The 72,089-nt window shown below is 38.6% G+C and overlaps 1 protein-coding gene and 1 long non-coding RNA gene across 11 annotated transcripts; one reads left to right on the top strand and one right to left on the bottom strand.

Annotated features, from left to right (window-relative positions):
- Nucleotides 1-15,050: 15,050 nt before the first annotated feature.
- Nucleotides 15,051-36,786, top strand: LOC148803607 (uncharacterized). 9 transcript variants are annotated; one of them, XR_016077527.1, is made up of 6 exons: nucleotides 15,051-16,203; nucleotides 16,315-16,429; nucleotides 16,607-16,705; nucleotides 16,839-16,897; nucleotides 20,822-21,029; nucleotides 21,152-36,490. XR_016077527.1 is itself a non-coding variant. In XM_088890089.1 (5 exons), the coding sequence occupies exons 1-4, from the start codon at nucleotides 16,491-16,493 to the stop codon at nucleotides 21,227-21,229; spliced, it is 378 nt and encodes a 125-aa protein (XP_088746215.1). In that variant the 5' UTR covers nucleotides 16,212-16,490; the 3' UTR covers nucleotides 21,230-21,270; nucleotides 36,498-36,786. The 9 variants fall into 9 exon arrangements, 2 of the variants coding, with proteins under 2 accessions (XP_088746215.1, XP_088746221.1); XR_016077519.1 differs by having other exon boundaries at nucleotides 15,053-16,203; nucleotides 16,315-16,705; XR_016077524.1 differs by lacking the exon at nucleotides 16,315-16,429 and having other exon boundaries at nucleotides 15,055-16,203.
- Nucleotides 36,787-39,140: 2,354 nt separating this feature from the next.
- Nucleotides 39,141-50,797, bottom strand: LOC148803606 (uncharacterized). Of its 2 annotated transcripts, XR_016077504.1 has the most exons (4): nucleotides 50,612-50,797; nucleotides 50,371-50,489; nucleotides 41,678-41,792; nucleotides 39,141-40,030 (listed from the first exon to the last, which is right to left on the bottom strand). It is a non-coding gene; the product is annotated as an uncharacterized LOC148803606 (long non-coding RNA). The 2 variants fall into 2 exon arrangements; XR_016077503.1 differs by lacking the exons at nucleotides 39,141-40,030; nucleotides 41,678-41,792 and having other exon boundaries at nucleotides 50,163-50,489.
- Between the last annotated feature and the right edge of the window lie 21,292 nt (nucleotides 50,798-72,089).

Below are 72,089 nucleotides of genomic sequence, written 5' to 3'. Positions count from 1 at the left end.
AGCCCATCAGGCATTATCATCAATGGTCTTACACTTAACCTCTCAGCCCATAATGATCATACACTGCCCGACAAGAGAGGACCTCTCCCTCGGCTGCAAGGAACAGTGTTGCACTCTCCACTTATATGGATCCCGGGAATTAAAACCTTTTGCAAACATTTTAGAAACCATAATATATATGTTTTTATATCTTATATAAAATATATTTTCCAAAACAAATCTCAATGGTTGAAATCGGCTGCCGGCAGTCTTGGTTTCCATCAGTGAGAGTGCATCCCCGATCATTACCTTTGTCCGACAAAGGGGCTGATCCTGTCACTATGATCACCCACTCAGATGAATTCTCGGACTGTCCCAACATACCCAGGTTTTGACCCCCGCTAAGGATCTCACTGATAGGTACATCAAAGACAGCCCAATCTGACACCTAGTGTAGTATCATAATCGAGTCTAGGGGTCGGGTGTAACTTTCCAGTTTTGCCCATCAATCTCCAAGGTCCAGGGCAATACTGGAAATCTGGTCCAGTTCAAAGATTCAATTAATCCTACACTGTATGTGCCTAGGGTCTCACCCTAGCAGCTGAGACAGGCCACCCCAACCGACTTGGTGGCACCACAGTGTCAGCCTTGTCAGGATAGGTCTCCCCAGACCGACCCACTGTGAACATTCTAAACTAACACGAGTCTCATTAAGTGTCCAGTTTAAGGGTATTACACAGAAACATAGCAAGGGAACATGAATCAAATATGTATCTTTATTCATTTACAATAAACTCATAAAGTACATCATTCTGATTGAAGCTAAGGGCATACAAAACTGTCTAACAGCTCCCACTTGCACTTAGGTCCAATCAGGTACTAGCCGGAGTCCCATGCTTTCCACGTGTTTCTCAAACACTTTCTGTGATAGTGGCTTAGTCAATAGGTCTACCACATTCTCCGCTGATGCTACCTCTTTACACTATCCTCCCGTAGGTCCAGCGTTGTCATACAACAGTGGAATGGGTGATGTGCTGAATTCCAAATTCAGGAATGAACACCTTCATTCATAAGGCAGCCTCACTTACGGCAATGCTTTCGGCTTGGGTTGTGGACTATTAATTTGCTACTTAGGACCCCTGTTTGCTGACATTCAGGAAACAACACATGATCCTATCGTGAAACCATATCCAGATGTAGACTTTCTATCATCTGGGTCTGACTGGAAATCGGCATCTGTATACCCTTCGATCTGCAGTGAGCTACCGTCGAACACCAGACAAAACTCTTTTGTCCTTCGAAGGTACTTAAGTATGTTTTTCACAGCAGTCCAATGCTCCTGCCCTGGGTTGGCCTGAAATCTGCTTACTACACTCACTGCCTGAGCAATGTCAGGACGAGTGCACAGCATGGCATACATGATGCTCCCTACGGCAGAGGCATAGGGAACGTCTTTCATGCCATCAATCTCCTCAGAAGTCTTGGGAGACATCTTCTTGGAGAGAGTGACTCCGTGCCTGAAAGGAACATTTCCTTTCTTGGAGTTTTCCATGCTGTATCTTTTGACTATTTTGTCAATATAAGCAGATTGGGATAATCCAATTATCCGCTTCGATCTATCTCTATAGAGTCGAAGACCCAGTATATAGGAGGCTTCTCCAAGATCTTTCATGGAGAATTGCTTGCGAAATCCATACTTTCACCGTAGTTAACATTCCTACATCATTCCCAATGAGTAGAATGTCATCTACATACAGAACCAAGAAGGTAACCTTATCCCCACTGTACTTCCTGTAGACACAGGGTTCATCCGGATTCTGCTTGAAGTCAAACGATTTGACAGCAGAGTTAAAATGGATGTTCCAACTTCTAGAAGCTTGCTTAAGCCCATAAATGGATCTGTTAAGTTTACATACCATGGTTTCCTGACCTACAACAACGAAGCCTTGCGGCTGCTGCATATAGATATCTTCAGCAAGATCTCCATTCAGGAATGCAGTTTTGACATCCATCTGCCAAATCTCATAATCATGGTATGTTGCTACAGCTAGCAGGATCCTAATGGATTTAAGCAAGGCCACAGGCGAAAAGGTTTCCTCATAATCGATGCCCTCTTTCTGAGTGTACCCTTTCGCCACCAGACGAGCCTTGAAGGTCTCAACTTTTCCATCGGGGCCCTTCTTCCTCTTGTAAATCCATTTGCAACCGATTGCCTTTACCCCGGAGGGCGGATCTACTAGAGTCCGGACTCCATTGGTCTCCATTGAGTCCATCTCTGCCCTCATGGCCTCCACCCACTTCTAGGAATCTATGTCCAACATAGCTTCCGCGTAAGTCACGGGATCCTCCTCACTAGTCAAGGTTTCCACCAGGTAACTATCCTGGTCATAACCATAACGGACTGGTGGCCTGGATGCCCGAGTGGATCTTCTAAGTTGATCACTACCTGGAACTTGTGGGACATCTCCCACTGCTCCTGAGCTCTCCTCATCAAGAACAACTTCCTGACGATGGGTGTCCAGGATATAGTCGGTTTCCAAGAATTGCGCATTTCGACTGCAGAACACTTTCTGCTCACTTGGGTTATAGAAAAGGAAACCTACAGAGCCTTTTGGGTAGCCTACAAATAGGCAACGGCTGGTCTTAGATTCCAACTTGTCTGCACTCATTCTTTTAACGTGTGCTGGACAACCCCAAATCTTCAAGTGTCTGACACTTGGTTTCTTTCCGGTCCAAAGTTCATATGGAGTATTCGGAACCGATTTGGTTGGAACCCGATTCAGCACGTAAATCGCAGTCTCTAATGCGTAACCCCGAAAGGATGTGGGTAACTCTGAGTGTATGAGAAGCGACCGGACCATATCTAATAAGGTCCTATTCCTCCTCTCTGAAACACCGTTAAGTTGTGGTGTAGCAGGAGGAGCTAATTGTGATACTATCCCATTGTCCTTTAAGTAGTCCCTGAATTAGTCAGAGAGATATTCGCCACCTCGATCAGATCGAAGGGCTTTAATTTCTCTCCCTAACTATTTCTCGACCTCTTGTCTAAACTCTTTGAACTTTTCAAAGGATTCAGACTTGTGTCTCATTAGGTACACGTAACCATATCGTGAAAAATCATCTGTGAGGGTGATGAAATACACGTGTTGATTTCGTGTCCTAACACTCAGGGGACGACATACATCAGTATGTATTAGGTCAAGTGTGCCTGTACATCTTTCAGGCTTACCGTCAAATGGCCGTTTCGTCATCTTGTCTTGTAGGCAAGGCTCACAGGTGGGAAGATCTTCTACAGCTAGAAAATCCAAAGGACCATCCTTTACCAACCTTGTGATTCGGTCAACACCGATGTGGCCAAGTTGGTAATGCCACAGACACGTGGGATTAACTGTATCACGGGCTCTCTTCTTGGGGTTTTCAACCGACGTAGTTTCGGTTATGTTAGTTTCTAGAGAAGGATGTAGAACATAGAGACCGTTCTCTAGTTCCCCGTATGCGATGAATCTGTTGTTTCTTTTAATAGTAATCGTATTACTAAAGAAGACAGAATAACCATCTGCACACAGTTTTGAAACAGAAATCAAATTTCTTCTTAAATTTTGTACATAAAGACAATCTTTTAGTACAATTTTTCCTTCTCTAAAATATAATTCCACGGTTCCTATGGCCATGGCTGCAACAGTTGCAGTAGTCCCCAAGTAGAGTGTGACTTCTCCTTCACTCAGCCTTCTGCTTACCTTGAACCCCTGTAGTGAGTTACACGCATGAGTTGAAGCCCCGGAGTCAATACACCAGGACACAGAAGCTACCAATAAATTGGTTTCTATAACACAAGTTTCGAAGTTACCTTTCTTGGATTCCAGGTAGGCAGGACAATTCCTTTTCCAGTGGCCGGTCTTCTTACAAAAGTGACAGGCATCTGATGCCTTGTCCTTCCTCTGTTTCTTGGGTTTGGCAGCCTTTTTCTGGGGCTTTCTCTTCGCCTTCCTTTTCTTGCCCGATTTGCCAGTTTCAACAAGCATGGCGATGGGCTCATCCTTTTTAATCAATTCTTCGGCCCTCTGCAACATATTGCTGAGTTCCTGCAAGCTGATGTTCAGCTTGTTCATGTTGTAGTTCATGATGAATGGATTAAAGGATGGAGGCAGAGAGTTGAGAATAGCATCGATCTGAGTTACCAGATCCAGCCCGGATCCAAGAGCCTCTAGTTCGTTGATATAGCCCATCATCCGGAGACAATGGTCGTGAACTTGTTGGCCCTTGGTCATCTGCGCGGTCATGAACTGTTTCAAGACCTTCTGCCGAGTAGAACGATTCTGCTCTTCGTACATTGTCCTAAGATTGTCCAATACGTCCTTAGCAAGTTTGATCTGATCGAACTGCCTCTGAATTGGATTGTCTAAGGAGGCAATGATATAGCAGCGGGCAAGGGAGTTTTTCTCCTCCCATTCTTGGTATTCTCTTCTTCGGGCCTCAGAAGCCCTATCCCCCGAACGATCCGGGGCAGGATTCTTGGCTACCTTGTCCAATTTCTCAGAGGTTATGACCAACATAAGGTTCCTGTACCAGTCAGCATAGTTTGGGCCTTTCAACTTGTTGTCATCAAGTAGCTTTGCAAATGATCCGTTTGCCATTTTCTGATAAAAGAGCAAACATCAGTCCACGACCTAATTTTGATTCATGTTCATTTCATAGATATGGATTTTAATCTACGATCCATTTCCATTTATTCGTCTCTGAGATTTCCCTCCTTTCTTAGTGACGGAGACTACGGGTTGTCTCTGGAAATGTGGGAAATCACATAGGGTGCATGAAGCCAACTGTTTCAGCTGCATAACCCCACCACCTTTCTGTGAAGGATCATATCCACTCATCATATGAGTTTTCCCTTTGGCCTCTGTCAGACAAGGTTCAGAGCCGTTTTCAGGTAAACCTTTCTGTCCAGTGAGTGCTTACCCATCATATTCGTGAACGCCAAGGTACCGTGAGAGAGTTCCCATTTTCTGGTGAAGCCCCCTCCCACATCGGTCTATGACGCCCCTATCATCTTATGAAACACTTAGACAAGCCCAACCGTAAATGGATAGCCCATTTTCTGGTGCGTTTCCTCATTACTGAAGGACCCATCTTCGTGCTAATGATGGAAGGCCTTTAGAGAGTTCATCATATGAATCTCCCTATCACATGCACTCATATTATCTGGAGGGAACAGATAATTACGCCCTAGTTGTATCTTTAGGTCAAACCAAAGTGGCTCCCACTGACTTTCATAAAGCCAGATTTTGGTGGGCCTGAATCGGCTAGGGTTCCGCACGAGACCTCATGATGAGGTGTGGGGCCCACCACGGAGGGAGGTCATCCAATGACCAAAAGGGACACCATGGCAATGATGTGCATTCAGCCATGGTGTGCGAAAGAGCCACTGTCGATTGAGTGTGGGCCAAGTACTTATGGCCCATGTACGTAGCACATCACACATCCATACATCACATGCAGGGATAAATTGATCCAATCAATTAATTATCTGTAAAGCCCATTTGAAGCCCATTTTAAATCCATAATATTAACCATTAACATTATCTAGGTATATGGGCCGAACGGTTCAACCCATATAGCTTTAAGGGTTAAGTGGGCTTTTAGCAGTTTTAACTATTTAAAACTGGGCCTTTACAGGTTGGGCCGAATTAACCATTTAATTAAACATCAATCCTCAGGCCCATTAGTGGGAAAATTAGGGCTGACTTTCAGCCTTGATTAAACCCTAGATTTGGTCCAAACAGTTTGAACCAATCGTGGTTCGAATGGGTCTAGGGTTTGATTTTTAATTAAATCTTTAATTCAAGAAAATAATCTGAAATTAATTACTGATAAAAGAAAAACAACAATCAGTCAATCAGGGCTGTTCGTACAATCCATCCTGCAAAACAGAGGTTAGATCACAGAATGCAGTTTCATAAACTGCAAATCGCAGATAGCGATTCTCCCATCTGCGAAATCTTCTTCTCTGCGATTTCTCCCTTTCTACGCCGCCATATTCGATCCAAAATAAAATAAAATAGAAATCCTATTTCTATTAATTATTACATCAGATCGAATGCCTATACATTGAGTCTAAAAATAAAAAAAAATTATTTACAGACCAAATGTAATAAATAAATCAAGAAACTGCAAATCTTGCAGGTTCCCTACGCAAACCAAGATTTCGATCTCCTCTTGTACGAACAGCCCATAAATCAAGAAAATCATAAAGAACAATTCTAAATAATAATCAGATTTATAAAATTAATTTCAGATTATTCGCCCATTAATTTTGGGAACAAAATTTCCCAAAACCCATATCTGCGCAAATCGGGTAGAACACCTTCTGCCGATTTGCGCAGGTTCAGATCTGAAACAAATTGGTTCAAGATTTGAACCATGGCTCTGATACCACTGAAGGGATGAGAGATCCATCCTATGGATGCCCAAAGATTGTGGAATAAGGGGCGAATTTCAAAAATTTTATCTCTCCCTTCAACTGGGAATCGTATTCCCCATTTAGAAAATCATATTTTCAAGGATCAATCTTGAACCATAAACTGAACCAGATCTGAACCAAAAGAGTGGGAGAGGATTATACCTGATACGGAGAAATACTATCTCCCAATGGAGGTGTTCACGCCCAAGGAAGGATCCAAAATCTGCTCCCACTGAAGATGGCGCAGTGCAGGGTGGAGCAGAATCAGCAACGTTCTTCAAAAGAACTTGATCCTTCGTAAGGATCAACTGGACGACTTGAGTATAGCTCCAACCAATCTTTCACAAAAGATTGAAATCAAGATCCAATCTTGATTGCTCCCAAGAACTGGAGATCGAACTGAAGGAATGGCAAAAGCAGGAAGGTGGCGGCAGGAGAGAATTCGCAGTATGCAGGAAATCTCTCAATCTCTCTTTCTTCAAAGAGAAGAATGCTATGGATATTGTTGTGTAGTAGGCTGCCGCCCCCTTCCCCTTTTATAATCTCAAAAGGGATCAGCTCCTAATCAGATTAGGAGCTGCTAATCCAAATCATATTTGGGTTAGAAGTCCCTTAGTGATAAGGGATAACCCTTATCTTATCTGCAGATAAGATCAGCTGTCTCCTAATCTAATTAGGAGGTTTCCAGATCTAAATCCCATTTAGATCTTGGACTCTCTGAGTGTATAGGGTCTAAGCCCAATCCTTTTAGTTGACCCACTTCAGAATTCGCCCCCTTTAAATGACTGATCAAATCAGCCCAGTTCGAAATGGGCTTAAGGCCCATTAAGGTTATGTACTCAAAAACCTTCCAAATTGCTGCCCAGTTGGACTTCCTTGTATGGCGTGGGACCCAAGCATTGATCTACACATCAGCCACATGGGTTCAGCCCAGCCTTTGTTACAAGGCCTAGCCGAATGCACTGCTAAAGACAGTGTACCCCCTGAAACCCATCAAATGAGCTCTATGGGCCCAACACTTACACTAAGTGGTCCCTGGGCCAAGCCACCTTGTAACACCCAGGGACTGTGGGCAGATGCAAGATTAGCCCATCAGGCATTATCCTCAATGGTCTTACACTTAACCTCTCAGCCCATAATGATCATACACTGCCCGACAAGAGAGGACCTCTCCCTCGGCTGCAAGGAACAGTGTTGCACTCTCCACTTATATGGATCCCGGGAATTAAAACCTTCTTGCAAACAATTTAGAAACCATGCATATATACTTTTATATCTTATATAAAATATATTTTGCAAAACAAATCTCAACGGTTGAAATCGGCTGCCGGCAGTCTTGGTTTCCATCAGTGAGAGTGCATCCCCGATCATTACCTTTGTCCGACAAAGGGGCTGATCCTGTCACTATGATCACCCACTCAGATGAATTCTCGGACTGTCCCAACATACCCAGGTTTTGACCCCCGCTAAGGATCTCACTGATAGGTACATCAAAGACAGCCCAATCCGACACCTAGTGTAGTATCATAATCGAGTCTAGGGGTCGGGTGTAACTTTCCAGTTTTGCCCATCAATCTCCAAGGTCCAGGGCAATACTGGAAATCTGGTCCAGTTCAAAGATTCAATTAATCCTACACTGTATGTGCCTAGGGTCTCACCCTGGCAGCTGAGACAGGCCACCCCAACCGACTTGGTGGCACCACAGTGTCAGCCTCGTCAGGATAGGTCTCCCCAGACCGACCCACTGGCTGTGAACATTCTAAACTAACACGAGTCTCATTAAGTGTCCAGTTTAAGGGTATTACACAGAAACATACCAAGGGAACATGAATCAAATATGTATCTTTATTCATTTACAATAAACTCATAAAGTACATCATTCTGATTGAAGCTAAGGGCATACAAAACTGTCTAACAGATAGTGCAAGTGAGAATGAGAACTGTGAAAGAGACAAGAGAGAGAAAAAGAGGACTGGTGGCGTGCGCGCGTGCTGACTGCTGTCCGTAAGAGTACGGGGTTGTGCAAGTAATATAGTAAGGAGTACATAATCGTTCCCATGAGGAATGAATTATTTAGCCACCTATTAATTTCTTCTAAACTTGTTTAAAGCAATAATCAATTGGGTTGCGAATTAAGGAATTTAGACTAGCACTACTGATTAAGGAAATTAAATGACAAAAACAAGAACTTGAACAAAATCAATAACAAAGTTGGTAGGGATTAATCCTATCACGATCATCAAGATTCAATACTAATAAAATCTCGCGAGAGTTGTTATATTCCAAAGTGTTTCCTAAAAGCACTAGTCAATCTTTCTCAAGAGTCGATTAGCTAAACCTATGTTTAATTAAATGGAATTACAATCAAGGAATTCTCATTCTCTCAATTGAAATCCTCTTTGCATAAACATAAGTTGTTAATACATCTATAAGGAAACCATACCAACAAATGATATCTTTACCTAATTATTGGTCGAACAAGTGTTATTAGTTCCACCTCGATTATCATCTCTCGATGCATAATCTTGACTAAAGAACGAATCATTGGTGATCAATCAATGATAAGTAATCAGCACAAATAACACAGTATAGCAAAACCTCATCGGTTTTACTAAGGACTGAAAATCAATGCATGATCAAGTATTAATCCCTAACAATAAAAACCTAGCCCCTCATGATTTAATTAAGAACAAGCAAAATACCCTAATTACTTTCGGATCAAACCACTCTTGATGATAAGAAGAGTCACTGCATACAAGAATTGAGATAACCGATTCCGCAATCAAATCTTTAAGCTATCCGACTGAGGTGAAGTCAGTCTTGGAATGGCGAAACCCTAATTTATGAGCAACCTCTCTCGAGCACAGCCCACCCTATCTCTGAATGAAAAATCCTATATTTCTATCAGAATTTTACTCACCAAAGATGCATTAAGAACAAGAATTCGCAGGTCATCAATTCAGGTATGAATGATTCCCAACCGAACCATGCAACTTATCTCTAAGGTGCATTCAGTCCATTTCTTGATTAGATGATCTAATTACCTAATTCTTTCTCAAGCAGTTCAAATAATCACAGATGCAAGAACAATTTGGCCAAGATTGTTCTATAAATGGAAACCCTAATCAAGAATCCCAAGAACAAAACATACTCAATCGGATCTGCCTAAGTTTAATTACAAATCAAGATTAATGCTCATCATGGTTCGCATAAAAAGGAAGAAAGAAAAAGATTCAATAGACAAACCTCAAAACCCTAATCGAATATATGCAGAACCAAAGAGGAAGACACTTAAGATCTTTGCATCAGTCTTCGATCTCCTTGTTGTGATTCTCCTACAGTCTGCATTCAGCAGCCTCCTCCTCTCCCTAGCAGCCTTCTTCTTCAATTTTCTTTTAGGGGTTTGAACCCTTATCTCCTCTTTTTATATCCTTCTCTTAAAATAAAACCCTGTTCTCGTGTAAGTGGGAGAGTGGTGAATTCCCGGATGAAAACTTGCAGGCTAAGGAATTGCTCCAGCATGTCAGCAGTCCGGCTGCAGATAATTAGGTCCCGATTTTGACCTCGATTCAGTCTGTATCTATTACAACTCAAAACATGAAAGTTATATAACTTTTCCTCATCTTTCTAACACATCTTGAACCATATCAATCAGAGTCCGGATGGGAGAATTATTCCCAAATTACCATGCGGCGCCGAAATTGTCTAGAATTACCCGATTAGCCTTGTTTTCCTTATCTTTAATGTCCTATATTCCTATTAGACAATTGGGTTGGAGGGTTTTCATTTGATAAGGATAGAAGGAACGTTTTTAGAAACCACAAAATAAAGGAGAAAAGGAATGACAAAGAAATTGTGGCTAATATTGAACAAAACATTTATAACCCTCATCCCAAAAAATGTAAATAATTATAGGCCCATAAGTTTATGCAATGTCATCTATGAAATTATTTCAAAAATCCTTATTAACAGAATTAAGCCTTTTTTGGATAATATTATATCTCCCTATTAAAGTGCGTTTGTGCCAAATAGGAAGATTAATGACAACATTCTTATCGCTCATGAAATGTTGCAATAAATGAAGAAGAAGAAAAGGAAAACTGGTATGCTTGCATGCAAATTTGACATAGAAAAAGTATATGATAGACTAGAATGGGAATTCATTGAGAAAGTCTTGAGAAATTTTGGATTTCATGAGAAATGGATTAGCTGGGTTATGGAATGTATAAAGAAGGTGTATCATATCAAATTTTAATAAATGGAACCCCCTCAAAGGAATTTGCCCCTTCTAGAGGGATCAGACAGGGAGATCCTCTTTCTCCCTATATTTTTGTTCTTTGCACTAAAGCGTTAGCAAAGAAGCTTGAAAAAAATTCTATAGGTAAGAAAATTTCAATTGGTTGTAAGGTTGCCAAAGGAAGTCCAAAAATACCAATTTTATAGTTTGCAGATGATTGCTGCTTGATATTCATTGAGACCTCAATTACAATATGTTTGAAAATAAAAGACATTCTCACTAAATTTGTTGCGGCTTCTAACTAGTGCCCAAACTTTTCAAAATCTACACTCCAATTTTCGAAAAATACACCAATTAGATTCTAAAAAATCTTAGTAAAATTTTGAGGATCCAAATCCAAGCAAAGTCTGATATTTATTTGGGAGCCCCCATAAAAAATAGTAGAGTTTCAAAGGACACATTCTTGAATCTCAAGGAAAGGGTAAATAACAAACTGGCAAGTTGGAAAAAAAATAACACTTTATCCTTGGCAGGTAGAATGACCCTTCTGAATGCTACAACGAATACGATGCTGCAATTCCTCATGAGTTATTTCAAGCTTCCCCAAAATATCATAGATGAAAATTGATAAAAGCCAAAGGAACTTCTTATAGACAAATTCTAGTGAAAAAACCTGATTCATTTGATTGGTTGGAACAAGGTGTGTACCTCAAAATGTTAGGGTGGTTTGGGTCTAAAAAACCTTCAATGGGTTAATGAAGCTAACTTAGCAAAGTTGGGTTGGAAAATATTATTAAACATTGATAACCTTTGGGTTAAAATTATTAAAGCAAATTATCTTCAGAAAGAGGATTTTTGGAATGCTAAGGAAAATAAAGGTATATCATGGGCTTGGAAAGGTATCATAAAGGGGAGAGATCTCCTTAAAAATGGGTTATGTTGGGAAATAAACAATTGCAAATCTATCAAATTTTGGAAAGATATATGGGTAGGCGATGCCTCATTGGACCAAATTATTCCACCCGATAAGATTGAAAATGATAATCTCCTTCTTAGTGAGGTTATTTATCAGAAAAAATGGTGTGGATAGAAAATAGAAAATAGAATTTGTAGCTTGGTTCCTTTTAATATTTAGGGGAAAATAAAATCAATCTTTATCCCCTAAAATCCAAAAGAAGATAAATAAGTTTGACAACTTAGTTGTAAGGGGAAATTCTCAATTAAGTTTACATATAAATTAAAATGTAGCTTGTCTCTTCATGAAAATTTGAACTCAAAGTGGAACTCAACTGTTTGGAAGGTAAATTGTTCCCCAAAATTGAAAACTTTTCTCTATCTACTTTTTAATAAAAGATTCTCAACAAAAATGCTCCTACAAAATAGAGGTTTAAGTATTGATGAAAAATGTAATTTTTGTGCAGATAACGTGATCATATTTTTAAGAATTGTATAGTTGCTAATCAAACATGGGATGCAATAAATCCCATTTTGGAGGGTCCTACATGCCCTAACTTTTCTTTAGAGGAATGGTGGCTAAAAATTGGTAAGAAAAGTTCAAATGGAGGAAATAATGGAAGAAAAAAGTGTGCATTCTTATTATGGTATATCTGGAAGAATATAAATAAAAAATCTTTTAATAATGTGTCAACCCTTATTCATGTGGTGATTGAAAGAGCTTTATCGTCCTTTACGGAATATTATGAAACCAATATGAAGCCGAATGGAGCTGATGCCCATAAGTTGTGCAAGTATGTTATGTGGCAAAATCCAAAAATTGGTACTATCAAAACAAATTTTGATGCATCCCGACTAAACAATGGCATGTGCTTAGTTGCAGCCATAGCTAGGAATTTTTTGGGTGAGGTGGTAGATTACAAGGCTTATTACTTAGGTTCTTCGACTATCAACATGGCGGAAGCTTGGGCCGCGTGGGAGGCCCACAACTTGGCAGTGAATTTCCCAAACCATTCCATCATCATTGAAAGTGACTCTTTGATGGTGATTTCTTGTCTGAAGTGGCTCATTGACCCCCTGGAATCTATGGAACATAATTGAAGAGTGTTTAGATTTGAAGAATTGAGCAAATGAAGATTTGGTCTACAATCATGTGTATCAGGAAGCTAATCAAGCAGCAAACTGGCTCGCCAATCAAGCGGCAGACTGGCCCTCCAGGACTTGTAGCAGTTACCAGACAATCCCCTTTATCCCATGTCTTTTACTCTTCAATGGTGAAAGGTAATAACTAAAGAGGGTGAAATGTGCTTGTATCTTTTTGCCTAAACATACAAGTCAAGAAAAGACATTTTTCCCTCATAGCGGTTTCACATATTCACTTAATGAAAGGGCAATAAAGTCCTTCTGCCTTTTTCTATTAATTGAATTGCATTTGGTCCAATCCGATCCAATCCACTGTAGGTCCATGGTAAATGGACCAGGTCCAATCCAATTGCATGAATATTTTTTACCATTTTGGTCTGGCCCAAATCAGTGTTTGGACAGTCCAATCTGTTTAAATTCGTTTTGATTTAGATTGGTTTCATCCCAAAATTGGTCCATATACTTGTCTTATTTCAATGGTGTAGATATTAGCTTAATCCAATCCAATCCAATATAAATTTGTTATGGAAGGGCAAAGTCCAATCCAATCTAATAAATATTTTGGACCGGATTGGTCCAATCCAATATGTCATGTAGGTCCATCCAATATGTCCAAATTGATTTTGGACGAGAAGAGGCCCAATCCAAAATCGGTCCATTGACACCCTTATTTGTGTCCATTTGTTAAACCATAAGGCTCAGTTTGGAAGAATTACAAATACAAATATGTACAATGTAAATACATTCAAAATAATACAAAATATAAGGTTTGCACTCTACGTATTTGTTTTTGTATTTGTACTCCTTCCAAACTAAGTGTAAGGGTAGTTTAAGAATTTAACCCTAATAATAAAGAGTTGAGATCTTCTACCAACAAAACTTGTCCCAACACTCTACCAACTTGATGGAACACCGCACATCTCACTATGAGATTATGACCCACACATAAAAGTGGGACTCGCCACGTATGAGATGTGCGATATGAGGTAATGTTGGTAGGGGGTTGGAACGTGTTTTGTTGGCAAGTGATCCACACTCAACAATAAAGGCAACAAATTAGGAGTCCGTATCACTTGCCAACAACACGTTCCGACCCTCTACCAACATGATCTCACATTTCTAGAGGTGTCAATTGGACAGATTTGGTCAACCCAATCCAGTCCAATGTGAGTCCACTTACAAATGGACTTGACCCAATCTAGTCCAAATCCAAAACAAACCAAATCCAATCCAATCAATTAAAATGTAAATGGATTGGATTGGATCCAATCCAAACATAATGAAATATAAAAAATTATATAAAAGCACTTTTGTAAAAGTACTTTGGAAAAAGTATTTTCATAAAAGTTCTTTACAAAAGCACTTTCTTGAAGTACTTCGTTAAAAAAGCACTTTTAGAAAAGTACTTCCATAGACTTGTAAAAGTACTTTTGTAGAAGTGCGTTTGTAAAAGTACTTTCGTAAAAGTGTTTTTATATAAGTACTTCCATAAAAGTGCTTTTGTAAAAGTGCTTTCATAGAAACATTTTTATAAAAGTGCTTTCAGAAAAGTACTTTTGCAAAAGTGCATTTGCAAAAGTTCTTGCATAAAAGTGCTTCTGTAAAAGTGCTTTCGTAAAAGTGCTTTTATAAAAATATTTCTATAAAAAGTGCTTCAATAAAAGTACTTTTCTAAAAGTACTTTCGTAAAAGTACTTTTCTAAAAGTACTTTCGTAAAAGTACTTTCGTAAAAGTACTTCCGTAAAAGTACTTCTGTAAAAGTTTTTTTTTTTTGTAAAATAGATTTCGTAAAAGTGCTTTCGTGTAAAAGTACTTTTACAAAAGTGCTTTCATGTAAAAGTACTTTTACAAAAGTGCTTTCGTGTAAAAATACTTTTACAAAAGTGCTTTTATAAAACTACTTGCATAAAAATGCTTTTATAAAAGTACTTTTGTAAAAGTATTTTTATAAAAATACTTTCGTAAAAATACTTTTCATAAAATTACTTTTATAAAAGTGTTTTCGTAAAAGTGCTTTTGTAAAAGTACTTTCATAGAAGTGATTTTATACTATCTTCAGTTTTGATTGATTTCAAATTGGACAAATGTTTGGCATCATGATCAGATTATTGGAAATTTGGTTTTGGTCCAATTCAAACCAATAAGAATATGGACCAATTTATTTTGGATTGACTCAATCCAATAATTATAATGGGCCGCCCAAATCCAATTTGATAAGGTTTGGATTAGATTGGATCCAAATCAAAACCACAATTGACACCCGTACACATCGCACATCTCATACATAGCAGGTCCCAGTCTCATGGTGAGATGTGTGGTGTTAAATCAATTTGGTAGAGGGTTAAAAATAAATCTGTTCATGGACTGTGCATCTTGGCCCGACTCAGGCCATTTCATTCAATATCCTTCAAACCTTCCAAATCACAGCCGGCACTAGCAGCAGTGAGCACCTGAGTGGTATCATCTTTCATCTCCTTCCACAAACGGTGAAGCAATAGGCGATATCTTCTCTCGCAAGGCGGTGCCCCATTTTCCATTCTCTAATTTTTAAATATACATTAGCACATCTCAGAAGCGATGTCCCCATTCCCTAACAACGGCTGGTGGCATCTACAACGGAAGTCGGACAAGCGACAACCGGTGACAGAAAACCCCATCAGTCTCTCTCTCTCTATCTCCTCCACTCCTCCAGTTCGCCGACCCTTCTGAAATCATTTTAGTTTAGGCATCTCGGGCTCGGGGCTCAGGCTTTTATGAGGGCCGGCTCAGGCTTAAAATGTAAGCCCAGGCAAAATTCCTGTCCGTGCCTAATATTTTATGTTTATAACAGGTGAAAGCCCTGCCCGGCCCAAAATCTCGGAGAAAAAGAAAGAAAAAAAAAACTCGTTAATAATATCAAAAGAAGATCCGAATTCAACAGAAAGAAAAATAGAAAGATATTATTCCCACACAAATGGAAGTGCGACAGTTGGGAAAGTGGAACTTGCGAAGATACGCTGGTCAGTTCCATGATCATATTACCGTTAACAGCAGGAAGGAAGATATCAAGAAATTAGATTTTAGAAACTGTAAGAAAACGAAAAGCATAAAAACCATTGCACTTTACAAAAATTATTGACGCCTTCAACCGTTTCTTCTTCGTATGTTCCTCGTCTCTCCCAAGTTCCAATCTTTTCTGCATCTCTCCATGCGGCTCCTCTGTCATCGCGGAATTCGATAGATATCAGCGTCCGTCATCGTGGAGACGGGTAACGCGCGCCTTGTGGAAATACAAGCGAGAGAAGGAGATGAGAGGAGGAAGCGGGTTACGACATTGCAGATGCATGAAGGCTTTCAAAGATTAGGGTTTTGTGGATTTCGGATTTCGGAGAAAGTCTGAACGATGACTTGAGGAGTCTCTTTTTCCGTTCTCCGCCATCATCGGTATATAACGTAAGCTGCAAGCATTCTCTTCGGTTAAAATTTTGTGGATTTCAAATTTCATAGAAAGTCTGAACGATGAGTTGAGGAATCTCCTTTTCCGTTTACCGCCACTATCCGTAGATAACGTTGGCAGATGGCTGCAAGCATTCGCTTCGGTTAGGGTTTTGTGGATTTCAGATTTCATAGAAAGTCTTGACGATGAGTTGAAGAGTATCTTTTTCCGTTTCCCGCCATGGTTGGTATACACAAAAGGTTTTAGATCTGTACATATAGGCAAGAACGTAGATTCCGATGTAATGGTCTTGTATCCTATATCATGGCCGTGGATATTCGTCCTATTAGATCAAGTTCCTACATCCCACGATAAATACCCGATGCAACGACTAACAAGACATGTATATCCTTTCTGCAGTGGTCGAAGTCACCGTTATAATCAGCTAGAAAAGGAGAATGGAAGACAAAGGTGGAGAGAAGTCGAGCATTGTGATCGGTCTGATCGAGAACAGTGGAGGTATCGTATTTGATCCAAGATGTTGTCTCCCTCTTTCTCACTCAAATATTCTATTGCGATCTTATCGAGGTTGAAGATTTTTGAAACTACAAGTATTTTCTTCTTTTCCTCCTTAACGTTGTTCGGTATTCAGATCATCTGCAGCTTCTCGAGTATCAACCTATGATCCTATCCACAAGCATTGGCTAAAAGGTAACTTAATTTGGAATTTGGAAATGAAAATCCTTATTTGCTTTATTCTCGCTCTTAGTGCTACTACCTCATCTCAGACTTAAGAGGACTGAGATTAACGGTTCCAGATTTGATTGAGAAGATTAAAGTAATGATCCAGATATATATGAACTAATATATATGAACTAAGAGAATTTACCTCTAATTTAAATTGAGACAACGAATTTGCTATAGTTCTCTTGTGGAAATGAAACTAGAAAGTGTTTATGCATTTAAGAGCAAAATCTTGAATCTAAAGGCATCTGTTATATTTCTTAGCAGTAGAAGCCAGAAGGCTGAACCTGTATAGAAAACGAGAAGTAGCCTATTCAAATGCTTTAAACTTGAGTCTTATGTAATCTTTGAATTTCTGATGTTAAACAAATGTTGAATAATTAAAAATGTAGTGGTCAAGCTTGTTTTGAACCTGTGCTTATAATAATTATTTAGTGAAATAAAACAGATCTTTGCCAAATCAAGCTGAAACTTCTTGGGATCTAGTCCCCATGAAATGGCTTGCTACATTCTTTTCTCAATTCATACGAGTTAGGGTGCGCTATCTCACATTTGATGTCAACTGCATCCGTATCAAATAATTTATTCGCAAGAAGTTTCAAGGAAAATTTCTTTCAATCGGTTGGCAGTGGGGTCCACTGCCCAATCCACCTTACCCACAAGTAAAAGTTTAAGATGTATAAAACATTACCGAGTTTTTAAATTTTACACTGCAATTTGTCTTATGGTGGGATTTTTATTTTTTATTTTTTTTTATTTTCAAGGTTACATGTTATCTGGCTTGTCTGGTAAAAAATTTCATTCTTAATATCCCAAAACTGGGTTTGATATTTGTTTTTATCTACTGACCTACTAACCCCTAATCTGCTTGCCCACCCAGAAAATTAAAAAGATAAATGTGACTATTGTTTTCATGATATGCTAAGATTTTTTTTTTTAATTTTAAAATTACTTTAAGTTCCTTTTTCATTATAACTTATTTGCAATATATCTTCTGAAATCAAATGCTTTAAAAGTTGGTGAACTTCACTGTGATTTCCCAGATTTCTCTTTTCTAGGATTGATACAAAAGAACAATTGGTGTGTGGGAGTACTTATTAAAACTACTATTTTCCACTTAGTATGCGCTGTCATTTAGTTTATAAGATGATGAAGCATATTTATTTATTACGTTATAATATTGTGAGAACTAGCTTTACCATGACAGGTTGCATTTATTGCTAAACTAGAATTTGACATTATCTATTGTTTATTCTAAGAGTGTACATGGTGAATATAGTACTGCCACCCATAATTTTTATCAAGGTTGAACTCCATGTTATACTGATAACCTGTTGTGGAAGTCCCTGCATACTAGTTTCTTTGGATTCTCAGAGGCTCTGCAGGAGTATCTACTAAGTGTAGATAGAAAACAAAGTTCAAATCTAAGTGGTGGTTCAGAAATCAGTGACAAGCAGAGTTACAGAGATAACTTGAAAGATAATTCGAAGGATGAAGGACAAAGTATCAAAGGACCTCAAGCCATAGATTGCAGTGACTCTAGGAGCTGAGGACTGCTCTTAGAAGTAGCGGATGGAGAGTGGGAGAAGAACTTGATTTTGACTGTAGACAAGAGAGTCCAAGATTAGGAGAATGTTGCAGGGGCGTTTGCGAAGAGATCTAATTTAAATGGTACTGCTATAGCTAGACCTTTTGATGACTCAAAGGCTGTGTATTATGGAGCTGGTGAAGAAGTAGTGATCCCAGATGCTGAATCGGTGGAAACTCCAGTCAGAAGAGTAAGGATAGAGAACTGGTTTCCGTCTTGTAACCATAATAGCATCTCAGAAAGTCCTCTCAAGCTCCAGCTGGTAGGGCTTTTCCCTTCAATTACTGGAATGAGGAAACTCTGGTAAAATTGATTCAAGTCCTAGGTGGTTAGGGTCGATGGTCTGAAGCTCGAAGAAGTTCCTAGATGCGTAGAGATGCTCATTAATGGTTGCTGGCTTAAGGTTTGGGTTCTGCTGGAAGGTGAAACAACTCCTTGGATGAAAGGTTCTAAGGAAGAAGATGTCGACATCCTTGAAGGTTGGGTTGCACGTGGAAAAAAGTGTTCGAGCCAGATGGTCTTGAATAATGTATAGATGACAAACGAAGATGAAGAGACACCACCCGGGTCAGTCAGTAAGTATCTGGATAAGAATGATGGTAGCCCAATTCTTTTGGAAAGTGGAGACCAAAGTGTAGGCAAAAAGTCTTATGTGGAGATCATTAAGGGCATTGCCATGCCAGCTAACCCTCTGGCTCCACAAGGCATTTTAAAACCAGAGTGGATTCGAACCAGGTCCTTCTTTTGAGGGTGAACCAGAGCTGCCTTGTGGACAAGATTATAGGCACTTCTCTCGAAAAGAAATGTCTTCGATAGGATCACAATGGCAGAGGGGATTTAACTCCCCCTTTTCACCTCAAGGCAAGGTCCCAGGTGATTCAGAGACGCAGGTTGGAGAAGTGTCGTGACGACAAGTTTGGTGAGGTAAATCAGTCTTTGAGTATTTCAATTAAGAAAACTGGCCTGGAATGTTCATCTGGTGTTAAGGAAGCGAAGAATGATTTGCAAATTTGTAGGGAGGAAGTTCAGTCGAGAAACAGAAAAGAAAACAGGAGGAAACATCTAAGGCCCAAAAAATATAATCTGAAACGAAAGAGAAGGATGAGAAGAATTAGCTCGTCTGGGATTAGAAAAAGAGAGGAGAGGTGGGTTTGGGTGATTGCCAGGTTTGACAAATGCGGTAAGAAAAGTTTTGTCTGTGGTCCAGGAGAGACTCTCATCGACTGTTCTCTCTCGTCAACGTCTGGTAATGCTAGATGCTATTCTGAGGTTAGGAGGGGCTCCGATGAGAATCATGTTCCCTATGAGCTTGAGATCTTGAGTTTGACGTCTCCAGAGGATAGGTATGACTTGGAATGTCCAGTTTCTTCATGTGCGGAAGAGACACCTCCCGTTGAATTGGAGAACTTGGAAAGAGGGGAGGCAATAACTAGGAAAGAGATTACTGAGTCAGATGCTGAGTCAGATGCTGAAGGCAATGATGGAGGTAAGGTTGGAGGAAAGGAAGATTTAGCCGTTGAAGATTCTTTCGGTGGACAGAATGAAAGAGAAGGAAGTTGAGATTGGAAGGCTAGGTGTAAATTTGGGTCAAAGGAGCAGAATGAAAGAGAAGGAAGATCACAATGGTGGGAGAATTAACAAGAAATCGCGTAATTTGAGAACTCACAATATAGTCCATGTGACAGAAGGAAAAGTGTGAAGGTTAATGGGATATCTGGTACTGATAATAGGGGGGAATAGTGCAAGATCAATCACTGTCCCCCCTTTTGTTGAAGGAACAACATGTCAATAAGGTTTCTGATGCCAATTCAGAACCTGGTGCAATGCAGCTGTTACAGGAGAATGAATGTGCTGATAAAGCTACAGATAAGATGGTTATCAAAGAATTAGTTGATAAGGGAGGTCACAGTTGGGAAAAGCTTGGGTTTATTTTTTTGGGGCAGTGAGGAATTTGCCAGGAGGGCCTTTGAAGAATTTGAAAGAAAAAAGGAGGAAGAGAAATTAAAGATCAAAGAGCATTAGAAAGGGAGCAAGGTCTGGGATGAGGAATTCACAGATTATTTTCTTAGGCCTGTTTTCTTTTCAGGAATCTGTTTGGGTTTTATTCTGCTTGAGAGGTTAGTTTTCTTAGGCCTGTTTGGGTTTCCTGTGGTTGCTTCTTGCTATAGGTGATGTCTTATCACCTTCTGTAATCTTTTTTCTTTAATAATTTTTCTTTTAAAAAAAGAAAGCATTGTCGCACAGACATCACTTTTGTGTTTTTCAATGATTATATGGTTGTTACAACACCAACTTCATTACAGGTTGGAGTGGCTGCTTTTCACTTGAGGTCAGCTTCATTACATCTTTCTCAATTCATTGAAACTAGCCGTACATATCAGAACACAAAGACCTTGCTGCATTTTTATGATCCTAAGGTGATTATTGCCCCCCTCTCCAAACAAGCCACCTCTGGATGGCATGGTTGGAGTTCCAGAGCTGGTGGATAGGTTTTATACATCAGTCAAGAAGGTGGTAATCTATTATTTTGGATTATGCAAATCTTTGTGTGTGCATAATGCATGAATTGCAGTGATTTTTTTTGATAATTATGCATTCCAGTTAAATTACATGTTCTGTTTTCAACTGTGCAGGTTGTAATGTCTCATGGTTGCAAACCACTCACTATGGATATGACCATATTTTCGATGCATGGCATTTTTCTTGATTAGTAGATGTTTGAATGACTGCTATTGTGATCATAATTGCCCAGGTATGTATCAGCATTAGGTATTAATTCAAATATCCTACTTGCTTGGGCCCAACCTTTGGGTGCATGGCTGTAGAGTACATTCGACAATGTTTCTACCCTAAAAAGAATTGGGCTATGTTTTGTTCATTTTGAATATTAAAATAATGTTATGCTTTTTAAATACACCTGTTTACATAAATTGTTATCAGTAGTACCATATTAGTACGAATTTTGTGAATTCCTGGCATTGCATAAGTAGCTCTGTAGGGATGTATGTAACGTAGATGATATCTGCTCAATGCTTTTACAGTTCTAATCTTCCTTTGTTGCTTAAAATTAAAAAAATATTATTATTTTTTTCTCTTTTGATCAGTAACAACTAACAAATACAAACTTTTTTTTTTCGACAAATAAACATAATTTATTAGTGAACTACTGAAACATGAGAAGAGGTTGTCATTACAGCTTAAAAGAAAATGAGAGTATGACACTGGTTTCTGTCCCCTATGCAAATTGCATTTGGCCTAAGGCCAAACTTTTATCAAACCCTTGTACCCATTGAACTACATGTCCTTTGAAAACCATTTAAAGGCTTAAAGTGTTTGATATCATTTCTATAACTCAACAAAGCTGCTTTACTTCCTTTTGTTAACCATCTGATTGTAACATGGGTGCCCCTTTAATAACCAATTTTTCAACTCCCATCTCCTTTATGTTTCATACTCCGGTAACTACTTGAACTCCACCGATTGGACCTGAAAACATTCCACGAATGAGTCCATTCTCATATCTTACCACTCCCCCTACCGTAAAAATCTAGTTCCATCCATCCATCACTGTCAATGATTTCCACTCCCTCCTTGCATTTTGCTTTTTTTTGTTGATGAGGCTGCAATTGCTGCCTAATTTCTAAGAATATCATTCATTATGAAATCCAAGAACAAATATATTGTTTTCAATCAACGTGCCTCCCTCACTATAATGTTTTCCATTAAATCCTCTTCATTTCTTTCTCTTTCCTTAAACAATCATGCACTCCTTTCTTCCCATATAGTCCAAATCATAGTAACCAGTGCAATTGTCCATGTTAATCTTCCTCCTTTGACAACTTGATCATGGACCATCAAACAAATTGTCCAAACTAGTAGGGAGAGACCACTTGCATCTAAATAGAGCAAGGAAATATTCCGAAATACAATAGACAAATGGATAGGAGATTAGGAAGTGGTAAGCCGTCTCCCCATTCTTTTTTTTTTGCACATTAGACATGAATCAAGAGATTAATACCAGCTGGGTCTCTTCTTTTGTATTAAATCACTAGTATTAATGCTCGGATGGAAGACTTCCCAGCAGAAGACACTAATTTTCAGAGGGATGCGAGCACATCAAACTTCCTTTACAACAAAGGACATCTGGGAGGGACTAGGAGAAAAGCAACCTTTCAATCTTGGATCAAGAGAAACCCCATCCAACACATGCAAAATGATAGAAACAAAAGAAATTTCAAAGTTCCTATGATTTTCTTACTTGAATAAAAAAATCAGAAAAAGAATGTGTTTTCTGATGTAATTTAGAGAGAAGAAGAAAAGAAGTCAACCTAGGTTCGAAGAGAAGAGAGAAGAGAAGAAAGAAGAGAAAGGGTGTGGTTGGATTGTTCTGGCCGCCCCACTAAATCTTATTTATATCTGTGACTTTAAAGAAGTAGAGTTACTCTAATACCCCTACTTAAAACAAAAGAAAATAAAAAAGGCCAAATCGGCCCAACTACCATAACTGTAACATAAAGAAATAAACCGTCAAATATAGTTTGGGGCTGGGACCACAGACACACTAATAGTCTATCAACAAACTCTACATTCTTCTTTGGCCAAAGGTTCAACTAAAACCCGAAGGAGGAGACAAGGGGATAGCAAGCTCAAAAATAGTTTTCCCTTTAAGAGAGGAACGATGAACATAGAGTGGAAACTACCTTTCAATGGAGACTCCTCAACCCTATGGTCTTCCCAAAATTCGATTGTATTACCAATGACAAGGCCATACTTGTTGTAATTAAGGAAGACAGGGAGGATACCATGAATGTCTCAAAGTAGAGTCAACAGTAGTTCTATGTGATAGACCATCGTCCCAACTTTTATTTGTGAGCCTATGCATACTTACCACAACCCGATGGCATAGAGAATGGGCAGATTTGTGGGATAGCGAAAATCTTTAACATAAAGTTGTGAGTATTCATGAGCTCTCAGAGTGGTTGGGATGCTGGAATTTTGTGTAGAGCTACCCTTACTTCTTCGTCGAAGACAATTCATAGCACTCTTTCCCCATTTCTTAATCGCATCATCAATGATATCTTGCCTGGCAACAAGGTTAAATTCTTGGAAGATTGCTAGCTTGGAGAATCCTTGTTGAAATGTGTGTTTCCTTTTCTCTATGCCATCACTAATCTTAAAAAGAGATCAACTTTGGGTTGAAAGTTGGATTTTAGGAGAAATGCGAGAAAGCTTGAATTTATTCACACTTCTAGGTTTTTGAATTTGTTGGATGGGGTGGTTCTTGATAGCTCAGTTGGGGATAAACGAATATGGGTTCCTAACTATTAAGATAGGTTTTCTTGTAGTTCCTCTTTTAATATGTTGGTTAGGGTCACTCCCCACACTGAGTCTATCCTTGTGAGTTGTGACATATTGAGAGTTTTGGTGTCCACCTATTTGCCCAAAAGTTGGTACTTTTTGTTGGGATGTTTTCAATGGAAGTATCAACACCCGTGACATTTTGCAACAAACAAAAGACCTAGTTGGCCCTTATACCACTCTGTAGGACTGGTGTCCCACAAAAGACCATCCAATCAAAGAGGAACAAGAGTAACCCCATCTAACATATGCAAATGGCTAGAAACAAGAGCAATTTCATAGTTCATAAGGTTTTCTTCTTTAGCCCAATGTTTCAGCTAAACCCAAAGGAGACAAGGGGATAACAAGCTCAGAAATAGATTTGCATATAAGAGAAGAAACAACGAAGATGGAGTGGAAGTGATCTTTCAATGGGGACTCCTCATCCTAGGGCTTCCCAAGATTTGATTTTATTACCAAAGACAAGGTCATACTTGTAGTCATTGATAGATTTGTTGGGGATAAACAAATTTGGGTTCCTAACTCCTCAAGTAGGTTTTCTGGTGGTTTCTATTTTAAAATGTTTGTTAGGGTCATTCCCCTCCCCAGGTCCATTCTTGTGACATGTTGAGAGTTCTGGCCTGCACCTATCCCACAAATGTAGTGGCTTTTGTTGGGTAGTTTTAAATGGAAGTATCAACCCTCGTGATGTTTTGCAAAAAAAAAAAAATAAAATAAGAGACCTAGTGGCCCTTTATCTCCTCAAATAGGACTGGTGTCTCACAAATGATCATCAAATCTAAGAGGATCTAGAGCAACGCCATCTAGCAGATGCAAAAGGCAAGAAACAAGAGCAATTTTAGAGTTGAAAATGTTTTCTTCACTAGTCCAAAGTTCAATCTAAAGCCAAAGTAGACAAGGGGATAAAAAGTTCAGAAATAATTTTATTTTTAAGAGAAGGAACGATTAAGATAGGGTGGAAGTGATCTTTCAATGGAGAGTCCTCAACCAAGGGCCTTCCCATGATTTGATTTTATTACCAAAGACAAGGTCAAACTTGTAGTGATTGAGGAATAGTGGGAGGATACACTGGATGTCTATCATAGGAAAGTCAAGAGTAGTTCTATGTCATAATCCATCATTCCTTCCTGTATTTGTTAGCTCATGCATACTTACCACAATACAGTGGCATAATGTTTTGACGGCTTTGTGGGATTTCGAAAATCATAGGCATAAATTTGTGGTGAGCACTCATGGGCTCTCAGAGAATGGTTGGGATGCTGGAGTTATCTGCATAGATAAATTAACTTTTCCTTGGAGGGCTATTCATAATACTCCACCATTATTTCCTTATTGCATCATGTATGGTCTCTCATATGGAAACAAGGTCAAATTCTTGGAAGATCTCTAGTTTGGGGAATCCTTGTTGAAAGATATATTTCCTCGTCTTTTCCTCAAATCGAATCATAATTAGAAAACAATCTCTAAGTTTGTTCTAACTCTTCATCCCTTGGATTTGATTGGAAGTTGGATTTTAGAAGAAATCCGAGAGCGTTTGAATTTGTTCCCATTTAAGAGGATCTAGAGTAACGCCATCTAACACATGCAAAAGCCTAGAAACAAGAGCAATTTCAGAGTTGAAAGGGTTTTCTTCACTAGCCCAAAGTTCCATTTAAACGCAAAGGAGACTAGGGGGTAAAAAGCATAGAAATAGTTTTATTTTTAAGAGAAGAAACGATGAAGATGGGGTGGAAGTGATCTTTCAATGGAGAGTCCTCAACCAAGGGCCTTCCCATGATTTGATTTTATTACCTAAGACAAGGTCAAACTTGTAGTGATTGAGGGATAGTGGGAGGATACACTGGATGGCTATTGAAGGAAAGTCAAGAGTACTTATGTGTCATAATCCATCATTCCAACCATTATTTGTTAGCTCAGGCATACTTTCCACAATGCGGTGGCATAATGTTTTGGCAGTTTTGTGGGATATCGAAAATCATAGGCTTAAATTTGTGGCGAGCATTCATGGGCTTTCAGATAATGGTTGGGATGCTGGAGTTATGTGCATAGTTACATTAACTTCTCCTTGGAGGGCTATTCATAGTACTCTTCCCCTATTTCCTTATCGCATCATGTATGGTCTCTCGTAAGGAAACAAAGTCAAATTCTTGGAAGATCTCTAGTTTGGGGAATCCTTGTTGAAAGGTCTATTTCTTCGTCTTTTCTCCATATCAAATCTTAACTAGAAAACAATCTCTAATATTGTCCTAACTCTATGGGAACTAGGAGAGGTGAAAAATGATCACTTGATCAGATGGGAGATAGTTAACAAACCAAAGGTAGAAGGGGGTTTAGGGATAGGGAACATAGTGCTGAAGAATGTAGCCCTTTTGGGAAGTGGCTATGGAGATGGCCCCGAGAGAGAGAGAGAGATTATGGCATGAGGTGGTGGCAAGCATTCATGGTTGTGTAGGAAATGGTTGGGATTCCGGGATATCTCGCCGAGCTACCCTTACTACACCTTGGAAGGCTATACATGGTATTCTCCCTCACTTCCTCAGATTCATCAGGTATGATGCTTGTTCTGGTAATGCTATTCTGTTCTGGGAGGATATTTGGGTGGGTACTCAACCCCTCAAAGATTGTTTTCCCCTCGCTCTATTCCATTTCCCTTCACAAATATGAGCCAGTTGCAACTTTTCTCCCGAGCCCATTAAACCCCTTATCTTTAAACTGGGACTTTGGATTTCGTAAAGGGTTAAGGGATGGTGAATCAAACTGTGTTATTGAGCTAATTCATATACTAGAATCCGTTTGTTTGGCCCCCATTTCTTTTGGTCAAAGGGTTTGGACTCCTCTTCCAAAAGGTACTTTTACTTGCTCTTCTTTTCTAACATCCCTCTATTCTAACCCCTTTTCCCAAGGATTCCCTGTCAAAGAATTCTGGGCACGACCTATTCCCCCAAAAATTCCTGTATTCTGCTGGGAAGTCTTCCCCTATATCCTTTACACAACATTTATGGTCCCTCGTAGGGAAGCAAGGTCAAATTCTTGGAAGATCTCAATTTTGCGGAATCATTGTTGAATGGTGTATTTCCTCGTCCTTACTTCATATCGAATCTTAGTGATTGAGGAATAGTGGGAGGATACACTAGATGTCTATCGAAGGAAAGTCAAGAGTAATTCTGTGTCATAATCCATCATTCCAACCATTATTTGTTAGCTCATGAATACTTACCACAACGTGGTGGCATAATGTTTTGGCGGTTTTGTGGGATATGGAAAATCATAGGCTTAAATTTGTGGCGAACACTCATCGGCTTTTAGAGAATGGTTGGGATGCTGGTGTTATGTGCATAGATACATTAACTTCTCCATGGAGGGCTATTCATAGTACTCATCCATTATTTCCTTATCGCATCTTGTATGGTCTCCCGTAAGGAAACAAGGTCAAATTCTTGGAAGATCTCTTGTTTGGGGAATCCTTGTTGAAAGGTGTATTTCCTCGTCTTTTCCCCATGTCGAATCTTAACTAGAAAACAATCTCTAACATTGTTCTAACTCTTCATCCTTTAGATTTGATTGGAAGTTGGAATTTAGAACAAATCTGAGAGCGTTTGAATTTGTTCCCATTCAAGAGGATCTAGAGTAATGCCATCTAACACATGCAAAAGGCTAGAAACAAGAGCAATTTCAGAGTTGTAAAGGTTTTTTTCACTAGCCCAAAGTTCCATATAAAGCCCAAGGAGACTAGGGGATAAAAAGCTCAGAAATAGTTTTATTTTTAAGAGAAGGAATGATGAAGATAGGTTGGAAGTGATCTTTTAATGGAGAGTCCTCAACCAAGGGCCTTTCCATGATTTGATTTTCTTACCAAAGACAAGGTCATACTTGTAGTGATCGAGGAAGAGTGGAAGGATACAATGGATGTCTATCAAAGGAAAGTCAAGAGTAGTTCTGTATCATAATACACCATTCCAACCTTTATTTGTTAGCTCATGCATACTTACCACAACCCGGTGGCATAATTATTTGGCGGCTTTTTGGAATATCGAAAATCATAGGCATAAATTTGTGGTGAGCACTCATGGGCTCCCAGAGAATGGTTGGGATGCTGGAGTTATGTGCATAGATACATTTACTTGGAGGGCAATTCATAGTACTCTTACCCTATTTCCTCAACGCATGTATGGTCCCTCGTATGGAAATAAGGTCAAATTCTTGGAAGATCTCTAGTTTGGGGAATCCTTGTTGAACGATGTATTTCCTCGTTTTTACTCCATATCGAATCTTAGTTAGAAAACAATCTTTAAGTTTCTTCTAACTCTTCATTGCATGGATTTGATTGAAATTTGCATCTTAAAAGAAATCCAAGAGCGTTTGAATTTGTTCCCATTTAACAGGATCTAGAATAACGCCATCTAACACATGCAAATGGTTAGAAACAAGAGTAATTTCAGAGTTGAAAAGTTGTTTTTTTTCACTAGCCCAAATTTCCATCTAAAGTCAAAGGAGACAAGGTGATAAATTGTTCAGAAATAGTTTTACATTTAATAGAAGAAACTATGAAGATAGGGTGGAAGTGATCTTTCAATGGAGAGTCCTCAACCAAGGTCCTTCCCATGATTTGATTTGATTACCAAAGACAAGGTCAAACTTGTAATGGTTGAGGAATTTTGGGAGGATACACTAGATGTCTACCGGAGGAAAGTCAAGAGTTGTTATGTGTCGTAGTCCATCATTCCAACCTCAATTTGTTGGCTCATGTGTACTTTCCATAACCCGGAGGTATAATGTTTCGGCGGATTTGTGGGATATCGAAAATCATAGGCATAAATTTGTGGTGAGCACTCGTGTGTTGTCTGGGAATGGTTGGGATGTTGGAGTTATGTGCATGGATACATTTACTTTTCCTTGAGGGTAATTCATAGTACTCTTCCCCTATATCCTTAACGCAACATGTATGGTTCCTCGTATGGAAAGAAGGTCAAATTCTTTGAAGATCTGTAGTTTGGGGAATCCTTGTTGAACGATGTATTTCCTCGTCCTTACACCGTATCGAATCTTAGTTGGAAACAATCTCTAAGTTTCTTCTAACTCTTCTTCACTTGGATTTGATTGAAATTTGGATCTTAAAAGAAATCAAAGAGCGTTTGAATTTGTTCCCATTTAACAGGATCTAGAATAACGACCTCTAACACATGCAAATGGCTAGAAACAAGAGTAATTTCAGAGTTGAAAAGTTTTTCTTCACTAGCCCAAAGTTCCATCTGTAATCAAAGGAGACCTGGTAATAAAATCTTCAGAAATAGTTTTATATTCAAGAGAAGTAACGATGATGATAGGGTGGAAGTGATCTTTCAATGGACAGTCCTCAACCAATGGCCTTCCCATGATTCAATTTTATTACCAAAGACAAGGTAAAACTTGTGTAATGATTGAGGAATATTGGGAGGATACACTGGATGTCTATTGGAGGAAAGTCAAGAGTTGTTATGTGTCGTAGTCCATCATTCCAACCATTTTTTGTTAGCTCATGTATACTTACCACAAACCGGTGGCATAATGTTTTGGCGGCTTTTTGGGATATCGAAATTCGTAGGCCTAAATTTGTGGTGAACACTAATGGGCTCCCAGAGAATGGTTTGGATACTGGAGTTATGTGCATAGATACTTTAACTTCTCCTTGGAGGGCTATTCATAGTACTTTTCCCCTATTTCCTTATCGCATCATGTTTGGTCTCTTGTATGGAAACAAGGTCAAATTCATGGAAGATCCCTAGTTTGGGGAATCCTTATTGAATGGTGTATTTCCTCGTCATTACTCCATACCGAATCTTAATTAGAAAACAATCTCTAACTTTCTTCTATCTCTTCATCCTGTGCATTTGATTGGAAGTTGGATTTCAGAAGCCAAAGCGTTTAAATTTGTTCCCCTTTAAGAGGATGTTGAGTAACGCCATCTAACACATCCAAAAGGCTAGATGCAAGGGCAATTTCAAATATGAAAATGTTTTCTTCACTAGCCCAATGTTCCATCTAATGCCAAAGGAGACTAGGGGTTAACAAGCTCAAAAGTAGTTTTATTTTTAAGAGAAGGAACGATGAAAATCTTGGAAGATCTCTAGTTTGGGGAATCCTTATTGAAAGGTGTATTTCCTCATCCTTACTACATATCAAATCATAATTAGAAAACAATCTCTGAGTTTGTTCTAACTCTTCGTCCCTTGGATTTGATTGGAAGTTGGATTTTAGAAGTAATCCTAGAGCGTTTGAATTTGTTCCCATTTTGGAGGATCTAGAGTAACACCGTTTAACACATGCAAAATGTTAGAAAAAAGAGCAATTTCAGAGTTGAAAAGGTTTTTTTCACTAGACCAAAATTCCATCTAGGACCAAAGGAGACTAGGGGTTAAAAAGCTCAAAAGTAGTTTTATTTTTAAGAGAATGAACGATGAAGATGGGGTGGAAATGATCTTTCAATAGGGAGTCATCAACCAAGGGCCTTCCCTTGATTTGATTTTATTACCTAAGACAAAGTCAAACTTGTGGTGATTGAGGAATAGTGGGATGATTCAATGCATGTCTATCTAAGGAATGTTAACAGTAGTTCTATGTCATAATCCATCATTCCAAGCTTATTTGTTAGCTCATGCATACTTACCACAACGCGGTGGCATAATGTTTTGGCGGCTTTGTGGGATTTCAAAAATCATAGGCCATAAATTTGTGGTGAGCACTCATGGGCTTTCAGAGAGTGGTTGTGAAGCTGGAATCCTTGTTGATTGGAAGTTGGAATTTAGATCAAATCCGAGAGCATTTGAATTTCTTCCCGTTCAAGAGGATCTAGAGTAACGCCATTTAACACATGCAAAAGGCTAGAAACAAGAGGAATCTCTGAGTTGTAAAGGTTTTCTTCACAAGGCCAAAGTTCCTTTTAAAGCCATAGGAGACTAGGGGATAAAAAGCGCAGAAATAGTTTTATTTTTAAGAGAAGGAACGATGAATATAGGTTGGAAGTGATCTTTCAATGGAGAGTCCTCAACCAAGGGCCTTCCCATGATTTGATTTTATTACCAAAGACAAGGTCGTACTTGTTGTTATTGAGGAATAGTGGAAGAATACAATAGATGTCTATGGAAGGAAAGTCAAGAGTTGTTCTGTGTCATGGTACGTCATTCCAACCTTTATTTGTTATCTATGCATACTTACCACAACCCGGTGGCATAAAGTTTTGGCAGCTTTGTGGGATATCCAAAATCATAGGCATAAATTTGGGGTGAGCACTCGTGGGCTCTCAAGGAATGGTTTCGATGCTGGAGTTATGTGCATAGATACATTTACTTTTCCTTGGAGGGCAATTCATAGTACTCTTCCCGTATTTCCTTAACGCAATATGTATGGTCCCTCGTATGGAAACAATGTCAAATTCTTCGAAGATCTCTTGGGGAATCCATGTTGAACGGTGTATTTCCTTGTCCTTACTCCATATCAAATCTTAGTTAGAATACAATCTCTAAGTTTCTTCTAACTCTTCAACGCTTGGATTTGATTGAAATTTTGATGTTAAAAGAAATATAAGAGTGTTTGAATTTGTTCCCGTTTAAGAGGATGTAGAGTAATTGTTAGGATGCTGGAGTTATGTGCATATGCACATATTTACTTTTCCTTGGAGTCATAGTACTCTTCTCCTATATCCTTAACGCAACATGTATGGTCCCTCGTAGGGGAACAAGGTCAAATTCTTGGAAGATCTCAATTTTGGGGAATCATTGTTGAACGGTTTATTTCCTCGTCTTTACTCCATATCGAACCTTAGTGATTGAGGAATAGTAGGAGGATACACTGGATGCCTATCGAAAGAAAGTGAAGAGTAGTTCTGTGTCATAATCCATCATTCCAACCATTATTTATTAGCTCATGTATACTTACACAACGCGGTGGCATAATGTTTTGGCGGTTTTGTGGGATATCGAAAATCATAGGGCTTAAATTTGAGGCGAGCACTCATGGGCTTTTAGACAATGGTTGGGATGCTGAAGTTATGTGCATAGATACATTAACTTCACCTTGGAGGGCAATTCATAGTACTCTTCCCCTATTTCCTTGTCGCATGTTGTATGGTGTCTCGTAAGGAAACTAGGTCAAATTCATGGAAGATCAATAGTTTGGGGAATCCTTGTTGAAAGGTGTATTTCCTCGTCTTTTCCCCATATCGAATCTTAACTAGAAAATAGTCTCTAGCATTGTTCTAACTCTTCATCCTTTGGATTTGATTGGAAGTTGGAATTTAGAACAAATCCGAGAGCGTTTGAATTTGTTCCCATTTAAGAGGATCTAGAGTAATGCCATCTAACACATGCAAATGGCTAGAAAAAAGAGAAATTTCAGAGTTGAAAAGTTTTTCTTCTCTAACCCAAAGTTCCATATAAAGCCAAAGGGGATTAGGGGATAAAAAGCTCAGAAATAGTTTTATTTTTAAGAGAAGGAACGATGTAGATAGGGTGGAAGTGATCTTTCTATGGAGAGTCCTCAACCAAGGGCCTTCCCATGATTTGATTTTATTACAAAAGACAAGGTCCAACTTGTAGTGATTGAGGAATAGTGGGTATAGCTAAGTATCCAACAGAACTGAACCAACCAAACCAGTTATGCCAGTTCTCATTCTGTGGCTTGGGTCCCGATTAATAATTAGCTCAGGAGTGCTTCTTTCTGTCCCGAACTGATTATATATAGTTAATAATATATGTCTAATGGGGTAAATTTATGTCCAAATGAGTAAATTCTTTTTGTTAATTTCTGTCTAAAGGGGTAAATTTCATAGACACTATATAGATATTTTTAGTTAAAAACACTTGTTTTATAAACACTATATAGATATTTTTTTTTGTGTAAAGGGGTCTATTGATAATTCTTCCTGTTAACTTGGAGAAACTTTGATACGGGTTCTAGATATAGTTTAAAGTTGGCACTTGGAGATCAAAGGGAAGCTTTTTGATTTCCTTTAAGGCCGATTTATGTTGGACAGTGTTTTGGAAACTCTATTGGAGTGGTTGCACTTTCTCTTCTTCTCCCATCCTATTGGGTCTTGTGAAACCCTAGTTTTTTTTTTTTTTTGGGGGGGGGGTGAAGAGTTGTTTTTTGCTTGGGTTAGAAACTCTAGTTTAGTAAAACCCCAATTTAATTTTCGTTTGCATTCATTTACTTAATGGAGCAAATTGAAGGAGAAATCAAATATACCATAGATTTTGGGTTTGGACATGGAGGGTTTGTGGAGACTTTATTAGGGGCAGTGACCACTGTAGAATTGGACGGAACTAATTATTTTCCGTGGTCTTCGTCTATAAAAATACTTGTATGTAGTAGTGGGAAATTGGGTTACATCACCAGGAGCAAGAAGTAACCTGTAGTGGATGATACTACCTATGAGAGGTATGTTAGATAGTGTAAGCCCTTAGCTCCAATCAGATTGATGTATATATCCATCTATTGAAAATGAGTAAAAGTATTGTTTCATATTATAATTGATGTGTTTCTGTGCAATTACCCTTAAACTGAACAGTTATGAGACTCGTGTTAGTTTAGAATGTTCTCAGCCGTTGAAAAGACTTTGAGAAGTTTATCCTGCCAAGCCTAACACTGATGTGCTGCCAAGAAGGTTGGGGCAGCCTGTCTGAACTGCTAGGGTTGGACTCGAAGCACATGTGGTGTGTGTTTGTTTGAAACACTAAACCCGGACCAATTTCCGGTCATGCCCTGGACACGTGGGAAAAATTGGAAAGTTACACATAATCCCTAGACTCAATTATGGTATTGCACTGGGTGTCGGAATGGGGTGTCTTTGATATGCCAAGTAGTGAGATCCTTTGGGGGTCAAAACCTGGGTATGTAGGAGCTGTTTGAGAATTCACTCACGTGGATGATCATAGTGATAGGATCAACCCCTTTGTCGGACAAAGTGAATGATCGAGACTGCACTCTTTTTGATGGAAATCAAATCTGCTGGCAGTCGATTTCAACCGTGTTTGAGATTTGTTTTGCAAAATATATTTATATGATAATATATATTATGTTTTAAGAAAAAATGTTTGCAAAATGTTTTAATTCCCAAGACCCATTCAAACAGAGAGTGCAACACTGCACCTTGCAGCCTGGGGTGAGATCCTTCCCTGTCGGGTAGTGTTAAGTGTAAGAGACCATTAAGGGTTGTATACCTGATGGGCTATATCTTACTTAAGTCCATTACTATTGGGCCTTCATAGGATGGCTGGACTCAATGATCATTTAATGTAAATTTTGAGCCCATTAAGAACCCATAGTAATGGACTCAGGGGTTCATTGTACTTGACACTGAATTCGGCCAGGCCTTTTCACAAAGGCTGGGCCAAACCCATTTGGGCTTATCTAAGGTCATTGTTGGGGTTCCACGCCATACAAAGTGAACCTAAATGGGTCAACAACTACCTAGGGATGTAAGCCACTTGCTTAATGGGCCTAAAGCCCATGATTAATTGGATTAATCAAGTGGTCACATGACAACTTAATCAGTCATATGACTTGGGCGAATATGGGTTTGGATAAGGGTATGAAGCACCCATTAGGATAAGAGGATAAGTCTTATCCACTTAGAGAGTCCAAATCCAAAACTTTGTGGAAGATTTTGGTCACCGCATAAGAGGGCTATCTGAGCCTTCCTATGGGAATGATATATCAATGGTCGAGATTAGTGTCATTTTTTAGTAAAATGTTATTGTTAGTGTACGGAATGGGTGGAGTTTGTCCCCCCCCCCAGACTACTGCATTTGTGAGTTGGACAAGGTATCGTTTATGAATTAGATAGGAATCATACTTGATATTGAAAAAGCCCCCAAGGGTTGCCTAGGGGTGTGAATGCGCTTAGTTTTGCTGTGGAATTTGGATGTAAGCCTAGAGTTGTTAGGTAATGTGAGCGTGCCTGGGGTTGCCGAGGGATCTGAGTGTGCATGGGGTTGCTAGGGAATATGAGCACGCCTAGGGTTGCCATGACCTTCTCGGGGAATCTGAGTGTGCCTGGGGTTGCCAAGGCCTTCTCGGGGTTGTCGGGGAATTTGAATGCGCTTGGGGTTGCTAGGGAATATGAGTGCACCTGGGGTTGGTAGGGAATATTAGTGCGCCTGGGGTTGCCAGGGAATATGAGTGCGCCTGGGGTTACTAGGGCCTTCCCAGGGTTGCTAGGGAATCAGAGTGCGCTTGGGGTTGCCAGGGCCTTCCTAGGGTTGTCAGGGGAAATGAGCGTGCTTGGGGTTGCCAGGGCCTTCCTGAGGTTGCCGAGGAATCTGAGTGCACCTAGGGTTTCCAAGGAATTTGAGCGCACCTAGGGTTTCCAGGGCCTTCCCGGGGTTATCGAGGAATTTGAGTGCTATCCTGGGGTTGCCAGGAGATAAGAGCGCACCTAGGGTTGCTAGGGCCTTCCTAGGGTTATCGAGGAAATTGAGTGCTATCCTGGGGTTGTCAGGAGATAAGAGTGCACCTGGGGTTGCCAGGGCCCTCTTGGGGTTGCTGGGGAATTTGAGTGCAATCCTGGGATTTCCAGGAGATAAGAGCACACCTGGGGTTGCCAGGGCCTTCCCAGGGTTGCCGGGGAATTTGAGCACGCCTGGGGTTGCCAGGGAATATGAGCGCGCTTGGGGTTGCTAGGGAATATGAGCGCGCTTGGGGTTGCCATGGCCTTCCCGGGGTTATTGGGGAATTTGAGTGCAATCCCGGGGTTGCCGGGAGATAAGAGCGCACTTAGGGTTGCCAAGGCCTTCATGGGGTTGCTGGGGAATTTGAGTGCAATCCTGGGGTTGCCAGGAGATAAGTGCGCACCTAGGGTTACCCGGGAATTTGAGTGCAATTCCCCGGCACAAGAATTGCACTCATTAAATGCTTATAAATAATTGGGACACATCACAAGAAATTGGTTAATACAAATTTATTCTTTTAGGGCCTGTTGTTCCATTAAATAGGCTCTACTGCAAACCCATTAAATGCTTATTGCATTACAAACAATACCAATTAACTTGGGGCCTGTTGCTCACAAAAATTGACTGTAGGCCACTTTCTTTACTAAAATGTTTCAACCCATCAATAAGATTGACTAGGCTTATAAGAAAGCCCTTTTTCTTCGTTATTATTATTATTATTTTTTTAAGCTATGTCTGGGAGTATCTTAATAACTCCCAGTCCAGCAAACTTTAAGGACTTAACAACTGCAGCTGGAACAAGGTCCAACACTGTTAATTGATGGTCTGCTAAGATCTACATTTCAGGAATTAAATAAAAGATCATCTACATTTTCTAGAATCAACCAATCATCTATTTCAGAACTGTCATGTTTCTATAAGCATCATCATCATCTAAGCCTCCCAACTATATGACAATTAAATCATTTCTGGTCCCAACCATTTATTCTTATTTTATTTTTAACAAATAAATAAGACAACTAAATCCAAAGCAAAAGTAAACCAGATTTTACACTTGGACTAATTATGCTCCGTTGCATCTATACCATACTGTAAACAAACTAAGCCTTACTTCTGAAGTTTTGTATGCAGCTCTACATATTTCATTCCTCTTTATTTTTATATCTGATTTGATTTATGAGTTTTTTTCTCATGCAAGGAGCAATGTGATATTTGTATAGAAAGCTTTAATCTGTGAAGGAAATGGCAGCTGGCTTGATGGTAAAGCTTCATGCTTGCTGGGTTTCAGTTACAGTTCAGAACCAGAACTGTGATTGGGGAAACACAAAGAATTGTTCTTTTTACTTTTTTAATCCCTTCCTTTTTCTAGGAACAAGTTAAAGGTTTTGAACATGGCTTCTCCATCCAATTGTTTCTTCCTTGCCACCAGCACTTTCTCTGGAGCGGACTTGATTATAAATTACAATTGAGTTGGTTTGGTTCAGTTCTATCAGGTTTATCCGATCCAGTGATAGCAGCACCAGCACTTTTCTTTCATTGGTGGTTGTGCACTAGCAGTGGTCTATCATCCTTTAAAAGAAATAGAAAACAAAAACTTTTTGAATACTGAGACCCTAGTTATTGTGGATATGAATTTAGATAGGGTATTTCCACTTTAAGAAGCAACAAGAATACAAATGATCTTTGATCCTTAACACTTAAATGGAATAAATTGTGACCCTAGTTACAAAACCAACCCCCCTATGTATACAGGCTAAAAGTTCAAGTTTGGGATGCTTAGGCCCCAACATCCTAAGGAATGCATGCAGGAAGTCTAACATCACACCAGCTATTTAAAGCAATGCAACTAGAAGATGGTCAAATGTTTTCCTTTTTTGCATAAATAGCCATGAGAGTTTCATTGAACAGTCTCCATAGTTACTACTCAAAAAGTGTAGCAGGCCAATGAAGTACAAGCCCATTTGGCTCGGAACTGTAACACTTTGATTACAAAATAAATCCTGGCCTGGGTTCACCTCATTCCATCCTTTTCCTAACAGCACCTAGTTTTTCTGAATGCAGCTGCAACCTAAGACCCATTCAGCACCAACTTTCCTTTATGAGATTATAGTTTGACAATCACTCTGAACTCTATTCTCAGATCATCCTTTTGTAGCAGCCATGATCGGTCCTTGGTTCTAAGGGGAATGTTTTGGCACATCCTATTTTTTATGAAAGGGGTGCACTATCACGAGGCAAATGTATGTTTGAAAAAGACAAAAGTATAAGTCCAATCCATTCTAATTTTCACTGTTTGATTTATTGAATAACATGCATGTTTACTTGTTTGATTGTTGTTGGACCATTTAGGGGGAAAACAGCTTCGACTGTTTGGGAGTTCATCTGAATGATACATTATTGAGACTGACCTGTTAAACCATTGTAAATATCATCTGTATCTGCACATCTAACCATAAGAGTGGGACTTATAAATCTGAGATGTGTGGACACAGATCATGCTGGAAACACATTGGAATGTTTTTTTGTTGGGATCGCATTTGTTAATTAAAAAAAAAAGGAACAAACCATTTATGTTCACACTGATATCAGGTTTTATTGGTTTGAGAGGAAGATCTGTATCATGCTCTTGGGCTATTCAGCATATATTGAAGGACATCTTACATATGGCTGCTGAGTTTCATTCGATTTCTTTTTAATATGTTCATCAGTCTCCATTTCCCACCAGATGTATTTCTTCATCTTTTCAATGCATAACTGGCTCTGTAAATCTGGCATTTCCAAACATCCCAGTAAAATTAGTAGAATATTCCCGATTTTTTTGTATTTCTGTATATTAAAATTGCAAACAATGATGACAAGAGAAATTAAGAGGGTGAGTGGGTTGGGGAAGAGAAACAGGAAAGAATTAGGATAAAGGATGGGAGTCAACAAAAGGTTTAAAAAGATTACAAGAACAGGAAAGAGCTGGTGTTAGGAATCATTAAGAACGATGGTCTGCTGAGCTCTACATTTCTGGAATTAAAAAAAAATATCTAGGTTTTCTGGAATCAACCAATCATCTATTTCAAAACTGTCATGTTTCTATAAGCAATTAAGCATCACCATCATCATCCAAGCCTCCCAATCATCTCTTTCCTTGGGAAGGGAGAAGAAAGTAAAACGAAAATGACTACCAACATCCTGTTGTGGGCTCATGGCATGTACCTAAAATCTAGGTTGACCCATAAGCATCACCATCATCATCCAAGCCTCCCAATCATCTCTTTCCTTGGGAAGGGAGAAGAAAGTAGAACGAAAATGACTACCAACATCCTGTTGTGGACTCATGGCATGTACCTAAAATTTTGGTTGACCCAGCAACCTACTTGACCCAATCATGTTCTAGTTCAGGTCCTAGGAGTCTCTAGGTCTGGTCCAGCTTCTAATAATATTGATTTTTTAAGGAAACATTGCTTGGTATTTTAATTATTATTCATGTAACTACATTTTATATTTGTATACTAAACAATCCTTCTTCTTTTGGAGGGTAAGCTGTGATTAAACCCCAAAAATTTCAATTAAAACTACAGCAATGACATGTTAGAACTCCTATATCAAGAAACTTTTACTTTTCATTAAAGAGCTTATAATAATTTTATATAGTTCTATTAGTAGATCCTAATTTTCAATAATGTGAAAAAAAGGAAAAAAAAAGGTAGAGAGCAGAGACTGGAACATGTGAAAATCCTTAAAATATATCAATGTATGAAGCATGGCGGCAGCTATCTGAGATTATTTTTGATAAATGAATGAAGTTTATTAATAAGCAGAGGAGAAGAGTACAATGTCCCAAGGAGAGGCACGAGATGCAACCTCTCCAGGTTAGTTAAGTACAGCTTCCAAAATATTATAACAACTTACAAAGTAGCACAAAAAAGGATCTCCCTGGATACCCCCTATTTAGCTAGAGAATCAGCCACAGTATTAGCTGACCTACTTACCCATTTTACCTCAAATCTCATATTCCTAGTTAACCACTTTACTTTTTTGATGAGGTCTTTGTAGCCCCAAATGGTAGCATCCGGATTTAGAAGCCACCTTGTTACTACCTGAGAGTCCCCTTCAACTAGGAGATGCTCCACCCCAAGCTGGTTAGCGATCTGAATTCCTTGTACTGCAGCTAGTATTTCTACCCTCGTAGAGTCCCCCACTCCCACCGGTCCTAAGAATAAGGAGATGATGTTGCTGTTCTTGTTCCTCAAGACACCCCCTATACCTGACGGCCTAGGGTTACCTTGGCTACTTCCATCAAAATTTAACTTGATGACACCTTCTGACGGTGGATCCCATTCTGACAAGCGTTTATTCTTCTTTGTAGAAGTATTAGCTATTACTAACCAATTCCTTTTTTTTCTTTTGATCAATAACAATTTCATTAATTCACCAAAGAGGTTACATAAGGAAGACAAACACACTTATCTTCTAAGTACAATCAAGAAAACAAAAGAATAGGTAGAGACAAAAAATTACAACTTCGCCCAAAACATTACTAACCAATTCCTCCACAAGTCATCAAAAGAAAAATCATCAAATATCTCCACGGTTTTCAGCTAATGTATTGCTCTTCTTAGGATGCAGTCCTTCACTTCATCTAATCTTCTTTCCTTCTCTATGAAAACTCTTGCATTCCTTTCCTCCCATAGGGTCCATAAGGTTGCTGCCCTGACGCATTTCCACATGAACTTGCCTCTTCTAGTGTGCCAAACAAAAAAAGATGGGTTAAATAATATACTCAAATCAGTTGGTGGAGACCACCTACCTCCAAATAAACTAACTCCAACTCCATAAGTTTGTAGCAAAAGAGCAGGAAATCAGCAAATGGAAACGGTCCTCATTCTGGACCTTGCACAAGAAACACCAATTCGGGGAGAAACAAAGAGAGGGTCTCTTTTTCTGCAAGTTTTCCAAGGTGTTGATTTTCCCATAGTAGACTTTCCAACAGAATACAACAATTTTTGGAGGGATAGGTCAGGCCCAAACTTCTTTGAAAGGGAACCCTTGGGAATAGGGGTTGGAACTAAGGAATTTTTGAAAGAAGAGCAAGTGAAAGTACCTTTAGGAAGAGGAGTCCAAACTCTTTGATTAGACAAAGTGGGGTCCAAACAAACAGACTCTAGTAAATGAAGAAGCTCAGTGATACAAATCGACTCACCATCCCTAATCCCCTACAAAAACCGAAATCCCAGTTTAAAGACGAGGGACTTTACGGGTTCGGAAGAAAATTTGCAATCAGCTAATTTTTGTGAAGGGATAGGGTAAAGCGAGGGGAATCGATCTTTGAGGGGTTGAATACCCACCCAAACATCCTCCCAGAACCTGATAACATCACCGGAACAGGCATCATACCTGATAAAACTGAGGAAGCGAGGGAGAATACTATGTATAGCTTTCCAAGGTGTTGTAAGGGTAGCTCGACGAGATATCCCACCATCCCAACCATTTCCTGAGCAGCCATGAATGCTAAGCACCACCTCATGCCATACTCTCTCTCTCTCTCTCTCTCTCGGGGCCATCTCCATAACCACTTTCCAAGGAGGGCTACATTCTTCAGCACTATATTCCCTATCCCTAGACCCCTTCTTCCTTAGGTTTATTAACTATCTCCCATCTAACCAGATGATCCTTTTTCACCTCCCCTGGTTCCCACAAAAAGTCCCTCATTACCTTCTCCAGTTTCTTAGCCTCCCTTGGGGGACTCCTGAACACTGATAGGTAGTATAGGTTGGAAGGTTGGCAAATGTAGCCCTAATCAAGGTCACCTTACCCCCTATCTGAGATTATAATAAGGATTAGTTAATTCTAAGTCAAATCAATTCTTTAATCTCTATTATTTGCTAAGAGATTCTCAATAGTCATCTTGTGCTAAAAATGCAAGGAACTTGCTTGGTATATGACTAATGGTCTTAGCAAACCTCATCTAATAATTTAAGTATCTTTTGGAAAGAAAACATGATATCTGGGTATGGGACCTGATAGTCCAACAACAATCTATAGATGGTATAAAGTATAAATATATATAGGAATAAGCTAGAAGCTCAATAACTTAAAAGGAAAAAATTGTTTTTCCTCCTATTTTATATGTAAAGAACCAGAAATATATAAAACCTTCGGTGAATCACCGTAACTTCATTTTTTTCCCTTAAAAATACATTTTTAGAAAGCATCCAATGCATCACATGAGTCACCGCTAGTAAATAAGAATGAAATAAAAGAACATGGATATCAGCATGGCACAAATACATTATTATCACAACACTTATGAGTTTTTATTTGCTAAAAAAACACATAATATCATATAAACACATATAATAATGTAAGCAAAAGCAAGTGTAACTTAACCTTTTCAAATATAGAAGCATATTTTTCATTTTCACAGATGGGCTTGGAAATGTTTCGGAGAAGCTCCAAAGCAGTCTTAAGAAGGATAATGCTTGATATCAGCACCTGTCTCCTTCTAACATTATCAACACCATAGGCCACATTGAAAATTTTGTTAGCCTTGAAACAGTAGTCACAGAAGACCCTATCTTGAATGGCATCATGGACCAGTTCATCACCTCTATAAATATTAGAAGTATGCTTCTTCCAGAAAACAGCCACTTAAAAACTTCTTTCTCTATAACACTATCTATGCACTATTTTCAAGAAATTCTGCTTACCAGTTTCTTTATAGTGTAAGCAACTTAAATATTATTATAGCAGAGTTCTATTTGTGGAGTCATGTTGTTTCATGTTATATCTTCAGAAAACATTTGATGAAAACAAATATACATGTATTTTATGAGAAAATGTGAAGGAATTTGTACAGAAACTTCAATGAGAAACTCAAATAGTTAATTATATTTATTTTCCAACAAGATTTTATGAAAAATAGGAATTGCAACAAAAAGAACCACCTAATCAGTCCTAAACAGAACTAGTCCGCTACGCTCCATTCTAACGTAGTACGAACCAATTCCCTGAAAGCTCAGTATAAACCCAATTAAAGAGATCTAGTCATGTTACTCCATCATGTATATCATAATCTCTAACCACTGTCGTAAGAACAGAGGTGAACTCGACTGCAATAGATAATTCCTTAACCTATTTCAAGGCATTATCCTGGTTCCAAAGCTTTCTTGTGTTCATCTTTGCTTCAGCTTGTTTGACTCCAAACACCTGGTTGTACAAGTACCCAAAGATTCCTGTCTAGTCCTAGGAACTGGATTTTCATTTAATAAATTTTAATAATAATTCTATCTTGCACCTAGTCATCTGTTACAAAAACCATTTGCTCATCACCTTTGACATATTGAGCATTCTTGGTCTTCCGATAATTAAAATTATAATTTTCCAAGTTTGAATCTTATACAGTTTGGCTTTAAATTGAAAACGCAGAGTAGTTTTATTGAACAAGAATCCAATTGACATAAACAATAATACAACCATAGTACAAGAAAATGTAGTTAACCTACTGATAGAAAAAGTAGTTAACCTAAAAACTCTTGTTCCTCCTATGGATAGGAAGAGGATTGGGTAGAAGAGGATTGATAGTCTTGATGTCTTTTAAAGGATGAAGAGGGTTGGGCTTGGAGTAGTCTAGTCCTGGTTAGGAAATTCCTTGTAACAGCCACATTATATGGGTCTTATGCAGATATTCTTGTAGTTCAAGCATCATTACAAATTTTTTCCTATTATTGGTATTGTTAAAACGAATGTTCCATGTCATAAAAGAATGAATGATAAACCACTCTAAAATGCAGGCACATACATGTGTGCATGCTGACAGTGCTACAAGAGAAAGACATGGCCTTCAGAAGATAGCTCAAGCGTCACAACCAATGATTTCACATGCTAAGCCATGCACCCATGAGTTAGAATGGACAAGTTGTTTGATGGCTCCATGCTCAAGTCGTCAAAGAAAAAAGGAAGATTAATGTATCAATGCACAAAACTCCAATATCCCAACCATTCTCTGGGAGCCCATGAGTTAGAAAAACTTAGAGATTGTTTTCTAACTAAGATTCGATACGGAGTAAGGACGAGGAAATACACCATTCAACAAGGATTCCCCAAACTAGAGATCTTCCAAGAATTTAAACTTGTTTCCATATGAGAGATCATACATGATGCAATAAGGAAATAGGGGTAGAGTATTATGAATAGCCCTCCAAGGAGAAGTTAATTTATCTATGCACATAACTCCAGTACCCCAACCATTCTCTAAAAGCCCATGAGTGCTCACCACAAATTTATGCCTATGATTTTCGATATCCCACAAAACCGCCAAAACATTATGCCACCGCGTTGTGGTAAGTATGCATGAGTTAACAAATAATGGTTGGAATGATGGATTATGACACAAAACTACTCTTGACTTTCCTTCGATAGACATCCAGTGTATCCTCCCACTATTCCTCAATCACTAATATTCGACACGGAGTAAGGACAAGGAAATACACCATTCAACAATGAAACTACTTTTGAGCTTTCTAACCCCTACTCCCCTTTGGTCCAAGATGGAATTTTGGGCTAGTGAAGAAAAACCTTTTCAACTCTGAAATTGCTCTTGTTTCTAGCCTTTTGCATGTGTTAAATGGCGTTACTCTAGATCCTCTTAAATGGGAACAAATTCAACGCTCTTGGATTTCTTCTAAAATCCAACTTCCAATCAAATCCAAGGGATGAAGAGTTAGAAAAAACTTAGAGATTGTTTTCTAATAATGAATCGATATGTAGTAAGGACGAGGAAATACACCTTTCAACAAGGATTCCCCAAACTAGAGATCTTCCATGATTTTGAGCTTGTATCCATACGAGAGACCATACATGATGCCATAAGGAAATAGGGGTAGATTACTATGAATAGCCCTCCAAGGAGAAGTTAATGTATTTATGCACAAAACTCTAGCACCCCAACCATTCTCTGAGAGACCATGAGTGCTCACCACATATTTATGCCTATGATTTTTGAAATCCCACAAAGCCGCCAAAACATTATGCCACCGCGTTGTAGTAAGTATGTATGAGCTAACAAATACAGGTTGGAATGATGGATTATGACATAGAACTACTCTTGACTTTCCTCCGATAGACATCCAGTGTATCCTCCCAATATTTCTCAAACACTACAATTTTGACCTTGTCATTGGTATTAAAATCAAATCATGGGAAGGCCCTTGGTTGAGGACTCTCCATTGAAAGATAACTACCACACTATATTCATCATTCCATCTCTTAAAAATAAAACTACTTTTGATCTTGTTAACCCCTAGTCTCCTTTGGCATTAGATGGAACATTGGGCTAGCAAAGAAAACCTTTTCATCTCTAAAATTGCCCTTGCATCTAGCCTTTTGTATGTGTTAGATGGCGTTACTCAACATCCTCTTAAATGGGAACAAATTCAAACGCTCTCGCATTTCTTCTGAAATCCAACTTCCAATCAAATCCAAAGGATGAAGAGTTAGAACAAACTTAGAGATTGTTTGCTAATTAAGATTCGATATGGAGTATAGACGAGGAAATACACCATTCGACAAGGATTCCCCAAAGTAGAGATCTTCCAATTTGAACTTGTTTCCATACGAGAGACCATACATGATGCGATAAGGAAATAGGGGAAAAGTACTACGAATAACCCTCCAAGGAGAAGTTAATGTATCTATGCACTTAACTCCAGTATCCCAAACATTCTCTGGGAGCCCATGAGTGCTCACCACAAATTTATGCCTACAAATTTCAATATCCCTCGAAGCCGCCGAAACATTATGCCACCGGTTTGTGGTAAGTATACATGAGCTAACAAATAAAGGTTGGGATGATAGCCTACGACACAGAACAAATCTTGACTTTCCTCCGATAGACATCCAATGTATCCTCCCAATATTCCTCAATCGTTACAAGTTTGACCTTGTCTTTGGTAATAAAATCGAATCATGGGAAGGCCCTTGGTTGAGGACTCTCCATTGAAAGATCACTTCCACCCTATCTTCATCGTTTCATCTCTTAAATATAAAACTATTTCTGAACATTTTATCACCTTGTCCCCTTGGACTTTAGATGGAACTTTGGGCTAGTGAAAAAAAAACCTTTTCAACTCTGAAGTTACTCTTGTTTCTAGCCATTAGCATGTGTTAAATGGCGTTATTCTAGATCCTGTTAAATGGGAACAAATTCAAACGCTCTTGGATTTCTATTAAAATCCAACTTTCAATCGAATCCGAGCGATGAAGAGTTAAAGAAACTTAGACATTGTTTTCTAACTATGATTCGATATGGAGTAAGAACGACGAAATACACCGTTCAACAAAGATTCCCCAAACTAGAGATCTTCCAAGAATTTGACCTTGTTTCCATACGAGGGACCATACATATTGCGTTAAGGAAATAGGGGAAGAGTACTATGAATTGCCCTCCATGTTAATGTATCTATACACATAACTCCAGCATCCTGACCCTTCCCTGGGAGCCCCTGAGTGCTCACCACAAATTTATGCCTATGATTTTCGATATCCCACAAAAATGCCAAAACATTATGCAACCGGGTTGTGGTAAGTATGCATGAGCTAACAAATAAAGGTTGGAATGATGTACTATGTCACAGAACTACTCTTGACTTTCCTTCGATAGACATCCATTGTATCCTCCCACTATTCCCCAATCACTACAAATATGACCTTGTCTTTGGTAATAAAATCATATCATGGGAAGGCCCTTGGTTGAGGACTCTCCATTGAAAGATCACTTCCAACCTATCTTTATCATTCCTTCTCTTAAAAATAAAACTATTTCTGTGCTTTTTATCCCCTAGTCTCCTTTGCCTTTAAATGGAACTTTGGGCTAGTGAAGAAAACCCTTTCAACTCTGAAATTGCTCTTGTTTCTAGGCTTTTGCATGTGTTAGATGGCGTTACTCTAGATCCTCTTAAATGCGAACAAATTCAAATGCTCTCGGGTTTCTTCTAAAATCCAACTTCCAATCAAATCCAAGGGATGAAGAGTTAGAACAAGCTTATAGATTGTTTTCTAATTATGATTCGATATGGAGAAAAGACGAGGAAATACACCTTTCAACAAGGATTCCCCAAACTAGAGATCTTCCAAGAATTTGACCTTGTTTCCATATGAGAGACCATACATGATGCAATAAGGAAATAGGGGTAGAGTATTATGAATAGCCCTCCAAGGAGAAGTTAATTTATCTATGCACATAACTCCAGCATCCCAACCATTCTCTGAGAGCCCATAAATGCTCACCACAAATTTATGCCTATGATTTTCGAAATCCCACAAAGCCGTCAAAACATTATGCCACCGTATTGTGGTAAGTATGCTTGAACTAACAAATATAGGATGGAATGATGGATTATGACATAGAACTACTCTTGACTTTCCTATGATAGACATCCAATGTATCCTCCCACTATTCCTCAATCACTACAAGTTTGACCTTGTCTTTGGTAAAAAAATCAAATCATGGGAAGGCCCTTGGTTGAGGACTATCCATTGAAAGATCACTTCCACCCTATCTTATTCGTTCCTTCTCTTAAAAATAAAATTATTTCTGAACTTTTTATCCCCTTGTCTCCTTTGGCTTTAGATTGAACTTTGGACTAGTGAAGAAAACCTTTTCAACTCTAAAATTGCTCTTGTTTCTTGCCTTTTGCATCTGTTAGATGGCGTTACTCTAGATCCTCTTAGATTTTATGGTCATTTGTGAGACACAAGTCCTATTTGAGGAGATAAAGGGCCACTCGGTCTCTTTTTTTTTATTTTTTTTTTGCAAAACATCATGAGGGTTGATACTTCCATTTAAAACTACCCAACAAAAGCCACTACATTTGTGGGATAGGTGCAGGCCAGAACTCTCAACATGTCACAAGAATGGACCTGGGGAGGGGAATGACCCTAACAAACATTTTAAAATAGAAACCACCAGAAAACCTACTTGAGGAGTTAGGAACCCAAATTTGTTTATCCCCAACAAATCTATCAATGACTACAAGTATGACCTTGTCTTTGGTAATAAAATCAAATCTTGGGAAGCCCTAGGTTGAGGAGTCCCCATTGAAAGATCACTTCCACTCCATCTTCGTTGTTTCTTCTCTTATATGCAAATCTATTTCTTAGCTTGTTATCCCCTTGTCTCCTTTGGGTTTAGCTGAAACATTGGACTAAAGAAGAAAACCTTATGAACTATGAAATTGCTCTTGTTTCTAGCCATTTGCATGTGTTAGATGGGGTTACTCTTGTTCCTCTTTGATTGGATGGTCTTTTGTGGGACACCAGTCCTACAGAGTGGTATAAGGGCCAGCTAGGTCTTTTGTTTGTTGCAAAATGTCACGGGTGTTGATACTTCCATTGAAAACATCCCAACAAAAAGTACTAACTTTCGGGGGAATAGGTGGACACCAAAACTCTCAATATGTCACAACTCACAAGGATAGACTCAGTGTGGGGAGTGACCCTAACCAACATATTAAAAGAGGAACTACAAGAAAACCTATCTTAATAGTTAGGAACCCATATTCGTTTATCCCCAACTGAGCTATCAAGAACCACCCCATCCAACAAATTCAAAAACCTAGAAGTGTGAATAAATTCAAGCTTTCTCGCATTTCTCCTAAAATCCAACTTTCAACCCAAAGTTGATCTCTTTTTAAGATTAGTGTTGGCATAGAGAAAAGGAAACACACATTTCAACAAGGATTCTCCAAGCTAGCGATCTTCCAAGAATTTAACCTTGTTGCCAGGCAAGATATCATTGATGATGCGATTAAGAAATGGGGAAAGAGTGCTATGAATTGCCTTCGACGAAGAAGTAAGGGTAGCTCTACACAAAATTCCAGCATCCCAACCACTCTGAGAGCTCATGAATACTCACAACTTTATGTTAAAGGTTTTCGCTATCCCACAAATCTGCCCATTCTCTATGCCATCAGGTTGTGGTAAGTATGCATAGGCTCACAAATAAAAGTTGGGACGATGGTCTATCACATAGAACTACTGTTGACTCTACTTTGAGACATTCATGGTATCCTCCCTGTCTTCCTTAATTACAACAAGTATGGCCTTGTCATTGGTAATACAATCGAATTTTGGGAAGACCATAGGGTTGGGGAGTCTCCATTGAAAGGTAGTTTCCACTCTATGTTCATCGTTCCTCTCTTAAAGGGAAAACTATTTTTGAGCTTGCTATCCCCTTGTCTCCTCCTTCGGGTTTTAGTTGAACCTTTGGCCAAAGAAGAATGTAGAGTTTGTTGATAGACTATTAGTGTGTCTGTGGTCCCAGCCCCAAACTATATTTTACGGTTTATTTCTTTATGTTACAGTTATGGTAGTTGGGCCGATTTGGCCTTTTTTATTTTCTTTTGTTTTAAGTAGGGGTATTAGAGTAACTCTACTTCTTTAAAGTCACAGATATAAATAAGATTTAGTGGGGCGGCCAGAACAATCCAACCGCACCCTTTCTCTTCTTTCTTCTCTTCTCTCTTCTCTTCGAACCTAGGTTGACTTCTTTTCTTCTTCTCTCTAAATTACATCAGAAAACACATTCTTTTTCTGATTTTTTTATTCAAGTAAGAAAATCATAGGCACTTTGAAATTTCTTTTGTTTCTATCATTTTGCATGTGTTGGATGGGGTTTCTCTTGATCCAAGATTGAAAGGTTGCTTTTCTCCTAGTCCCTCCCAGATGTCCTTTGTTGTAAAGGAAGTTTGATGTGTTCGCATCCCTCTGAAAATTAGTGTCTTCTGCTGGGAAGTCTTCCATCCGAGCATTAATACTAGTGATTTAATACAAAAGAAGAGACCCAACTGGTATTAATCTCTTGATTCATGTCTAGTGTGCAAAAAAAAAAGAATGGGGAGACGGCTTACCACTTCCTAATCTCCTATCCATTTGTCTATTGTATTTCGGAATATTTCCTTGCTCTATTTAGATGCAAGTGGTCTCTCCCTACTAGTTTGGACAATTTGTTTGATGGTCCATGATCAAGTTGTCAAAGAAGGAGGAAGATTAACATGGACAATTGCACTGGTTACTATGATTTGGACTATATGGGAAGAAAGGAGTGCATGATTGTTTAAGGAAAGAGAAAGAAATGGAAAACATTGATTGAAAACAATATATTTGTTCTTGGATTTCATAATGAATGATATTCTTAGAAATTAGGCAGCAATTGCAGCCTCATCAACAAAAAAAAAGCAAAATGCAAGGAGGGAGTGGAAATCACTGGCAAAGGGATGGATGGATGGAACTAGATTTTTACAGTAGGGGGAGTGGTAAGATTTGAGAATGGACTCATTCGTGGAATGTTTTCAGGTCCAATCGGTGGAGTTCAAGTAGTTACCGGAGTATGAAACATAAAGGAGATGGGAGTTGAATAATTGGTTATTAAAGGGGCACCCATGTTACAATCAGATGGTTAACAAAAGGAAGTAAAGCAGCTTTGTGGAGTTATAGAAATGATATCAAACACTTTAAGCCTTTAAATGGTTTTCAAAGGACATGTAGTTCAATGGGTACAAGGGTTTGATAAAAGTTTGGCCTTAGGCCAAATGCAATTTGCATAGGGAACAGAAACCAGTGTCATACTCTCATTTTCTTTTAAGCTGTAATGACAACCTCTTCTCATGTTTCAGTAGTTCACTAATAAATTATGTTTATTTATCGAAAAAAAGTTTGTATTTGTTAGTTGTTACTGATCAAAAGAGAAAAAAATAATAATATTTTTTTAATTTTAAGCAACAAAGGAAGATTAGAACTGTAAAAGCATTGAGCAGATATCATCTACGTTACATACATCCCTACAGAGCTACTTATGCAATGCCAGGAATTCACAAAATTCGTACTAATATGGTACTACTGATAACAATTTATGTAAACAGGTGTATTTAAAAAGCATAACATTATTTTAATATTCAAAATGAACAAAACATAGCCCAATTCTTTTTAGGGTAGAAACATTGTCGAATGTACTCTACAGCCATGCACCCAAAGGTTGGGCCCAAGCAAGTAGGACATTTGAATTAATACCTAATGCTGATACATACCTGGGCAATTATGATCACAATAGCAGTCATTCAAACATCTACTAATCAAGAAAAATGCCATGCATCGAAAATATGGTCATATCCATAGTGAGTGGTTTGCAACCATGAGACATTACAACCTGCACAGTTGAAAACAGAACATGTAATTTAACTGGAATGCATAATTATCAAAAAAAATCACTGCAATTCATGCATTATGCACACACAAAGATTTGCATAATCCAAAATAATAGATTACCACCTTCTTGACTGATGTATAAAACCTATCCACCAGCTCTGGAACTCCAACCATGCCATCCAGAGGTGGCTTGTTTGGAGAGGGGGGCAATAATCACCTTAGGATCATAAAAATGCAGCAAGGTCTTTGTGTTCTGATATGTACTGCTAGTTTCAATGAATTGAGAAAGATGTAATGAAGCTGACCTCAAGTGAATAATAATTGGCATGGGCGATGTAATGAAGGGCGAGGCCCTTCATGGGCGATGTAGTAAGGGTTCAGTCATAGTATAACTAAATAATTGGCATAAGTTAGAGTTTATCTCAACCATGTTTGGCAAGGCAACTAGCCCGAAGGGTTAATTATGAGTTCCAGACCTTTGTGGAAGATTTTGGTCAGCGCATAAGAGGGCCATCTGAGCCTTCCTATGGGAATGAGTTATCAAAGGTCGAGATTAGTGTCGTTTTTTAGTAAAATGTTATTGTTAGTGTACGGGATGGATGGAGTTTGTCCCCCCCCCCTAGACTACTGCATTTGTGAGTTGCAAGGTGATGTGAGCATGCTTGGGGTTGCCGGGGGATCTGAGTGTGCTTGGGGTTGCTAGGGAATATGAGTACACCTAGGGTTGCCATGACCTTCTCGGGGAATCAGAGTGTGCCTGGGGTTGCCAAGGCCTTCTCGGGGTTGTCAGGGAATTTGAGTGCGCCTGGGGTTAGGGAATATGAGTGTGCCTGGGGTTGCTAGGAAATATGAGTGTGCCTGGGGTTGCTAGGGAATATGAGTGTGCCTGGGGTTGCCAGGGAATATGAGTGCGCCTGGGGTTACCAGGGCCTTCCCAGGGTTGTTAGGGAATCAGAGTGCGCTTGGGGTTGCCAGGGCCTTCCTAGGGTTGTCAAGGGATATGAGCGTGCTTGGGGTTGCTAGGGCCTTCCTGGGGTTGCCGAGGAATCTGAGTGCACCTCGGGTTTCCATGGAATTTGAGCGCACCTAGGGTTGCCAGGGCCTTCCCGGGGTTATCGACGAATTTGAGTGCTATCCTGGGGTTGCCAGGGCCCTCCTGGGGTTGCCGGGGAATTTGAGTGCAATCTTGGGATTTCCAGGAGATAAGAGCACACCTGGGGTTGCCAGGGCCTTCCCAGGGTTATCGGGGAATTTGAGCATGCCTGTGGTTACCGGGGAATATGAACGCGCGTGGGGTTGCCAGGGCCTTCCCGGGGTTACTGGGGAATTTGAGTGCAATCCTGGGGTTGCCAGGAGATATGAGTGCACTTGGGGTTGCCTGGGAATTTGAGTGTAATCCTGGGGTTGCCAGGAGATAAGAGCGCACTTAGGGTTACCAGGGAATTTGACTGCAATTCCCCGACACAAGAATTGCACTCATAAATGCTTATAAATAATTGGGACACGTCACAAGAAATTAGTTAACACAAATTTATTCTTTTAGGGCCTGTTGTTCCTTTAAATAGGCTCTACTGCAGGCCCATTAAATGCTTATTGCCTTACAAACAATACCGATTAACTTGGGGCCTGTTGCTCACTAAATTAGACTGCAGGCCCCTTTCTTTGCTAAAATGTTTCAGCCCATCAATAAGACTGACTAGGCTTATAAGAAAGCCCTTTTTCAACATTATTATTATTTTTTAAGCTATGTCTGGGAGTATCTTAATAACTCCCAGTCTAGCAAACTTTAAGGACTTAACAACTGCAGCTGGAACAAGGTCCAACATTGTTAATTGATGGACTGCTAAGCTCTACATTTCAGGAATTAAAAAAAAGATCATCTACATTTTCTAGAATCAACCAATCATCTATTTCAGAACTGTCATGTTTCTATAAGCATCATCATCATCTAAGCCTCCCAACTATATGACAATTAAATCATTTCTGGTCCCAACCATTTATTCCAATTTTATTTTTAACAAATAAATAAGACAATTAAATCCAAAGCAAAAGTAAACCAGATTTTACACCTAGACTAACTATGCTCCGTTGCATCTATACCATAGTGCAAACAAACTAAGCCTTACTTCTGAAGTTTTGTATGCAGCTCTACATATTTCATTCCTCTTTATTTTTATATCTGATTTGATTTATGAGTTTTTTTTCTTTTGCAAGGAGCAATGCGATATTTGTATAGAAAGCTTTAATCTGTGAAGGAAATGGCAGCTGGCTTGATGGTAAAGCTTCATGCTTGCTGGGTTTCAGTTACAGTTCAGAACCAGAACTGTGATTGGGGAAACACAAAGAATTGTTCTTTTTACTTTTTTAATCCCTTCCTTTTTCTAGGAACAAGTTAAAGGTTCAGAACATGGCTTCTCCATCCAATTGTTTCTTCCCTGCCACCAGCACTTTCTCTGGAGCGGACTTGATTATAATTTACAATTGAGTTGGTTTGGTTCAGTTCTACCGGGTTTATCCAATCCATTGATAACAGCCACATTATATGGGTCTTATGAAGATATTCTTGTAGTTCAAGCATCATTACAAATTTTTTCTTTTTATTGGTATTGTTAAAACAAATGTTCCATGTCATAAAAGAATGAATGACATGGCCTTCTGACAGTGTTAAAATGCAGGCACATACATGTGTGCATGCTGACAGTGCTACAAGAGAAAGACATGGCCTTCAGAAGATAGCTCAAGCATCACAACCAATGTTTTCACATGCTGGGCCACGCGCCCACATTATCTATAAAATGTGAACTTATATAAATATAACTTAAATGATTTGATAAAATTTTTATAGGTTGACAACTAGATATACATGAAAGATATCTTCCACTATGTATTGGGAAGACCTTTGGGTTGAGAAGTCTTCTTTGAAAGATATCTTCCAATCTATCTTCATCGTTTCCTCCCTTAAAGGCAAAACTATTTCTAAGCCTGCTATCCCCTTGTCTCCTTCAGGCATTGGCTGAAACTTTGGGCTAAAAAGAAAAACCTTAGGAACACTGAAATTCCTCTTGTTTCTTGCCTTTTGCATTTGTTGGATGGGGTTTCTCTAGATCCCATTAGATTGGACGGTTGTTTGTGGGCCACTAGTCCTACGGGTGGTTTATTTTTTTTTGTGCCTCCTTTAAAATCATTAATTTCCTAAAGTCCCTCCCAGATGTCCAATCTTGTAAAGGAAGTTTGATGTGTTCCCATCCCTCCGAAAATTAGTGTCTTCTCTTCTGCTAGTAGCCTTCCATGGGGGTGTTAATACTTGTGATTCAATACAAAGGAAGAGACTCAACTGGTATAAATCTCCTGGTTCACATCTAATATGCAAAATGAATGGATGCAAGTGGTCTCTCCCTACTAGAATGGACAAGTTTGATGGTTCCATGCTCAACTCGTCAAAGAAAAAAAGAAGATTAATGTATCTATGCACAAAACTCCAGTATCTCAACCATTCTTTGGGAGCCCATGAGTGCACACCACAAATTTATGCCTACGATTTTCGATATCCCACAAAGCCGCCAAAACATTATGCAACCGGGTTGTGGTAAGTAGGCATGAGTTAACAAATAAAGGTTGGAATGATGGACTACGACACAGAACAACTCTTGACTTTCCTCCGATAGACATCAAGTGTATCCTCCCTATATTCCTTAATCATTACAAGTTTGACCTTGACTTTGGTAATAAAATCAAATCATGCGAAGGCCCTTGGTCGAGCATTCTCCATTGAAAGATCACTTCCACCCTATCTTCATCGTTTCTTCTCTTAAATATAAAACTATTTCTGAATATTTTACCACCTTGTCTCATTTGGCTTTAGATGGAACTTTGGGCAAGTGAAAAAAAACTTCTCAACTCTGAAATTACTCTTGTTTCTAACCATTTGCATGTGTTAGATGGTGTTACTCTAGATCCTCTTAAATGGGAACAAATTCAAACGCTCTTGGATTTCTTTTAAAATCCAACTTTCAATCAAATCAAAGCGATGAAGAGTTAGAAGAAACTTAGAGATTGTTTTCTAACTAAGATTCGATATGGAGTAAGGACGAGGAAATACACCGTTCAACAAGGATTCCCCAAACTAGAGATTTTACAAGAATTTGACCTTCTTTCCATACGAGGGACCATACATATTGCGTTAAGGAAATAGGAGAAGAGTACTATGAATTGCCCTCCAAATAAATGTATCTATGCACAGAACTCTAGCATCCCAACCATTCTCTGGGAGCCCATGAGTGCTCACCACAAATTTATGCCTATGATTTTCGATATCCCACAAAGCCACCAAAAAATTATGCCACCGGGATGTGGTAAGTATGCATGAGCTAACAAATAAATGTAGGAATGATGTATTATGACACAAAACTACTCTTGACTTTCCTTCGATAGACATCCATTGTATCATCCCACTATTCCTCAATCACTACAAGTATGACCTTGTCTTTGGTAATAAAATCAAATCATGGGAAGGCCCTTGGTTGAGGACTCTCCATTGAAAGATCACTTCCATCCCATTTTCATCATTCCTTCTCATAAAAATTAAACTATTTATGAGATCCTCTTGTTTCTAGCATTTTCAATGTGTTAGATGGCGTTACTCTATATCCTCTTGAACGGGAACAAATTCAAATGCTCTCGGGTTTGTTCTAAATTCCAATTTCCAATCAAATCCAAAGGATGAAGAGTTAGAACAATGTTAAAGATTGTTTTGTAGTTAAGATTCGATATGGAGAAAAGACGAGAAAATACACTTTTCAACAAGGATTCCCCAAACTAGAGATATTCCAAGAATTTGACCTTGTTTCCTTACGTGAGACCATACATGATGCGATAAGGAAATAGGGGAAGAGTACTATGAATAGCCCTCAAAGGAGAAGTTAATGTATCTATGCACAAAACTCCAGCATCACAACCATTCTCTGAATGCCCATGAGTGCTCGCCACAAATTTAAGCTTATGATTTTTGATATCCCACAAAAACGCCAAAATATTATGCCACCGTGTTGTGGTAAGTATGCATGAGCTAACAAATAAGCTTGGAATGATGGATTATGACATAGAACTACTATTAACTTTCCTTAGATAGACATGCAGTGTATCATCCCACTATTCCTCAATCACTACAAGTTTGACCTTGTCTTAAGTAATAAAATCAAATCATGGGAAGGCCCTTGGTTGATGACTCTCCATTGAAAGATCACTTCCACCCTATCTTCATCGTTTCTTCTCTTAAATATAAATCTATTTCTGAACATTTTATCATCTTGTCTCATTTGGCTTTAGATGGAACTTTGGGCTAGTGAAGTAAAATTTTTCAACTCTGAAATTACTCTTGTTTCTAGCCATTTACAATTGTTAGATGGCGTTTCTCTAGATCCTCTTAAATTGGAAGAAATTCAAATGCTCTTGGATTTCTTTTAAAATCCAACTTTCAATCAAATCCAAGCGATGAAGAGTTAGAAGAAACTTAGAGATTGTTTTCTAACTAAGATTCGATATGGAGTAAGGACGAGAAAATACACCGTTCAACAAGGATTCCCCGAACTAGAGATCTTAGAAGAATTTGACCTTGTTTCCATACGAGGGAACCATACATATTGCGTTAAGAAAATAGGGGAAGATTACAACGAATTGCCCTCCAAATAAATGTATCTATGCACATAACTCCATCATCCCAACCATTCTCTGGGAGCCCAAGATTGCTCACCACAAATTTATGAATATGATTTTTTATATCCCACAAAGCCGCCAAAACATTATGCCACCGGGTTGTGGTAAGTATGCAAGAGCTAACAAATAAAGGTTGGAATGATGTACTATGACACAGAACTACTCTTGGCATTCCTTCGATAGACATCCAATGTGTTCTTCCACTATTCCTCAATAACTACAAGTACGACCTTGTCTTTGGTAATAAAATCAAATCATGGGAAGGCCCTTGGTTGAGGACTCTCCATTGAAAGATCACTTCCACCCTATCTTCATCGTTCCATCTCTTAAAAATAAAACTACTTTTGAGCTTTTTAACCCCTAGTCTCCTTTGGTCCTAGATGGAATTTTGGTCTAGTAAAGAAAACCTTTTCAACTCTGAAATTGCTCTTGTTTCTAACCTTTTGCATGTGTTAGACGGTGTTACTATAGATCCTCCAAAATGGAAACAAATTCAAACAATCTAGGATTACCTCTAAAATCCAACTTACAATCAAATCCAAGGGACGAAGAGTTAGAACAAACTCAGAGATTGTTTCCTAATTATGATTCGATTTGTAGCAAGGACGAGGAAATACACCTTTCAACAAGGATTCGCCAAACAAGAGATCTTCCTAGACTTTGACCTTGTTTCCGTATGAGAGACCATACATGATATAATAATGAAATAGGGGAAAAGTACTATGAATAGCCCTCCAAGGAGAAGTTAATGTATCTAAGCACATAACTCCAGTATCCCAACCATTCTCTGGGAACCCATGAGGGCTCACCACAAATTTATGCCTACAAATTTCAATATCCCTCAAAGCCGCCGAAACATTATTCCACCGGTTTGTGGTAAATATACTTGAGCTAACAAAAAATGATTGGAATGATGGAATACGGCACAGAACAAATCTTGACTTTCTTCCGATAGACATCCAGTGTATCCTCCCAATATTCCTCAATCATTACAAGTTTGACCTTGTCTTTGGTAATAAAATCAATCATGGGAAGGCCCTTGGTTGAGGACTCTCCATTGAAAGATCACTTCCACCCTATCTTCATTGTTTCTTCTATTATATAAAACTATTTCTGAACATTTTATCACCTTGTCTCCTTTGACTTTAGATGGAACTTTGGATAGCCATTTGACCTTGTTTCCATACGAGGGACCATACATATTGCGTTAAGGAAATAGGGGAAGAGTACTATGAATTGCCCTCCAAGTAAATGTAGCTATGCACATAACTCCAGAATCCCAACCATTCTCTGGGAGCCCATGAGTGCTCACCACAAATATATGCCTATGATTTTCGGTATTCCACAAAGCCGCCAAAACATTATGCCACCGGGTTGTGGTAAGTATGCATGAGCTAACAAAAAAAGGTTGGAATGATGTACTATGACACAAGACTACTCTTGACTTTCCTTCGATAGACATCCATTGTATCCTCCCACTCTTCCTCGATAACTACAAGTATGACCTTGTCTTTGGTAATAAAACCAAATCATGGGAAGGCCCTTGGTTGAGGACACTCCATTAAAAGATCACTTGCAACCTATCTTCATCATTCCTTCTTTTAAAAATAAAACTATTTCTGAGCTTTTTATCCCCAAGTCTCCTTTGGCTTTATATGGAACTTTGGGCTAGTGAAGAAAAACCTTTACAACTCTGAAATTGCTCTTGTTTCTATCCTTTTGCATGTGTTAGATGATGGCATTACTCTAGACCCTCTTGAATGGGAACAAATTCTAACGCTCTCGGATTTGTTCTAAATTCCAACTTCCAATCAAATCTGAAGGATGAAGAGTTAGAACAATGTTAGAGATTGTTTTCTAGAAATGATTCGATATGGGGAAAAGACGAGGAAATACACCTTTCAACAAGGATTCCCCAAACTAGAGATCTTCCAAGAATTTGACCTTGTTTCCTTACGAGAGACCATACAAGATGCGATAAGGAAATAGTGGAAGAGTACATTTTAATATGTACTCAATAACTTAAAAGGAAAAAATTGTTTTTCCTCCTATTTTATATGTAAAGAACCAGAAATATATAAAACCTTCGGTGAATCACCGTAACTTCATTTTTTTTCCCTTAAAAATACATTTTTAGAAAGCATCCAATGCATCACATGAGTCACCGCTAGTAAATAAGAATGAAATAAAAGAACATGGATATCAGCATGGCACAAATACATTATTATCACAACACTTATTTAATGAGTTTTTATTTGCTAAAAAAACACATAATAGCATATAAACACATATAATAATGTAAGCAAAAGCAAGGGTAACTTAACCTTTTCAAATATAGAAGCATATTTTTCATTTTCACAGATGGGCTTGGAAATGTTTCGGAGAAGCTCCAAAGCAGTCTTAAGAAGGATAATGCTTGATATCAGCACCTGTCTCCTTCTAACATTATCAACACCATAGGCCACATTGAAAATTTTGTTAGCCTTGAAACAGTAGTCACAGAAGACCCTATCTTGAATGGCATCATGGACCATTTCATCACCTCTATAAATATTAGAAGTATGCAGCTTCCAGAATACAGCCACTTAAAAACTTCTTTCTCTATAACACTATCTATGCACTATTTTCAAGAAATTCTGCTTACCAGTTTCTTTATAGTGTAAGCAACTTAAATATTATTATAGCAGAGTTCTATTTGTGGAGTCATGTTGTTTCATGTTATATCTTCAGAAAACATTTGATGAAAACAAATATACATGTATTTTATGAGAAAATGTGAAGGAATTTGTACAGAAACTTCAATGAGAAACTCAAATAGTTAATTATATTTATTTTCCAACAAGATTTTATGAAAAATAGGAATTGCAACAAAAAGAACCACCTAATCAGTCCTAAACAGAACTAGTCCGCTAAGTTCCATTCTAACGTAGTACGAACCAATTCCCTGAAAGCTCAGTATAAACCCAATTAAAGAGATCTAGTCATGTTACTCCATCATGTATATCATAATCTCTAACCACTGTCGTAAGAACAGAGGTGAACTCGACTGCAATAGATAATTCCTTAACCTATTTCAAGGCATTATCCTGGTTCCAAAGCTTTCTTGTGTTCATCTTTGCTTCAGCTTGTTTGACTCCAAACACCCTGGTTGTACAAGTACCCAAAGATTCTAGTCTAGTCCTGGGAACTAGATTTTCATTTAATAAATTTTAACAATAATTCTATCTTGCACCTAGTCATCTGTTACGAAAACCATTTGCTCATCACCTTTGACATATTGAGCATTCTTGGTCTTCCAATAATTAAAATTATAATTTTCCAAGTTTGAATCTTATACAGTTTGGCTTTAAATTGAAAACGCAGAGAGTAGTTTTACTGAACAAGAATCCAATTGACATAAACAATAATACAACCATAGTACAAGAAAATGTAGTTAACCTACTGATAGAAAATGTAGTTAACCTAAAAACTCTTGTTCCTCCTATGGATAGGAAGAGGATTGGGCAGAAGAGGATTGATAGTCTTGATGTCTTTTAAACGATGAAGAGGGTTGGGCTTGGAGTAGTCTAGTCCTGGATAGGAAATTCCTTGTAACAGCCACATTATATGGGTCTTATGCAGATATTGTTGTAGTTCAAGCATCATTACAAAATTTTTCTTATTATTGGTATTGTTAAAACAAATGTTCCATGTCATAAAAGAATGAATGATGAACCACTCTAAAATGCAGGCACATACATGTGTGCATGCTGACAGTGCTACAAGAGAAAGACATGGCCTTCAGAAGATAGCTCAAGCGTCACAACCAATGATTTCACATTCTAGGCCATGCGCCCAATGATTTCACATTCTAGCTCAAGCGTTACATGAAAGATATCTTCCACTCTATGTATTGGGAAGACCTTTGGGTTGAGAAGTCTTCTTTGAAAGATATCTTCCAATCTATCTTCATCGTTTCCTCTCTTAAAGGCAAAACTATTTCTAAGCCTGCTATCCCCTTGTCTCCTTCGGGCATTGGTGGAAACTTTGGGCTAAAATGAAAAACCTTAGGAACACTAAAATTCCTCTTGTTTCTTGCCTTTTGCATTTGTTGGATGGGGTTTCTCTAGATCCCAATAGATTGGACAGTTGTTTGTGGGCCACTAGTCCTACGGGTGGTTTTTTTTTTTTTTTGTGCCTCCTTTAAAATCATTAATTTCCTCTAGTCCCTCCCCGATGTCCAATCGTGTAAAGGAAGTTTGATGTGTTCCCATCCCTTCGAAAATTAGTGTCTTCTCTTCTGCTAGAAGCCTTCCAAGGGGGTATTAATTCTTGAGATTCAATACAAAGGAAGAGACTCAACTGGTATAAATCTCCTGGTTCGCATCTAATATGCAAAACGAATGGATGCAAGTGGTCTCTCCCTACTAGAATGGACAAGTTGTTTGATGGCTCTATGCTCAAGTCGTCAAAGAAAAAAGTAAGATTAATGGATCAATGCACAAAACTCCAATATCCCAACCATTCTCTAGGAGCCCATGAGTGCTCACCACAAATTTATGCCTACGATTTTCGATATCCCACAAAGCCGCCAAAACATTATGCCACCGGCTTGTGGTAAGTATGCATGAGCAAACAAATAAAGGTTGGAATGATGGACTACGACACAGAACAACTCTTGACTTTCCTCCGATAGACATCCAGTGTATCCTCCCAATATTCCTCAATCATTACAAATTTAACCTTGTCTTTGGTAATAAACTCAAATCATGGAAGGCCCTTGGTTGAGCACTCTCCATTGAAAGATCACTTCCACCCTATCTTCATCGTTTCTTCTCTTAAATATAAAACTATTTCTGAACATTTTATCACCTTGTCTCATTTGGCTTTAGATGGAACTTTGGGCTAGTGAAGAAAAACTTTTCAACTCTGAAATTACTCTTGTTTCTAGCCATTTGCATGTGTTAGATGGCGTTACTCTAGATCCTCTTAAATGGGAACAAATTCAAATGCTCTTGGATTTCTTTTAAAATCCAACTTTCAATCAAATCCAAGCGATGAAGAGTTAGAAGAAACTTAGAGATTGGTTTCTAACTAAGATTCGATATGGAGTAAGGACGAGGAAATACTCCGTTGAACAAGGATTCCCCAAACTAGAGATCTTCCAAGAATTTGACCATGTTTCCTTACGAGAGACCATACAAGATGCGATAAGGAAATAGGGGAAGAGTACTATGAATAGCCCTCCAAAGAGAAGTTAATGTATCTATGCACATAACTCTAGCACCCCAACCATTCTCTAAAAGCCCATGAGTGCTCACCACAAATTTATGCCTATGATTTTTGATATCCCAAAAAACCGCCAAAACATTATGCCACCGCGTTGTGGTAAGTATGCATGAGCTAACAAATAATGGTTGGAATGATGGATTATGACACAAAACTACTCTTGACTTTCCTTCGATAGACATCCAGTGTATCCTCCCACTATTCCTCAATCACTAAGATTCGACACGGAGTAAGGACGAGGAAATACACCGTTCAACAATGAAACTACTTTTGAGCTTTCTAACCCCTAGTCCCCTTTGGCCCAAGATAGAATTTTGGGCTAGTGAAGAAAAACCTTTTCAACTCTGAAATTGCTCTTGTTTCTAGCCTTTTGCATGTGTTAAATGGCGTTACTCTAGATCCTCTTAAATGGGAACAAATTCAACGCTCTTGGATTTCTTGTAAAATCCAACTTCCAATCAAATCCAAGGGATGAAGAGTTAGAAAAAACTTAGAAATTGTTTTCTAATTATGATTCGATATGTAGTAAGGACGAGGAAATACACCTTTCAACAAGGATTCCCCAAACTAGAGATCTTCCATGATTTTGAGCTTGTTTCCATATGAGAGACCATACATGATGCCATAAGGAAATAGGGGTAGATTACTGTGAATAGCCCTCCAAGGAGAAGTTAATGTATTTATGCACAAAACTCTAACACCCCAACCATTCTCTGAGAGCCCATGAGTGCTCACCACATATTTATGCCTATGATTTTTGAAATCCCACAAAGCCGCCAAAACATTATGCCACCGCGTTGTAGTAAGTATGCATGAGCTAACAAATACAGGTTGGAATGATGGATTATGACATAGAACTACTCTTGACTTTCCTCCAATAGACATCCAGTGTATCCTCCCAATATTCCTCAATCACTACAAGTTTGACCTTGTAATTGGTATTAAAATCAAATCATGGGAAAGCCCTTGGTTGAGGACTCTCCATTGAAAGATCATTTCCACCCCATCTTCATCGTTCATTCTCTTAAAAATAAAACTACTTTTGAGCTTTTTAACCCCTACTCTCCTTTGGTCCTAGATGGAATTTTGGTCTATTGAAGAAAACCTTTTCAACTCTGAAATTGCTCTTGTTTCTAACATTTTGCATGTGTTAAACGGTGTTACTCTAGATCCTCCGAAATGGGAACAAATTCAAACGCTCTAGGATTACTTCTAAAATCCAACTTCCAATCAAATCCAAGGGATGAAGAGTTAGAACAAACTCAGAGATTGTTTTCTAATTATGATTCGATATGTAGTAAGGATGAGGAAATACATCTTTCAGTAAGGATTCCCCAAACTAGAGATCTTCCAAGATTTTGACCAAATTTCCATAAGAGTGACCATACATGATGCGATAAGGAAATAGGGGTAGAGTACTATGAATAGCCCTCCAAGGAGAAGTTAATGTATTTACGCACATAACTCCAGCATCCCAACCATTCTCTGAGAGCCCATGAGTGCTCACCACAAATTTATGCTTATGATTTTCGAAATCCAACAAAGCCGCCAAAACATTATATAACCACGTTGTGGTAAGTATGCATGAGCTAACAAATACAGGTTGGAATGATGGATTATGACAAAGAACTATTCTTGACTTTCCTCCGATAGACAACCAGTGTATCCTCCCACTATACCTCAATCATTTCAAGTTTGACCTTGTCATTGGTAATAAAATCAAATCATGGGAAGGCCCTTTGTTGAGGACTCTCCATTGAAAGATAACTACCACCCGATCTTCATCGTTCCTTCTCTTAAAAATAAAACTACTTTTGATCTTGTTAACCCCTAGTCTCCTTTGGCATTAGATGGAACATTGGGCTAGTGAAGAAAACCTTTGCATCTCTGCAATTGCCCTTGCATCTAGCCTTTTGGATGTGTTAGATGGCGTTACTCAACATCCTCTTAAATGGGAACAAATTTAAACGCTCTGGCATTTCTTGTGAAATCCAACTTCCAATCAAATCCAAAGGATGAAGAGATAGAAGAAAGTTAGAGATTGTTTTCTAATTAAGATTCGATATGGAGTAATGACGAGGAAATATACCATTCAACAAGGATTCCCCAAACTAGAGATCTTCCAAGAATTTGACCTTGTTTCCATACAAGAGACCATACATGATGCGATAAGGAAATAGGGGAAAAGTACTATGAATAGCCCTCCTAGGAGAAGTTAATGTATCTATGCACATAACTCCAGTATCCAAACCATTCTCTGGGAGCCCATCAGTGTTCACCAAAAATTTAGGCCTACGAATTTCGATATCCCAAAAAGCCGCCAAAACATTATGCCACCGGTTTGTGGTAAGTATAATGAGCTAACCAAAAATGGTTGGAATGATGGACTACGACACATAACAACTCTTGACTTTCCTCCGATTGACATCCAGTGTATCCTCCCAATATTCCTCAATCATTACACAAGTTTTACCTTTTCTTTGGTAATAAAATTGAATCATGGAAAGGCCATTGGTTGAGGACTGTCCATTGAAAGATCACTTCCACCCTATCATCATCGTTACTTCTCTTGAATTTAAAACTATTTCTGAAGATTTTATCACCAGGTCTCCTTTGACTTCAAATGGAACTTTGGGCTAGTGAAGAAAAACTTTTCAACTCTAAAATTACTCTTGTTTCTAGCCATTTGCATGTGTTAGAGGTCGTTATTCTAGATACTGTTAAATGGGAACAAATTCAAACGCTCTTTGATTTCTTTTAAGATCCAAATTTCAATCAAATCCAAGTGAAGAAGAGTTAGAAGAAACTTAGAGATTGTTTCCAACTAAGATTCGATATGGTGTAAGGATGAGGAAATACATCGTTCAACAAGGATTCCCCAAACTACAGATCTTCAAAGAATTTGACCTTCTTTCCATACGAGGAACCATACATGTTGCGTTAAGGAAATAGGGGAAGAGTACTATGAATTACCCTCAAGGAAAAGTAAATGTATCCATGCACATAACTCCAACATCCCAACCATTGCCAGACAACACACAAGTGCTCACCACATATTTATGCCTATGATTTTCGATATCCCACAAATCCGCCGAAACATTATACCTCCGGGTTATGGAAAGTACACATGAGCCAACAAATTGAGGTTGGAATGATGGACTACGACACATAACAACTCTTGACTTTCCTCCGGTAGACATCTAGTGTATCCTCCCAAAATTCCTCAACCATTACAAGTTTGACCTTGTCTTTGGTAATCAAATCAAATCATGGGAAGGACCTTGGTTGAGGACTCTCCATTGAAAGATCACTTCCACCCTATCTTCATCGTTTCTTCTATTAAATATAAAACTATTTCTGAACACTTTATCACCTTGTCTCCTTTGACTTTAGATGGAAATTTGGGCTAGTGAAAAAAAAAACTTTTCAACTCTGAAATTACTCTCGTTTCTAGTCATTTGCATGTGTTAGATGGCGTTATTCTAGATCTTGTTAAATGGGAACAAATTCAAACGCTCTTGGATTTCTTTTAAGATGCAAATTTCAAACAAATCCATGCAATGAAGAGTTAGAAGAAACTTAAAGATTGTTTTCTAACTAAGATTCGATATGGAGTAAAAACGAGGAATTATATCGTTCAACAAAGATTCCCCAAACTAGAGATCTTCCAAGAATTTGACCTTATTTCCATACGAGGGACCATACATGCGTTGAGGAAATAGGGTAAGAATACTATGAATTGCCCTCCAAGTAAATGTATCTATGCACATAACTCCAGCATCCCAACCATTCTCAGGGAGCCCATGAGTGCTCACCACAAATTTATGCCTATGATTTTCGATATTCCAAAAAGCTGCCAAATCATTATGCCACCGGGTTGTGGTAAGTATGCATGAGCTAACAAATAAAGGTTGGAATGGTGTACTATGACACAAAACTACTCTTGACTTTCCTTTGATAGACATCCATTGTATCCTCCCACTCTTCCTCGATCACTACAAGTATGACCTTGTCTTTGGTAAGAAAATCAAATCATGGAAAGGCCCTTGGTTGAAGACTCTCCATTAAAAGATCACTTCCAACCTATCTTCATCATTCCTTCTCTTAAAAATAAAACTATTTCTGAGCTTTTTATCCCCTAGTCTCCTTGGGCTTTATATGGAACTTTGGGCTAGTGAAAAAAACCTTTACAACTCTGAAATTGCTCTTGTTTCTAGCCTTTTGCATGCGTTAGATGGCATTACTCTAGATCCTCTTGAATGGAAAAAAATTCAAATGCTCTCGGATTTGTTCTAAATTCCAACTTCCAATCAAATCAAAAAGATGAAGAGTTAGAACAATGTTAGAGATTGTTTTCTAGTTAAGATTCGATATGGTGAAAAGACGAGGAAATACACCTTTCAACAAGGATTCCCCAAACTAGAGATCTTCCAAGAATTTGACCTTGTTTCCTTACGAGATACCATACAAGATGCGATAAGGAAATAATGGAAGAGTGCTATGAATAGCCCTCCAAGGAGAAGTAAATGTATCTATGCACATAACTCCAGCATCCCAACCATTCTCTAAAAGCCAATGAGTGTTCGCCACAAATTTAAGCCTATGATTTTCCATATCCCACAAAACCGCCAAAACATTATGCCACCACGTTGTGGTAAGTATGCATGAGCTAACAAATAATGGTTGGAATGATGGATTATGACACAGAATTACTCTTGACTTTCCTTCGATAGACATCTAGTGTATCCTCCCACTATTCCTCAATCACTAAGATTCGATATGGAGTAAGGATGAGGAAATACACTGTTCAACAATGATTCCGCAAAATTGAGATCTTCCAAGAATTTGACATGGCTTCCCTACAAGGGACCATAAATGTTGTGTTAAGGATATAGGGGAAGACTTCCCAGTAGAATACAGGAATTTTTGGGGGAATAGGTCGCGCCCAGAATTCTTTGACAGGGAATCCTTGGGAAAAGGGGTTAAAACTGAGGGATTTTAGAAAAGAAGAGCAAGTAAAAGTACCTTTTGGAAGAGGAGTCCAAACCCTTTGACCAAAAGAAATGGGGGCCAAGCAAACGGATTCTAGTATATGAATTAGCTCAATAACACAGTTTGATTCACCATCCCTTAACCCTCTACGAAATCCAAAGTCCTAGTTTAAAGATAAGGGGTTTAACGGGCTCGGGAGAAAAGTTGCAATTGGCTCATATTTGTGAAGGGAAATGGAATAGAGCGAGGGGAAAACAATCTTTGAGGGGTTGAGTACCCACCCAAATATCCTCCCAGAACAGAATAGCATTACTAGAACAAGCATCATACCTGATGAATCTGAGGAAGTGAGGGAGAATACCATGTATAGCCTTCCAAGGTGTAGTTAGGGTAGCTCGGCGAGATATCCCAGAATCCCAACCATTTCCTGCACAACCATGAATGCTTGCCACCACCTCATGCCATAATCTCTCTCTCTTTCTCGGGGCCATCTCCATAGCCATTTCCCAAAAGGGCTACATTCTTCAGCACTATGTTCCCTATCCCTAAACCCCCTTCTACCTTTGGTTTGTTAACTATCTCCCATCTGATCAAGTGATCATTTTTCACCTCTCCTGGTTCCCATAGAGTTAGGACAATATTAGAGATTGTTTTCTAGTTAAGATTCGATATGGAGGAAAGACGAGGAAATACACCTTTCAACAAGGATTCCCCAAACTAGAGATCTTCCAAGAATTTGACCTTGTTTCCTTACGAGAGACCATACATGATGCGATAAGGAAATAGGGGAAGAGTACTATGAATAGCCCTCCAAGGAGAAGTTAATGTAACTATGCACATAACTCCAGCATCCCAACCATTATCTGAAAGCCCATGAATGCTCGCCACAAATTTAAGCCTATGATTTTCGTTATCCCACAAAACTGCCAAAACATTATGCCACCGCATTGTGGAAAGTATGCATGAGCTAACAAATAATGGTTGCAATGATGGATTATGACACATAACTACTCTTGACTTTCCTTCGATAACCATCCAGTGTATCCATCCACTATTCCTCAATCACTATAAGTTTGACCTTGTCTTAGGTAATAAAATCAAATCATGGGAAGGCCCTTGGTTAAGGACTCTCCATTGAAAGATCACTTCCACCCCATCTTCATCGTTCCTTCTCTTAAAAATAAAACTATTTCATTGCTTTTTATCCCCTAGTCTCCTTTGCCTTTAAATGGAACTTTGGGCTAGTGAAGAAAACCCTTTCAACTCTGAAATTGCTCTCGTTTCTAGGCTTTTGCATGTGTTAGATGGCGTTACTCTAGATCCTCTTAAATGGGAACAAATTCAAATGCTCTCGGATTTCTTCTAAAATCCAACTTCCAATCAAATCCAAGGGATGAAGAGTTAGAACAAGCATAGAGATTATTTTCTAATTATGATTCGATATGGAGAAAAGACGAGGAAATACACCTTTCAACAAGGATTCCCCAAACTAGAGATCTTCCAAGAATTTGACCTTGTTTCCATATGAGAGACCATACATGATGCAAGAAGGAAATAGGGGTAGAGTATTATGAATAGCCCTCCAAGGAGAAGTTAATTTATCTATGCACATAACTCCAGCATCCCAACCATTCTCTGAGAGCCCATGAGTGCTCACCACAAATTTATGCCTTTGATTTTCAAAATCCCACAAAGCCGTCAAAATATTATGCCACTGTATTGTGGTAAGTATGCATGAGCTAACAAATACAGGAAGGAATGATGGATTATGACATAGAACTACTCTTGACTTTCCTATGATAGACATCCAGTGTATCCTCCCACTATTCCTCAATCACTACAAGTTTGACCTTGTCTTTGGTAATAAAATCAAATCATGGGAAGGCCCTTGGTTGAGGACTCTCCATTGAAAGATCACTTCCACCCTATCTTAATCGTTCCTTCTCTTAAAAATAAAATTATTTCTGAACTTTTTATCCCCTTGTCTCCTTTGGCTTTAGATTGAACTTTGGACTAGTGAAGAAAACATTTTCAACTCTAAAATTGCTCTTGTTTCTTGCCTTTTGCATCTGTTAGATGGCGTTGCTCTAGATCCTCTTAGATTTGATGGTCATTTGTGAGACACCAGTCCTATTTGAGGAGATAAAGGGCCACTAGGTCTCTTTTTTTTTTTGTATTGCAAAACATCCAAAGAAACTAGTATGCTGGGACTTTCACAACAGGTTATCAGTATAACATGGAGTTCAACCTCGATAAAAATTATGGGTGGCAGTACTATATTCACCATGTACACTCTTAGAATAAACAATAGATAATGTCAATCCTAGAAAAGAGAAATCTAGGAAATCACAGTGAAGTTCACTAACTTTTAAAGCATTTGATTTCAGAAGATATATTGCAAATAAGTTATATTGAAAAAGGAACATAAAGTAATTTTAAAATTAAAAAAAAAAAATCTTAGCATATCATGAAAACAATAGTCACATTTATCTTTTTAATTTTCTGGGTGGGCAAGCAGATTAGGGGTTAGTAGGTCAGTAGATTAAAACAAATATCAAACCCAGTTTTGGGATATTAAGAATGAAATTTTTTACCAGACAAGCCAGATAACATGTAACCTTGAAAATAAAAAAAAATAAAAAATAAAAATCCCACCATAAGACAAATTGCAGTGTAAAATTTAAAAACTCGGTAATGTTTTATACATCTTAAACTTTTACTTGTGGGTAAGGTGGATTGGGCAGTGGACCCCACTGCCAACCGATTGAAAGAAATTTTCCTTGAAACTTCTTGCGAAATATAACAGGTTCAGCCTTCTGGCTTCTACTGCTGAGAAATATAACAGATGCCTTTAGATTCAAGATTTTGCTCTTAAATGCATAAACACTTTCTAGTTTCATTTCCACAAGAGAACTATAGCAAATTCGTTGTCTCAATTTAAATTAGAGGTAAATTCTCTTAGTTCATATATATTAGTTCATATATATCTGGATCATTACTTTAATCTTCTCAATCAAATCTGGAACCGTTAATCTCAGTCCTCTTAAGTCTGAGATGAGGTAGTAGCACTAAGAGCGAGAATAAAGCAAATAAGGATTTTCATTTCCAAATTCCAAATTAAGTTACCTTTCAGCCAATGCTTGTGGATAGGATCATAGGTTGATACTCGAGAAGCTGCAGATGATCTGAATACCGAACAACGTTAAGGAGGAAAAGAACAAAATACTTGTAGTTTCAAAAATCTTCAACCTCGATAAGATCGCAATAGAATATTTGAGTGAGAAAGAGAGAGACAACATCTTGGATCAAATACGATACGTCCACTGTTCTTGATCAGACCGATCACAATGCTCGACTTCTCTCCACCTTTGTCTTCCATTCTCCTTTTCTAGCTGATTATAACGGTGACTTCTACCACTGCAGAAAGGATATACATGTCTTGTTAGTCGTTGCATCGGGTATTTATCGTGGGATGTAGGAACTTGATCTAATAGGACGAATATCCATGGCCATGATATAGGATACATGACCATTACATCGGAATCTACGTTCTTGCCTATATGTACAGATCCAAAACCTTTTGTGTATACCAACCATGGCGGGAAACGGAAAAAGATACTCTTCAACTCATCGTCAGACTTTCTATGAAATCTGAAATCCACAAAACCCTAACCGAAGCGAATGCTTGCAGCCATCTGCCAACGTTATCTACGGATAGTTGCGGTAAACGGAAAAGGAGATTCCTCAACTCATCGTTCAGACTTTCTATGAAATTTGAAATCCACAAAATTTTAACCGAAGAGAATGCTTGCAGCTTACGTTATATACCGATGATGGCGGAGAACGGAAAAAGAGACTCCTCAAGTCATCGTTCAGACTTTCTCCGAAATCCGAAATCCACAAAACCCTAATCTTTGAAAGCCTGCATGCATCTGCAATGTCGTAACCCGCTTCCTCCTCTCATCTCCTTCTCTCGCTTGTATTTCCACAAGGTGCGCGTTACCCGCCATGGAGAGATGCAGAAAAGATTGGAACTTGGGAGAGACGAGGAACATACGAAGAAGAAACGGTGGAAGGCGTCAATAATTTTTGTAAAGTGCAATGGTTTTTATGCTTTTCGTTTTCTTTCAGTTTCTAAAATATAATTTCTTGATATCTTCCTTCCTGCTGTTAACGGTAATATGATCATGGAACTCACCGGCGTATCTTCGCAAGTTCCACTTTCCCAACTGTCGCACTTCCATTTGTGTGGGAATAATATCTTTCTATTTTTCTTTCTATTGAATTCGGATCTTCTTTTGATATTATTAACGTGTTTTTTTTTCTTTCTTTTTCTCCGAGATTTTGGGCCGGGCAGGGCTTTCACCTGGTATAAACATAAAATAATAGGCACGGACAGGAATTTGGCCTGGGCCTACATTTTAAGCCTGAGGCCCGAGCCCGAGCCCGAGCTAATGCCTAAACTAAAATGATTTCAGAAGGGTCGGCGAACTGAAGGAGTGGAGGAGATAGAGAGAGAGACCTGATGGGGTTTTCTGTCACCGGTTGTCGCTTGTCCGACTTCCGTTGTAAATGCCACCGGCCGTTGTTAGGGCCATGATGCACAGTCCATGATGCACAGTCCATGAACAGATTTATTTTTAACCCTCTACCAAATTGATTTAACACCACACATCTCACCATGAGACTGGGACCTGCCATGTATGAGATGTGCGATGTGTAGGGGTGTCAACTGTGGTTTTGATTTGGATCCAATCTAATCCAAACCTTATCAAATTGGATTTTGGCGGCCCATTATAATTATTGGATTGCGTCAATCCAAAATAAATTGGTCCATATTCTTATTGGTTTGAATTGGACCAAAACCAAATTTCCAATAATCTGATCATGATGCCAAACATTTGTCCAATTTGAAATCAATCAAAACTGAAGCTAGCATAAAATCACTTCTATGAAAGTACTTTTACAAAAGCACTTTTACAAAAACATTTTTATAAAAGTAATTTTATGAACAAAAGTACTTTTATAAAAGCATTTTTATACAAGTAGTTTTATAAAAGCACTTTTGTAAAAGTACTTTTACACAAAAGCACTTTTATGAAATCTATTTTAGAAAAAAAAAATTTTACGGAAGTACTTTTAGAAAAGTACTTTTACGAAAGTACTTTTAGAAAAATACTTTTACGAAAGTACTTTTAGAAAAGTACTTTTATGGAAGCATTTTTTATAGAAATATTTTTATAAAAGCACTTTTACGAAAGCACTTTTATAAAAGCACTTTTATGGAAGAACTTTTGCGAAAGCACTTTTGCAAAAGTACTTTTCTGAAAGCACTTTTATAAAAACATTTCTACGAAAGCACTTTGACAAAAGCACTTTTATGGAAGTACTTATATAAAAGCACTTTTACGAAAGTACTTTTACAAACGCACTTCTACAAAAGTACTTTTACAAGTCTATGGAAGTACTTTTCTAAAAGTGCTTTTTCTACGAAGTACTTCAAGAAAGTGCTTTTGTAAAGCACTTTTATGAAAATACTTTTACCAAAGTACTTTTACAAAAGTGCTTTTATATAATTTTTTATATTTCATTATGTTTAGATTGGATCCAATCCAATCCATTTACATTT

The sequence above is a fragment of the Nelumbo nucifera genome, chromosome 1, assembly GCF_055504915.1.
Source record: "Nelumbo nucifera cultivar China Antique chromosome 1, China Antique-T2T, whole genome shotgun sequence".
NCBI lineage: Eukaryota > Viridiplantae > Streptophyta > Magnoliopsida > Proteales > Nelumbonaceae > Nelumbo > Nelumbo nucifera.
The sequence above is the reverse complement of the archived record's forward strand: the minus strand, read 5'-3'. Positions and strand labels throughout refer to the sequence as shown.

What these genes read in the sequence shown, in the direction of transcription:
- LOC148803607 (XM_088890089.1), top strand. Translation starts at nt 16,491, where the DNA reads ATGGTCTTGTATCCTATATCATGGCCGTGGATATTCGTCCTATTAGAT. An exon ending in TCTGATCGAGAACAGTGGAG is followed by an intron (nt 16,706 to 16,838) that starts GTATCGTATTTG and finishes TTCGGTATTCAG; the next exon opens with ATCATCTGCAGCTTCTCGAG. An exon ending in GTGGCTGCTTTTCACTTGAG is followed by an intron (nt 20,848 to 21,151) that starts GTCAGCTTCATT and finishes TCAACTGTGCAG; the next exon opens with GTTGTAATGTCTCATGGTTG.